The sequence below is a fragment of the Pleurodeles waltl genome, chromosome 1_1 (genome assembly GCF_031143425.1).
Source record: "Pleurodeles waltl isolate 20211129_DDA chromosome 1_1, aPleWal1.hap1.20221129, whole genome shotgun sequence".
Classification (NCBI taxonomy): Eukaryota; Metazoa; Chordata; class Amphibia; order Caudata; family Salamandridae; genus Pleurodeles; species Pleurodeles waltl.
Window position 1 is genome coordinate 992,076,049 of NC_090436.1, and position 72,089 is coordinate 992,148,137.

The window sequence follows — 72,089 nt, forward strand, 5'->3', positions numbered from 1 at the left end:
TCATGACTATCTGCTGGAAGTACATCAATATCAAGAAAGATCATCTGTATGTAGCCTTGATGTATATGAGGGCTGCATTTGATCTGGTGCCGAGACATATCCTCTGGGAAGTACCGGATGAGACCTTCTTCATTTACTGGTCAGACTACATACAGATATGTATGCCCAGGTGCAGTGGAATGACCTAGGTAGCCTACCCCTCCAGATCCTTACAGATTGGGCAGTGCAGCAGGAATGCGTTTTGGCTCCCACACTTCCTTATTTTGTTGAATAGAGTGGTGAACGTGTTGAATAACTGCCAGCATGACGCCCTTAAGATAGTTGGTGCATGTGTCCCTGTATGGCTCTTTTGCTAATGAAGCCTTGTTACTCTCTCCCACCCCAACAGGTTTTCAGCACTTGCTTAACCACTTTGTAAACTTTAGTTAATGTAGAGATTTGGAGGTCAGTGCAGGGAAATCAAAGTTCATGCTCATTCAGAAACAAATTGAGTGTGGACAGATTAACTATAGATCAAGTCAAGAGCTTTGAGTATTTAGGAATTAGGCTTGCAGAGAACCTTATCTGGGACTTACAGCTGCAAAAAAGCAACTCTCTCTTATCCCATGGGTCAGTGGTGATTGTCAGGAAACATAAAACATTGGTAATAGAGGAGTTTCCCCAGCCATGGAGGTGTATTGGGCCATATGTACGAACATATTTTTCCATAGACGCAGAATGGGAAAAACCCTTTAATACATTTGGCCAATGGATAATTGACTTTGGATGAAGCACTCTACAAGGCAGAAATCTGGGAATTGGGGGATATCTCAAGACTTAACATCACAGATAATAACTTTGAAAGATGCTACCCAGGGTGGCCCAACAAGGCCCATCAGGTCACATCTAAGCTCCCATTGTGTGTGGCTGTCTAAGGGGAATACACAAAGCCCAGCTGGCACCCCTAACCAGACGTGGTCAGGGACAGCCAGTAGCCTTCAAATGGCTAAAGTAAGGAAATGCCAACTTTCTAAAAGAGGCATTTTCAGAATTACAATTTAAAATCTGACTTCATCATAAGTTGTGGTTTTATATTGTGATTCCAGATACTCCAAATTAAAAAAACATATCTCTTCCAGGTTGTGAATTACACTTAGACGATGTAATAAGATAATACCAATTTCCAGTGTTAGCCAAAGGGAGAGAGAGGCCTTGCATTAGTGAAAAATGACTTTGAGAGCTTTTCACCTCTAGGACTTGTAAAACATTAAAGTATATGTCCAACATTTTAAATGCACTGCACCCAGCTCTTGGGGCTGTCTAGGACCTACCTTAAGGGTGTCTTATATATATCTAAAAAAAAAGATGTCGGCCTGGTGAAAGGTTGACTTTACCAGGTTCACATGGCCATCTATAGCTGCACACAAAGGCTCTGCAATGGCAGGCCTTAGACATACTTGAAGGGCTACTTGAGAGGGTGGCACAATCAGTGGTGCAGACACACTAGTAGCACTTAATATACAGGCCCTGGCCATATGTAGTACTCATTACTAGGGACGTAAAAGTAAATTAAGTATACCAATTGGGATTCGGCCAATGTTACCACATTTTAGGGAAAAAGCACTAGCACTTTAGCTCTGGGTAGCAGTGGTAAAGTGTGCAGAATCCTTAAATCAGCAAAAATGAAGTCAGCAAAAACAGGAGGCCTGAAGGCAAAAAGTTAGGGGAAACTACACCAAGGCTGTCAGGTCCAACACCCCCTTCTCCGAGGTATAGTTTTTTTATTCAGGCTCATTCACATGCAAGTGGATTGACAGAAAATGTGCATAACAAGTAAGTAGTTCCTTTGCCTAATTGTTGGGCTACTCCAAGGGGCAAAGAAAATCTTGGAACACAATGCTAGATTTCCTAAGTTCAAGGACACAACCAGAGGCATGCTACAGCTGTGACTACTCTCTAACCATGGCCACAGTAATCATGTGGCAGGAGCAGACCAAATACGCAGCAGCGTCAGCTAAATTATGCCGCAAGCAAAGTCAAATTACGTGATGTAATGCAGCGCATTTTGTGTTAGTACAAACTCATTATTTTGGCACTTTAACACTTCCTGGACAAACTTTTCACCTCATTAGTGCCACTTTTACACCTAACAATGGACATAAGCACTAGAAAGGTGACAAATCACCCTTTAGTATTTTTAGTTCCATTTGAGCTAGAAATATAGGGCCTCATTACAACCTTGGTGTGTGGCTTAAGCCATCCGCCAAGGTTGGACCGCCGAGCGGCCGCCTATACAGCCGCAATCCTGCCAGCTGCATTACGACATCCCCGCTGGGCCGGCGGGCGGAAACAGAGTTTCTGCCCGCCGGCCCAGCGGGGATGTCACCCGTAACATTGGAGCGGGCTCCTAATGGAGCCGGCGGTGTTGCGGCTGAGCGACGGGTGCAGCTGCACCCATCGCTCTTTTCTCTGTCTGCTGGGCAGACAGTGAAAAGCAGGGTGGGGCTGTGCCTGGGGGCCCCTGCACTGCCCATGCCAAGTGCATGGGCAGTGCAGGGACCCCCCAGGGCCCCGCGACTCCCCTTCCCGCCAGCCTTTCCATGGCGGTCTCTACCACCATGGACAGGCTTTTGGGAAGGGGAGTCGAAATCCCCTGGGCAGCACTGCAAGCAGCACTGCTGTGGCGGATTAAAACCGCCGGGACAAACATGGCGGGAAACCGCCGGGACAAACATGGCGGGAAACCGCCGGTCCCGGCGGTGGGACCGCGGCGCTACCGCCACGGTCGTAATAAGGCAGATTGACCGCCAGGGTTGTAATGAGGTCCCTAGTTATTTCTGAAATCTGCAGATTATGCAGTATATGATGAAATATATGACGAATGTATCAAATCCATAGTTATGCAGAAAATGCTGATGCCCAAAATCGATAGACAGAGATTACCAATTTCTACTGAAAAACGACTGATATAGTAAAAATATTTAAAAAGTATAATCTCTGTATAAAAGCTTGCTTCTGATTGCCTTATTAGAGGCTAGCTGTGATACCTCTTCCCAATTGTAGGGATGAAATGATATAGCTGCTGATCTACAATAAGCTATTATGGTTCAGTTGTGATATCTTAATGCCTCCTGGCAGAGCCAGCAACAAAGGTGAAAGGTAAGGTACAGAACATTAATGTGGCTGCAGTTTAAACAATGATGTTAAGGACTTGTTTTTCTTACTTCTTTTCTGTCTTGCTAAAGTGAACAATGACCAGCAGAAAGGTGATGTGTATGGCAACCTGTTTCATTTCGATGTTGAGTTGTTACACACACTCAGTTATTACGGGAAAGCTAGAAAGGTGCTTCATGTTTCTAAAACTAAACTAAAAGAAAGAAGCCTCAAAGCAAGTGATTTAACTAATACATTTATCAAGGGAAAGACGTCTTCAAACTGAGATGCAAAAGGGGTCTCTGTGCTAGAAAATATGATCTTTACAACAGATTGGTTGGTACACTCTTAAGTCATATTGGGGTCTTTTTAAATGCTGCGAGATCCAATCAAACAATTGAGTGGTCCTAAACTGCCCTTTTTTAACACACTTAGAGGTCATCAATAGTTCCAAATGTTGCCCTTTTCCTTCCAACCTTGAGCCTCTCCTACACCTTGTAGGCTGTATTTATAGTCTTAAATCTTCTCATATGTCTTTGCTTCAGCTTGCAGAGCTAAAACAATGAATTAGAGGAGCGCGAGACTGAAGGGATTTGTATCCTGCAGCTGAAAAACTATTCTCTTACTGGGAGCAGTCATTGCAAAACACGCGCAGGTACATATTAAGAGGGAATGTCGACACCACGGTTTAATAATAATGCTGATGCTCGAGGTTCCACTTAAGACCACAGTAATTATATAAGGTGCCGTTATCTTAATAATTATTTAACACTTAGTGAGTCACAGGTCTCTGAGCGATGATTGGATCCCGGCTGTTGGGGTCAGGGTTTAAATGGAAGGAAAGCGCCTACACAGTCAGAAGGAACCAACGCTTGACAACGTGTTTTTCGACGTCTTCTGTTGCTGTGAAGACTTACCCAAGGTATGGCTTTAAATACTGATTTACATGCAGATTTGCCTAGCCCACCTTTTTCTGGTTCATTTAAAATGTTATTTCATACTTGGATATCAAGTCATTGGGGTCTCACGAGGCTCCTAGGTCACTGTTGGTTCACGCAACCACTAAGAAAGTTACATGGTCGTCTTTAGTGTCCCACATTTTACCCAGCTCAGCCTTCTGTCATTAAAAGGTTAGGAAATTCGGAGCCAGTTAGCAGTTTGAATGGAGAAAAATACTTCAACGTAAAACGTTAGCTTTTCATGTTCATAGATGGCTTGGACTTCGCAACTTCGAGTCCTGTCAGGCAGACTCGGTCTTTCATCTTCCCAAAATTGAAAAATGTACTACCACGCAGTCTTTTATAATGGCACATTGTATGCAGAGCCATGCAAAGCTGTGGTTGCAACTTTACAAAATATTGTGTTTTTTGGCGTATGCTGTGAGACAATGTCATCCTAGGAAACAGGTTTAACTACTATAAAAGGCCATTGATAACACTTAGTATACATGTTTATTAGGATCTAAATATTGCTAGTATATGAATAAGGCTGACAGCACTGATTTTCTGGGTAATTGATAAATTATCTGATGTTAAATCATTGTTTTCGACAGGTAATATTTTCAGAAATATAGCTAACTTTTCAATCTAAGGGCCTCATATACATGGCCATTGCGCCACCATTGCGTTATGTTTTTTATGCAACGGTGGCGAAAGCAGTGCTTTACACTTCTTCACATTTACAAACTGACAAATTGGGCCCAATGCATCAGTTTGTAAAGTCTTGCGTCACATTATACCTGCGCCAGGTATAATGTATGCAGGGCCAGCTTTAGCGCTGGTGGCGCCCTGTGCGACAGTCTTTTTTGGCACCCCCCTCACCCCACGACCACATCCTCAGATTTCCTTACTACCACCTGGCAAATATGCCCCTCATATCTCCATTGCCCCTTTTCACACACATTCATTTGTTTTAAAGCGCTTGAAAAGGCTGGCTTTATTAATCCACTCAGCTATCCACATAAAATACAGATCTGTTCTTTGCAGCAGGCATCTTAACCCTCTGTGCTACTTTACAGCGAGTCAAAACTGCCACTGGACAAAACTTCCAACTCTCTCCCTAGCAGGAAGATTAATCACAAGAGGTATCTTGACATTTTAATTGCTGTCTGAATGCTGGCCGCACAAGGAACTCTGCAGCTGGTGCTTTTAAGTCACAAGTTTTGTAAGTCATTGCTAAACACAGCACTCCCCTGAGGTCAACGCCCCCCCCCAATCCAGGCCAGCACGCGGTGCAGCCGCACCACTCGCAACGCTCTAAAGCCAGCCCAGAATGTATGCAAGGTAGATGTTCCCATGGGAAAAGCCACGCAGAACTGATGCAGTGAAATTTACTACTTTTCACTGCACCATGCTGCGACTTCACTGCATCACAATTTTACTACCTGCTCAGAGCAGGCGTAAAACTGATGCAGGGCTTTTCTCAATGGAGGGTCTCCTGGCAGTGCTGCATTTTTTTGACGCTAGTCCGGCAATGTGTGAATTTAGCACCACAGATGCATCAGAATTTCTGACTCATCTGTGAAAACGTGCATCATGGAGCTTTGTACTTTAAATACTGCACATCCATAGTGTCATTAGGGTATTGTAGGGCAGTGCAAGAAATATGACGCATTAGAACAGATGCATTAGATTCTTGTAAATGAGGCCCTAAGTCTGAGAAGCCGCGCCTCTTAACCCATGGCAGCTGATGGGCTGCCATATTGTTGTCAAAAGACACTCAGAAACACTATAAGGTAAAGTGTCGTACATTGCATGTTCGCTTTTTAGATACGGTACAATTGTTTTGATTAGCAGTTAAGCTGAATGCAGAAAGGCGTTATTACAAAAATTTTATGAAAAAACAGCCACACTGGTTTCACACTGTCTGAGTCTGTGATCTAGTATCCTGTCTGACCTTCAAGAGGCACGCAAGGCCTCTATGTCAATGCAGCAGGAGTAAAGGGTCTCAGGATTATGGTTTGGTTTGTAATACCAGTTTGGGCAGAAAGAGGAATTCAGTTCCCATCCAAATCAACACTACAAGCAATGCGGAATACCTCATGCAGTATTTCCTTGCGGTTTCCTGGGGGCATAGTCACTTGGTCAAACATGACAAAATAAAAATATATCCCCAGAAAACAGCCTGGTATTGGGGAATTACCTCTAGTAATGGGAGCAGAAACACACCTTTTTCCAGTAAAGATAATTTGAATTCCTTAATAATTCTATATCTGGGAATAACTGACTCCCACCTTAATGTGTGATTCCAGGTGGATAATAATTGCTGCTTCTAGAATATGGGTGTGTGTGTGTTCAATCACAAAAAAATCTGAATCTCAATATTTGCCATAAATATTAATATTGCAACTTCGACTCCTATAATGTGTTGGGGTAAAAGTTATTTATGGCAATCAAGTAACAAAGTGGAAAACTTAATTTTCTTCATTCACCATTGATGTGATATTCTTCATCAACCGTCTACATCTCCACTGTGAGTGATGGCAAGAGCTACATTTGTAGCTGTAAGTGGACCAGGATACCTCAAGAGGTTGTCTTTCAGTTAGAATTCCTGAATTCTGGAGCACGGAATCAGGATTTTTAGAACTCACTTGCAAAGCATCCTTACGACTGGTGAAAAAAATGGCATGTAAATATAAATTTCATGTTTATTTAAATGGTTATGTCTTGGATGATCCAAAGGCCCTACCCATAACAAAGATTGCAAAACCCTCAAAACTTTAAGGTAATCACAAATATTCCCATTGACCTCTCATACCATATTTGTACCCTTAGCTTTAAAACTGAGAAAAGATGCAGTCAGTGAATGTAATGCAAAGACCTGCAGACTTTCAGGGTATACTGGAAAGCTTTATTTTCTGTGGAAGGCTATGCCCAAAAAGGCAAAAAAGTGACTGTGCAAATGTACATTTCCACTACAATTCCGTAGACAGTCCATAAAAGTTAATAAGGGATCTTAGGGACAAGCTTACAAATCAAAGACATGCAGAGATGGTCAAGACTTTTTTGCAAGTCCTGAAAAATGCTGATTTCCTCACAAATTGTCTAAGGAGCTCTGTGGTGTATAGGTTTGCTGCATTGTTTGTGGGTCTGACCCTGGGAGTGTGCCTTAGCCTTGTGAATTCCAAGTGATGCAATGAAAGGACGAATCATCTGCTTTGGGAAGGAAATGAAGGCCATTTACGTCAGTGTTGTGTCTATTTAGGGAACTCATTTTAGACAGTCTCAAGAGGCAGGGTGGGACTGGGAAGGCGAGCATTTGGGCATTGGCTGATGGAAGCAGGTGGTTTTTGGTCCAAATATATGTAAACACCAAATGTAATAATAATAGGCGTGTATAACCAATTTGTGATTTGATGTCCACAGTATGAATAACAGAATCAGATTTGTTAGAATTCTCGAAGCTCAGGGTGCAGTTGAGACCTTCGGAAATCTTTAGTGGAGATGGTAATTGGCTATGCGAAGTGTAGTAAACAGCCACAAATTTACAGGTTTTTCACAACCGTTTTCTAACTTACTTTCGCACCCTGCAAATGCAGGCAAATTGTTCTAGTCAAAGCCAAGGATAGTTGGCTTTCCAGAAGGGACAGAAATGGTAACTACTCCCTATTGCCTTTGGGAGGAAGGTGCAGGGGTTTCTCAACAGGAGAAAATATTTTTCATGCGAAGGAAAAAAGGAAACATTTGAATGAGTGTGTTTTCACCCGATTTAGTGCCTCAATGCAAGTGACTCTTAATCTCGGTGCATATGGTAAAGGAAGCTACTGGGCACATTAGGATTAAAAGTAATGCGAAGACACTGCATCCACAATCTAAACTAGGGTATTTTTTTCTCTAAAATAGCCAACGTCTCTGAGTGCCAAACAGGGCGAACCCATATAAATCGGTGCAGAAACACGCAGTCAGCCATTCCCCTTTCCTCAGCGTCCACCTTGGAATGGATTTGTAATTCTCCAGCGTAGTATTAAAGATGGTTCCGTTATTGCTAACTGGCTGTGCTGAAATACAGCATTAAAAATCCACTACATTCATTGTCGTGCAAAACACAATGCGGATTTTGTACCTAGTGGAAAATCTGCATGGATACCAGTAGTATTCCCTTAATCCATTCGTTTTGGATATTTACAAGGTCAGTACTGGGGAGATCTGTGAACCCTCAAAAAAATTAGAATAAAATCTGCAAACGTCGGAGGCAACCTACATAAGGAATGTAACGTTTTGGGCACGTCTGCCCATGAACGTCAATTCACCAGAATGCCAAGGGTAGCTGAAGTGACATCACACGCCATTTATTCTTTACTTTCACTCACGCACGCATGCTTACACTTACTCACACTTGCTCTCTTATAAACACACTCACCCGCAAGAGCGCACACAACAAACATGTAAAATCATTTTATACTTACCACAGCTGCCAGGGAGGGTTTTGTTTCAGCAAATTGTAATTCATTCTCTAGCACACTAATTGTGAATAATAAAAGATTATTCACGACTTGTGTAATAAAGAATTGACTTAAAACAAGGAAAGTGGAGCTGCCTACGTGTGTCTGACGCCCGAGTTTGCCACCTGTGAGGCCAGGGGTCGCAAAGGCAGTGCTAGGGGTCGCAAGGGGAAAGCCAGAGGTCCCATCTTCGACCCCTGACAAACCCTATTTGAGGTCCACGGATCTACCTGAATCGTTCACAAGACTTAAAATTTCAAGCGTGCATAGATAGATACCAGTGTTTTGCAAATGAGTTGCACACATTTGCAGACATACTAAAAAGATTTAACTGGGTTTTCGAGATTGCACATCAGCAAAAATGTAGCGACCGCTAAGCGAGAGTAATAATCGCCAGCAACGCCCGCCCCCACGGCCTCAACATCATTTCATACGCCGACGACACCCAGCTCATCCTCTCCCTCACGAGGAACCCATCTACTGCCAAGAACAACCTACACACCGGACTCCTCGCCATCGCTAGCTGGATGACAGCAAGCAACCTCAAATTGAACTCAGGAAAAACTGAGATCATCATCTTCGGATCCAACAAGACAGCATGGAATGACTCTTGGTGGCCTGCCACCCTAGGACCATCCCCAACGCCCACCACCCACGCAAGCAATTTCTGCATCATACTTGACTCGTCTCTCTCCATGATTCAGCAAATCAACGCCATATCATCCTCTTGCTTCAACACCCTCCGCATGCTACGCAAGACCTTCAAGTGGATTCCAATAGAAACCAGAAGAACGGTCACCCATGCCCTCATCAGCAGCAGACTGGACTATGGCAACGGCCTCTATGCAGGGACCACAGCCAAGCTTTAGAGAAAACTCCAGCGCATCCAGAACGCCACTGCACGTCTCATCCTCAACCTCCCTCACCACAAGCACATCTCCGCCCACCTCAGATCCCTACACAGGCTGCCCATCAACAAAAGGATCGTCTTCAAAATCCTAATCCACGCTCACAAAGCCCTCCACGACACTGGACCGGCCTACCTCAACGGACGAATCAACTTCCACGTCCCGACCCGCCAGCTCCACTCCACCGACCTTGCCCTCGCAACAGCCCCCCGCATCCAACGCACCACCTATGGCGGCAGATCCTTCTCCCACCTCGCCGCCAAAACCTGGAACTCCCTCCCCACCAACCTACGCAAGACCCAGGACCTCCTAACTTTCAGGAAGCGCCTCAAAACATGGCTCTTCGAGCAGTATCACTCCCCCCCCACCCTCAGCACCTTGAAACCCTACCAGGTGAGTAGCGCGCTTCAGAAATTTATTTTATTGATTGATTGCTTGATAATCAAAGTAATGCAGCACAACTCTTTGGGATTTCCTTGCACATATTGAACATATAGGCTCTATGTTTTACCTCTGTGTGTCTGATAAAGGAATCGTGCTACTGAGATAGTTCGGTTGGCTAATGCACCAACCCTTCGATCAGCAACACGTCTTCAGTAAAGGCTTTATTTATTTGTGATAAGTAGGATAAACACCAATTGCTAAAGGACCTGTGTGTCATTCAAATGTGCCAGGTTAGCAAATTATTATTTAGCTACTGGCAACCCAAATTGTAAAAATATCATTTTAAAGTAAAGTTATTCCAAAACATTACTCTTTTTGAATTTTTCAGGAAATTTCTGTATTAAAAAATGAAGATTGTAGCGCTGCTTCTCTGCCTCATCGGCACCTCGTGGTCCAGTCCGGTAAGTGAATTATAGTTAATTGAGGTTTTTTAGACTTCATTTACAAATATATTTTAAAAGGTATTGCAGCACCTCCAGGTAACGTTCATTTAATTTTATTTCCAGATGATACCTCGTCGCATTTTCTCTGCAAGTGCCAGCAATGAGGTTTGTAGACAGAGTTTCAAAACACATTTTTGATTGTCAGATTCACACAGATCTTTTAATGTTTCTCAAAATGTCTGACTTTTAGGGGATTCACTAAATTGCTTAGAAGTTTGTTGGAAAAGTATGAAAAGATTAACTGCCTCCCTCACCCAGTATCTATTTCTGCCATCTGTCCACAGAACAGACACACAGTTTAAAGAAATGCATTAGTACATGCAACTTTATTTTAATCTTTTCCTCCACCTAAAATATTTTTCGATTTGGCGAACCTTGTTCTCTCACACACCAGTTAAATACTGTGGCGTTTTGCCGTTATATCCCCCCTTAAAAATACTTAAATGAACGTTCCTAGAAATAAAGTTACTCATAGTTCCAAAGGGGGTATGACCATAAAAATGTTTACATTTGTAGCGTGTGCCACGCATTTTGAAGGATTAACTCTACAGTTTCCCAGAAAATGATCCCAGAATTCAGTGGCTTGATAAACGCAGTCCAAGGTCAGTAAAGTGGCATTTTGGTCATTACTGTAAAGTGCCAAACAGCAAGGTTAGTTGGTTTTCATAACACTGCAAAGCAGACAATTCATCTTTGTTACTGCCTTTCATGCCTAAACCAAGTGGTCTGTTTCTGCTGTGCCAAGAACCGCTAGAAAACGTGCAGCCACGTGATCTGACACTCGAGCCACACGTACTCGAATCTGGTCTGGGCTGGTCATGAACCCAAAGGTAGGCCTTTAAAGTGTTCTAATGCTAGACCCACAAAGTAAGCACAGAATGCAACTCTGACCTCTGTCGTAAGCATGGAAATATCTAAGATCAGCTTGCGAGTTGTGGCTCTTGCTCTAAACACATTTTTAAACAAAAATAAGGTCACAGTTCCTAGGATAAATACTCCCTAGTTGCAGTAAAGCCGGGCCAAATTGTAGCAGTTCACCAGGAAATCTCCCAGTAAAGCCTTGGCAGTGGTTAGCTGACATGTCCATCTTGTTTTTATCTCACCCTCTCTTCAATATACACTTTCCGAGAACATGGGCATTTGCAACCTTTCATCCTTCGCCAGGTTTTAACCATGTTGTTTCCAATAGTACAACAATTCGATTTAGGTTGTCTACTAATTAATATAATTTCTCTCACCTCCCCAATCCCTCTTTCCGCCCTCCACTTCCAGTGTTTGGTAACCATCATTTTGTGATTTAAATGGTCTAAATTATGCAGAAGAATTCCTTGGCAAAGCATCATGAAAGAACCCCGGAAACTCTCAAAATGCTTTTTGAAACAATCACAAAAAACAAACTGGAGTTGACCAAAAACATTTAAGCTCTTGTAAGTTCTCTTACCCCCAGGTAGGCATGAGTATCCCTAAGAGAAGATTGGTAGAAATACACAATACTTTTCAGTGGCAGGACTAACTGGGTATTGATGGTAAAAAGTCAAGTTTAGTAGTTTAACTTCGGTGTAAATCCAAACCACCACGATTTTCAAAATCAAGTTAATTGACCATAATACATATCTGTGCTCAGCCTTTCATTGTTTTTTCTTTGTAATTATTTGTTTTATTGTCTCATAGGTACTCTTGGCCCTGAGTCTCAACAATGGTCTTCTTCCACCACAGCTGCAGGTACAGTAAACCAGAGCCAAAGGACGATACTGCACTGTCTGGACATAATCACTCTGTTTGTGTAGCCATCATCAGCGCTAGGGGGTAGGCAATGAATTCTGCTCCGCCGGTGGAGCTTGTGGAGTTTTTCCCACTCAACGCTCCACGCGGAGTTTCCAAAAACTCTGCAGAGTGGCGCAGACAGAGATTTTCCTCTTGCTCGTGCTTGCCAACTGTCGGTTGCCGAGTGCGAGCGAGAACAATCAAAGAATAGACCACCTCCTGGCAAGATTTCTCAATGTGAGCAGTCGCGGCAGGTCGCTACTGCTCACATTGAGAAACCTGCCGTTCGCGTTGAGTAAGCTGCTGTTCGAGTGGAACATCTACTCGAGCAACAAAAAGAATCAGCGGCCTCTTGCGCTGTGCAATGCTGATTTCACAGCACCAGACAAACTCCTGTCATTAAAAATTGACAAGAGCAGCGCGACTTACTGCACTCTGCCACTCGTGGAACTCCAAGTAGCGTGGCAGTTTTTTCTGCACTTCGCGGTGTTCCAAGTAGCAGAACTCCACGAACTCCACCCAAGCCAAATCAGCACTTGCATGGAATTTTATCTCAGTTTTCTATTTTTGCAAAACTGTGGATGTAATACCCATGATTGACATAAAAAAGTCTACGCGCCAGATCTACACATACTATAGAGGAAATTAAAGTATCAAAAATACTAGGATGGATGGGTTTGAGGAGAAGAATGTGCAGGAGTGAATGATATGTCAAATTATAAGACCAGGAAAGGTACATCTTAAGAGGATTCATTTAATGTGAAATAGGAATATCTGTGACATAGTTTGTCGAAGTCACAAATTAAACAAAAAAGTGGCAAAACATAAAGCATTCCAGCCTTTGAAAAGTTGCAGTTTTTTACTCCAACTTGTAAATGTTGGTAAAAATGGTTGTTTTTCTCCACCGAATTTTTAAAAATCAGGTACAACTAGCTAAGTTAAATAGATCTGGTAGTGTTTTCACCTCACAGTGTGGCAATAGAAAGCGTGCCACCATGTTGTGAGTGTTAAGTAAAGGAAATGGGATTCAGTAATAGAAAGTATGTTATAATAAGCAGCAGAGGGATAGGCATGTGTAGACAATTCCACTTGCATATCCTCACTGAAAAGCTTCTCTAGTTTTCAGATAGATGCCTAGTAACGTGAAATAATATACTTGTGTACCACAGCAGTGAGGATAAATGTGGCTCAGTAACACGTTATTTAGAATAACTGTACTAATAATCGCACATTCTCATATTTATTACTACAGTGCAAAATAAATTCATGATTATTATAAGTGCACTGTAAAACCTTTTACTGCCTCACAGACTGTATGCACTAATTACTGAACAGTAAAACAATTCTCCCAGTAGTGACAAAGTCTCCTCAATCGCATTTTACTCTGATGCAGCTATTGAACCTCTTATACCTGGTTTTGGTGAAATATTTTTGTTAAAACAAGTACATATTAAAAAAATACTGTGGCATAAACCATTTATGCAGATGTGCAGGGGGAAAACATGCAATTTGTTACCATTGATAATGGTGTGGCGGGGCCATGGCTTACAAGAGGTGAAGCCTTTAATGAGCAATGATGCTCTAGAAAATGCAGTAGTATAAAAACTCATATTTTACATAGAGTCATGAAATGTTGAAAATATTTTAATTGTCCCTGTGAAATATGGAATTCATCATCATGATGAACAGCCCCCAAACCACTCAGTACCATTGTTTGACCTACTAGGATTATGCAACATGGTAGACACAATTAGGCAGCAAGTGTATTTATACTAAGCAACAAACACCGAAATGATGTGCCACATGCCATGGCTATTTTATTTTCGTAAATTTAAGATAGAAATCTATATGTGAACTCTGAAGAAAAAAAATATGCCGTCTATGTGGCACGTTATGTGGCAGGTTTCTAAATCCATGATTATTTGTCAAAAGCGGAAGGCACAGAATCAAAAAAGTCCACTGACCCTCTCTATTGCCCATTATCTTGTCAGCAATTTATATAAGAAGGTTAAACCTAAACATTTAAAATCTAATCAGTGCCAGTTGCTAGCTGCATTTTGAAGAAAACAGCTTTCTCAAGCTAACTACCCCAAAATAACCATGTCATAACAAGATGCATAGCTGATAACAAGTGTAATGTGGTCTGATATTACAATCTCAGGGTTCAGTTTGACACCACTTTGCCTTCTGCCTCGTGATGTATGAGGTCCCAAGATACCCTCAGTGGCAATATGGTGATATTTGACCATGTGAAAATTGCCCGTTATGCGCATACTCTTTCTCCCTGTAAATATATATTCATATATACATGATGCATGTATGTATATATATGTGTATATATCTATATCTATATATGTATATATATATATATATATATATATATATATATATATATATATATATATATACATATATACATATATAGATATAGATATATACAGAGAGAGAGCGAGAGAGAGAGAGAGAGAGAGCGCTTGTAGTTATACTTATTCATATAATTATTTTGCTCATGTAGGGAGCGACACTGAGCCGCTTGCTTCCTGGAATTCTTCAGCAACAGATACCTGGCCTTGGGCAGGTGAGATATGGAGCAGGGGGACCGTTTGTAGGACAGCTACCAAATCAGATTGCCTTCCCAGGGCAAGGCCTGCCACCACAGGCTCCTGGTCAAGGTGCCCAGCAAACTCAGCAAGCCCAGCAACAGGACCCTGCCAACCCACAAATGCCACAGCAGAATGGACAGCCTAACCAAGTGAGTGCACTTTCTTTTCTCCTCTGCCTTGTAGTCCAAGCCCTACGGACACTCAGCTCAGTGCTCTTTCTGTGAGAAATTGATGTGCAGAACCACATTTATCCTTTTCTTTTTTGTATTCAGTAATGCAGCTTTGTGTTTCCTTGTGACAGTGCAAGAGGGGGATCTGTTTTTAATCAAGTACAGGAAGGAGGCAATGCAGTGCTATGAATGTGTGTGAACTGTCGAATTTCGTTCTCACTACATGTTTGAGTTACAGCCTATAGTACTCAGACAGGACTGCATATTCTCTATCAGCATATAGACAACGAGGCTAAAGAAGAGTAAAATACAGAGGTAGAAAAGGGGATAAGGAGATGTGTAGTGAATGAAAATAAAGCGTGAAAAGACACTGGAGTGTAGAACATCTCATTCTCCTGCTGTGGCACTTATGTGACTCGCTCTTGTGGAAAAACATGGTCCAACAATCCAATCTCTAACCTTCCAAACCAAGAAATGGGTGACAACCCTTACTTTTCTTTTCTATTATTTCCCAATTTTGTCCATTGTTATTTGATCAGTTTACCTTATTTTTCAATTGTCGTTTGGAGTTTTATTTTTATTTGAGTGCACCTCACACCCCTGGCATGTGAAGCGATGGCCCACAGGACATGGTCCTGCGAACGTGTCATGTGGTAACAGGAAAAATCTTTTACTTAAGCTTTGATCACCTTTCTGTCAATAGCTGGGATTTAGGTAAGGGCATTATTTATAATGGTGCCATAATAAGACACATGCCAAAAATAAGCTTGTTCCCGGACCACAACACTCCTAGATCCTGGTTTTATTTAGAGGTGGGGGAACTGCTTGGTTTTGAACGTTGGAGCCTAGGAGCCTAGGTGGTCGCTGCAGGAGAACCACCCTCACCATGGCATCAGAAATCCTGCTATATTTAGGTTATATAATACAAGGGCGGTATTCCCTGCATGAAAAAAAAAACATGCCTCAGACACACAGGGAGAAGACTCCCATCTCATCAGGGATATGGCTTTTTTCGGAAGTCAACTTTCTGGCAAGTAAAGCAAAATCCAACTGGGCGACCATGAAATGACGGCCAATTGGCAATGCAATTTCACAGAAAGATTTCCTGCGATGCTATTGAGAGCACTTTCAAAAAAAAGATGCAAATCTACCAGGCTGGTGGACATGGAATGGCAGAGGTGGAGCTTCCACCACCCCAGCCGTTTGACAGCTCCTGAGCCAAATAATGAATTACCATTTCAGTCAATTGTTTGTGTTTAGGAACAAAGACAATTACTTTCTGTTAGGTAATTCATCATTCTTTCTCATTGTTTCTATTTATTTTGTTCATAGCGCTGCTTAGATATTTTTTTATCTCTTATACGAGGGTATATACTTCAGTGTTATGTATGCTTACGTTGTTATGCTCTTTTATTGAGTTGCACCTCATTTACCGTCTTCAGGCTTAGCAAAAACCTAATGATGAACAAATGCAGAGACCTTGGAGTCTTTTTGTGTGTCTGATGCCATGTTTCAAACAATAGTCCGCCATCATTTCAGCAATGCTAACCCTATCGTTCTTGCCCTCAATCTTTCCCTGAGCCGGGCTAATAATAAAGCATGTTTCAAACAGTATTGCCTTTCCTGTTGTGCAAACAGTTCTTATGTCCGTAATACGGATTATCGAGACTAGCAATAGCACGATACACTAAAATTGTGGGCAGAATTTTAAGAGACAAAATATCGAAATCTAACTGTATATAGAGAAAGTATGAATTTACTATTCTTAACTCCACATCTAGATACCTTGAATATATTATCAAGGCACATAATATGTGGAGTTAGGTGTAGAAAATCCATGCTTACTTATCTTTGGCTTATTTGTCCCTTAATATTGTGCCCATGATATTTTGTGGCACTGAGATTTCCACCGCAATATTCCAGGTACACGCTCGTTCTTATGACTGTCAGTCGCATATTTTACAAATATCAAATAGCCATACCTAAAATAATTTGCTTCATAACCAATATTTATAATGTATCCTCATCTTCAGTGATATAGGAAGATCTGGTGCGAATGGAGTCAGATCTCCTCTCCAATTAAAAGAAATGACAAACATTTGTTTTCATTAATACTCAATCATAATTATTCACTTCTATAATTCCAACTCAGTGTCATCTGTATTTTTGTAATCACTAGGTAGTGCTTTAATGAAGTTAAAATTCTTTTCAGGTACCCTACTGATGAAAAGCCATATTCTCAATGTTTTTGTCTTTGTTTTATGTCACTCTGTTTTATCCACTAGGTGATGCCATATCTGTTCTACCCACAAGGACAGGGCCAGGGCCAGGGCCAGGTAAACTATAGGTTGTTTAAAATGTTGCAGTTATATTTTTAGGAACGCATTTTTGGTTGCTTTAATTATTAGCATGTGCACACAAACCAGCTCTCTCTATATGTCCCAAACTTTGTCACATTTCACCTACCCTCACCTTTCTGCCATACGCCACTGTTCCTTCTTTCATCAATTTGCCTCTTTGCCCATGGTTTCTTTTTTCCTAAGGTCCTCTTGATTCCCTATTAACCCTTCATCTTTAATCTAAGTTCTCTTTACTTTTCAATTCAACTTTCTATAATCTCCTTAGATGTATCGTTAAACTGCAATGTATTTGTAAAGTTTATCGATTTTCACATTTTTAGCAAAAATTGCTTGTCAATGCAATTTTGGCCGTACCCATGGTCAGTCTGTGTCTGCTTTGATCGTGGAATCGATCCTGTATTAAAGGAGGTTAAATCTGATTTGCAAACAAAAATGTGTTTTGGAAACCATGTCACATTTTTGGCAGACCACCAATACTACTTGTCATACAACTGCCTGTCAAGTGGTCTCTATTCCCAAATGCGTAACAAAGAACAGTTCACCATCAAGAATCAGCATGAATGTTGCTAACATCTGAGAGCCAAAAACAGTAATATTGACAACACTAACCAGATGGAAAAGCAACCAAAGCTCTTTAGCAATAAATTAAATCCTCTAGCACTGGATCCTAAGGGAACCTTTCATTACACTGACAATCTCCTGAGATTCAAGGAATGAGGATACCTGATCCCTAGTAGATCAGGAAATGCAAACCTTTTGGGCTCTTCAAAGTACTTCCATCTTGCGTGTAAATTCACATGTGGTCCACAATATTGAACTTGGAGGGCAGACATAATAACCTCGATTTTGAAAAAAAATGAAAAATTAATCATGCCCCTCTCACAATTTTTCTTCACTGGATAGAACCACCCAAATATGAACTCGGTAGACTCATTAAACCCAAAATGCAAATCAACGTTTTGGGGAATTTTTATTTTGGGGCCATATTGTTTGGAGACAGAATAAGTTCCCTTTATGGTGAGTTGAGCTATTTGCTTATTATTAGCAAGTTCAGTTTGTTTGTGAATATATTGAAGGTGCTAGCTGTCTTTTTGGGACAAAGGTCCCCCATGCACACAATGTCTGCCCTCTAAGTGTGAAAATGTGGATGAAAACACAAAGATGTTGTACTTAGTAGAGCCTTCTAGGTTCCACCATCCTTTTCCAGGATGATGGCTATGCGATTCTCCCTAAAAATCCCTCCTCAGTTATATTTGAACTGGCACTCCTTCACTATTTTCCCCCCAAACAGATGATGCAATATTACCCATTCTTCATGTACCCACAACAACAGCAACCTCCACAACAGGCTCCGCAACAACCAGGACAGCAGCAGCCCAATGACCAGGTACTAAATATTCATATTCAGGAGTGTATATCTTGAGGCCTATTAACTACATTCATAGGAGATTTTGAGGAAATGAGTCTGAGAAAAATGTTCTTGGTAACAGTGGTTGTTCAAAGGTGCCAATGCATCATTTAGCAATGCATTGAAAGTGTGACTTTATCCACCACATCTGTGAACTTGAGTTCAATTTGTACATGGTTGACTGATTACAACTTAGCTTTAAGAAATGAGAAAGAGAAATGATTATGATAATTCACTTTTCCACCCTAAAATAGCTAAAACAAATACACAACTATCTGTAAGGCCCTGAATCCCAAAAATATTTGTGCACCTAAATTTCATTTAGATATGCCAGTACAATTATTTATAAGTGTACATTCATATTTCTAATAGACAATGCCTTGAATTTTTTTTGGGGAGAGATCTTTAAAATTACACCAGTATGGAATTATTTTAGGATGCTGATCACTAAATTGGTTGAATGGTAGACCAACCATTTGACTGTGTTGATTACAGAAAACCGTCTTTATGTTGAACTTATACTATAGTAGTAAGCTGTGATGCCGGAGAAATGCTAAAATCTTTGAAGGATTTGCATATTTTCATTAAGTAAGTGCACACGAGATTCTTTTTGTGTTTAAGGATCTGTAAAACATGCAATATAGCAAGGGTGCCTACAAATGTTTGACTGATTCTGCTGTCCTATTTCCATTTTCACTCCAAGTGCATTCCTATTTAAATACTCACCTTCTTCCAAAATATGCCCATTTGAACAAAATCAGTAGAAAGTATTTTTTATTCATATAACCCAGGTACTTTATCGCCTAACCTTTTGGTGTAGTGTTGTGTTCTAGAGATATATAAAAACCGGAAAACACCAAATCATAAATTTTTTTAACTGCTGCACAAGAAGCAAACTCTTTGGACTTCTGTAGTTTAATCGAAGAGTCTTGAAAACAGGGACTCATTTCTGAGGTGTTGGTGCAGAGCGACACTGCAAGGAATCATGCTGAGCTGCCCTGCATCAAAAGGAAAGGGCAGGAATGCTCTGTATCTATGAGATATCTTTCCTGTACTTTATCCCTGCTCTGGTGCACAATGGGCAGCCTAGCACCAACGCAGGTGCCCTTGCACTATGGTGCAAGGGTGTTTGTGTTGTAGGAATGCTTGTTTTTGTGCAGGAAGGGACACCCTCCTCCACAAGGGACACCCTCCTCCACAAAAAACAATCAATGGAGGTGATCTCCTCTTTCTATGTGTGCTGCAAGATGCAGCACACATAGAAAGAGGAGAAAACGATGGGAAATAAGTTATTTCTCTTCATTATGCCTCCTCTTGGATGGTGTAGGCTTTTGACCCATTCCCAAGATTAAAAAATCTTGTAAATCTGGATATGTGTCAAATGTCATGGGTGTTACGTGGAAACACTCACCGTAACGTGCATGGCACTCTTCCCTATCGCAATGTGAGGCAAAGCAACAACTTGCGCTGCATTGTCTCATTCCATATATACAAGGACATTAAAAACTACACTGGTTGGCTTCATGTGACCTTGTAGATATGAATCTGCAGTGTGTACTGTATGTCAAGTACAAATACAGGTCCAAATCCCAACCGCTGATCACCAAACAAGTAGTATGTGGACACGTAGGGGGTTATTCTAACTTTGGAGGAGGTGTTAATCCGTCCCAAAAGTGACGGAAAAGTGACGGATTTACCACCAGCCGTATTACGAGTCCATTTAACGGATTAACACTCCTCCAAAGTTAGAATAACCCCCGTAGTGTTCTGAGATCAAAACAGTAGTGTACACTTAATCACTGTATGTCAAGTACAAATACAAGTCCAAATCCCAACCGCTGATCACCAATGTTAGAAATGGGATCTTTTATTGAAAGTCAGGTTACCCCCTGTTCAAGCAAGGACTCTCACTCTAGTCAGGGTAAAAGAGAATCACCCTCAGCTAACCACTGCTTCCCCCCTTGGTAGCTTGGCAGAGCAGTAGGCTTAACTTTAGAGTGCTAGGTGTAAAGTATTTATACCAACACACACAGTAACTTAATGAAAACACTACAAAATGACACAACACCAGTTTAGAAAGATAGGACATATTTATCTAAACAAAACAAGACCAAAACAACAAACATCCGACATACACAAGTCAAGTTATGAATTTTTAAAGATTAAACTAAAAAATAGCGCTTAGAAACACAAAATGCTTAGATGAGGTGTTAACACGGCGTCGTGACGGAGTTGTTCCCAACAAGCCAACACCAGCGGCGCCGGGCATGGAGTCGCATCGAACCCCCAAGTACAGTACCTTTGGTGAAGAGTGAAAACAAGTTGATGCACAAAGTCAGGGATCACGCTGTCTGTGCGAAACGTTGAATCCGCGCACTTGGAGTGGCGTCGGTCACGACGTGGTGTTTCAACTTCCACGGAGTCGCAGACTTCAGCAGGGCTGCAGTGGCATCGGGCCTGCGAAGGTCATCGTGTTCCAGCGAAGATCAGGAGGTCGGTTGCAGACGGCGTCACCGGATTCAGCAGCAGCTTGGATTTCCACCAGCTTTCCTTTCAAGGGCCCAGGGACTGGATAGGGCACCACTTGTCAGAGCAGGAGTCTCTCCAGAGACTCCAGGTGCTGGCAGAGAAAAGTCTTTGCTGTCCCTAAGACTTCAAACTACAGAAGGCAAGCTCTAAATCAAGTCCTTGGAGATTTCCTCACAAGATGGAAGGCACGCAAAGTCCAGTCTTTGCCTTCTTACTCTGGCTCTACAAAAGCACATTCACAGGCAGGGCAGCACTTCTCCTCAGCTCTTCAGCTCTTCTCCAGGCAGAGGTTCCTCTTGTTTCCAGAAGTGTTCTAAAGTCTGTGGTTTTGGGTGCCCTTCTTATACCCAATTTTTCCTTTGAAGTAGGCCTACTTCAAAGTAAAGTCTCTTGTGAGTGTGAAATCCCCTTGCCCAGGCCAGGCCCCAGATACTCACCAGGGGGTCGGAGACGGCATTGTGTGAGGACAGGCACAGCCCTTTCAGGTGTAAGTGACCACTCCTCCCCCCTAGCACAGATGGCTCATCAGGAAATGCAGACTACACCCCAGCTCCTTTTGTGTCACTGTCTAGGGTGAGGTTCAACCAGCCCAACTGTCAAACTGACCCAGACAGGGAATCCACAAACAGGCAGAGTCACAGAAATGGTATAAGCAAGAAAATGCTCACTTTCTAAAAGTGGCATTTTCAAACACACAATCTTAAAATAAATTTTACTAAAAGATATATTTTTAAATTGTGAGCTCAGAGACCCCAAACTCCACATGTCCATCCGCTCCCAAATGGAATCTACACTTTAATCAGATTTAAAGGTAGCACCCATGTTAACCTATGAGAGGGACAGGCCATGCAACAGTGAAAAACGAATTTAGCAATATTTCACTGTCAGGACATATAAAACACTTTATTATATGTCCTACCGTAACCATACACCGCACCCTGCCCTTGGGGCTACCTAGGGCCTACCTTAGGGGTGTCTTACATGTAAGAAAAGGGAAGGTTTGGGACTGGCAAGTGGGTACACTTGCCAAGTCGAATTTACAGTTAAAACTGCACACACAGACACTGCAGTGGCAGGTCTGAGACATGATTACAGAGCTACTTATGTGGGTGGCACAACCAGTGCTGCAGGAACACTAGTAGCATTTGATTTACTGGTCCTGGCATCTCTAGTGCACTTTACTAGGGACTTACTAGTAAATCAAATATGCCAATCATGGATAAACCAATCAACCATACAATTTACACAGAGAGCATATGCAATTTAGCACTGGTTAGCAGTGGTAAAGTGCTCAGAGTTCAAAAGCCAACAGCAACAGATCAGACAAAATAGGAGGCAGGAGGCAAACAAATTGGGGATGACCCTGCATAAGCAAAAAAGTCCAACACAATGCAATAGGTAAAAAAAGTTTAAATGTTTTGTTACAAACTGCTTATTGTTTCTATCATTTTCCATTTTCAATATGTAGGATTATTTTTCTCAAACAGAAGATGCCACAGTCATCAATTTACATTAGAAAATCACTTATTTTAAGTTAGGTGTCAAGTAATTGAAGATTGAAATTCTATGAAGATATCTAACTTTTCAATAATTGGAATATAGGCAATTGAAAAATTTTTTTACAACTCTTGTTTCTGATGCCCATAAGTGTCATTAATATCAATCAGCTCTCATCACTGGAAATATAGGAAATGGCAAGCATTTGAGGAAAGCCCTGAAACACATTAATGATGGCATTAAACTGAGTGCGGTATACTTGTGAGAACACATGGGTGACTATCATTACTTTAAGGTCATGTTATGTTTTTCAAGAGGGCTGCACATATTGTCAGTTATTACACTCTACAAAAGTGAGAACTAACACATAATTGACATTTTTTTGACAGAACACCCCCTTTATCAATCAGCGTGGATTTGTTCCCCAGCAAGCAGCACCAGTAAGTGGATATTTTAACAGAAGTTTTGTAACCACATTTGACCACGGTGCAAAAGAAACATTAACTAAAGGTATTCTGGCTACCAGCTGGGATCTTACATCAACAAATCCTTGTTCAACAACTGCCTACTAGTAACAAGGAAATGTGTGCCTTCATCCTGTCAGCGGTGTAACTTGATGCAGATCTAAATATATTATGAGAATCTCCTGTACTTTTTGTTTTCTCCTTTTTTAGTAGGATCACTGTGGAGAAATGGGTAAGTAATAACACAGGTGAAGTCTATGCAATAAAACCTGATATGGCCTATGTGACACAATGCAAACTGTTTAGAAAGTTTCAATACAAGAGATGGAGCTGAGGTCCATATGTCAATTTTGGGATACAGAATCCCAAATCAAAGTACATGTAATATTTTTTCAAAATGTAAATGAAAGAAGAATTGTGCTTTGCAGGTGAAGTACTAATTATTCCTCTGCAAATTAATATTTTTTCTCAAATTATGGGCTTCATTGTAATACTGATGAGGGTGGAATTGCAAGTTGTCCATTTAAAAGACAGTGCTGTTGTTCATTAATGTCAATCAGCTCTCATCACTGAAATTATAGGAAATGGCAAACATTTGAGGAAAGCCCTGAAACACATTAATGATGGCTTTAAACTGATTGTGGTGTACTTGTGAGAACACATGGGTTTTCTTTCCCTACACATATTTTAGAAAAAAAGCATACCGAAATGTGCTAGGAGAAAAAGGCAAGGACTTGGTATGTAACATCAGGGTATCAATGCAAAAACGGCAATTACCCACTTTATTTCCAAATGCAACCATCAAAACTCAGACTTACTCTTTGATTTCACCTTTGGGACACACCCATCCCTTTGATAGCACTGGCCTAAAAATGGGATTGGTAAAATTTATTTCACCCAATTTGTCTATTTAACTTTTTTGTAAGGTCTTAGTAGATGGTGCCGGAAATGTAATTATGACATGGAAGTTGAATGTCATATATGGGCTAAAGTGTGTACACCACCCACATATGTGACAAAAATATATGTCCCTGGCTGGACTTTAGTTTAATGACAATGCACTAACACACACCAGGGAAAAGTGCCACAACTGTGAAGAAAACATATTTTATATTGATATTTCACCCTTACAGCGCAATGTGTCAGTCCACAAGACATGCATTTCATGTATAAAAAAGTGGCACACTCCTAATGTAAAAAGTATGTTCCCACAGTATCTTAAAAGCTATTTAAGTGTGTAGGTTTCTAGATTTTAGAGGATAGTACTTTGTTTGGAGATAATCTATCTTCATACTTTGAATCCGTTGGTTTCAATATAATGGTTTGAAAAAGTGAGTGTAAATTACAAAGGTAACTGGAATTGATCACTTTATTCAAAATGATATTTGAACATGGTGCAATATTTCTTTTGTAAACCAGTGTAGATCATTTTAATGGGGAAACACTCCCAGTAGCCAACTTTTCAAGTTTTCTCACTCTCTCCCCTTTCACCCTTCATTTCTCCTCCATGTAAACCAGTTCTGATCCTTGGGATTTGCAGCTTCCATGTTCAAGTGGGCTCTGCCCACACTTTCCCTACTCCATGGATCCTTGTCCATACTTTGTTTCTTTCCTTTTTGACTCAGACCTATCCCTCTTCTACAATGATGGTATTATTATTACCAATAATGTTGCATATTTATTGTTGATCATATTGTTTTGTGACCTTTCTTTTTAATTATTTGGTTTGTTTTCCATTTTATATGAATTCCTCTCAGTGAATTTGTGTTTCAATCCAATTAATACAAAAACATTCTCTATCAACTCAAATGATGTGAATATATTTGTTGTGCTATAATTTTTGCAAACTAAGATTAGATTGTAAAATAAGCATTGTTATCCTGCGATTTTACAAAATGGAAAATTATTCTTATAAACGCTATGTGGTCACTTCATAGTCTTTACTCTGTTCAAAATCCCATAGGTAGTTCCAGGTGCACAGCAGCAACAGCAGCAGCAGATGCCCAATGACCCATCAGCAGGAGGTGCACTTACAACCCAGACTATGGTAAAAACATTCTCTCTAAAGAATGACCATTTGACTCACAGAGACAGTATCAACCACTGGACTACCCATATCCCTAGACCGATAGAAAAGACACACCCACAGCTAAAAAACTGGCGACAGTCATGTGGGGGATACACTTTCAGAAGGCCACTCGGCCTAGTTGGTCAAATGGGACTTCAGTGTTATGGCAATTTAGTGCCACAAAAAAATCACATAGGAAGAAATAAACAATTTCAGTGCTAATATTGATATAAGCAAACACACTTCACAGGGTTCCAAAGTTTAAAATATATGTGCTTTCCTTTCTGAAATTCCTTGTTGATTTATTTTATATTTGCGTGGTCATTTGGTTACATATGTTTTTTCTTGAGCAGCACATTTGTGCTCTTTTACACTGGTGTCGAGGCACCAGAAGAAAAAGGCAATGATTGTTGTTTTATGCACACATTTCTTGCACAAATATTCAAATTATTTTGAAAAAAATGCAGTATGGTTATTTACAAAGTAGTTAACGACTTCAGACAGATATTCTTTTCTAATGTTGAAATTATTGTATGTGAGTCAATAATAAAAAAACATAATATCGCTATTGAGCACTTGCTCGTTAGTTAAACTAATAATGTATATTAGATGTAAATTAGGATGAGTTACAGTGAAAGAATGACAAAATTCCATAGGGCAAAGAGGATAGATAATAAGACAAAAAACATAGGCCCATATTTCTACTTTTTGACGCACAACTGCGCCAACGCAGTTGTGCGTAAAATTTTTTACCGCCGGCTAACGCCATTCCAACGCGCCATGCGGGCGCCTTATTAATGGAATGACGTTAGCCGGCGCTGCGGACTGGTGTGCGTAAAAAAAAATGACTCACACCAGGCAGCGCCGGCGTATGGGAAAATGGGGGTTGTGCATCAAAAAACGGTGCAAGTCAGGTCTGAGGCAAAATGCAGGCCTCAACCCGGATTTGCGACATTTTCTTTGACGCCCAGCCTCCATTGACATGAAAGTCATGCCCCCTTGCCCAATGGTCATGCCCAGGGGACTTATGTCCCCTGGGCATGTTCATTGGGCATAGTGGCATATAGGGGGCCCAAATCAGGCCCCCCTATGCCACTTAAAAAATCGGGAAAAAATACTTACCAGAACTTACCTTTACTTCCCTGGGATGGGTCCCTCCATCCTTGGGTGTCCTCCTGAGGTGGGCAAGGGTGGCAGGGGGTGTCCCTGGGGGCAGGGGAGGGCACCTCTGGGCTCCTTCCGAGCCCACAGGTCCCTTAATGCCTGCCCTGACCCAGGCGTTAAAAAACGGCGCCCATCAGGCTGTGCGCCGTTTTTTAAGGCCCACCCCCTCCTGTGCGCCAGGGTATAAATAAGGGGCACAGGCCTTAAAGTCATTTTTTGGAAGGGAACGCCTACCTTGCATATAATTAACGCAAGGCTGGTTCCCCCTTCCAAAAAATGACGCACATGGTGGAATTTTGACGCCCGGTGGGGTCGGACGTCAAAGTATAAATATGGGGCAGGGTTTGCGCCGATTGTGCGTCAATAATTTTGACGCACATTCGGCGCAAACAGAGTATAAATATGCCCCATAGTGTGGTTAAGTTTAAAAAACATGAATTTGACATGAAAACTAGAAATGTGGAACATAAAAGATGGGTTTTCTAACTGCTGTACAATTAAAAGCATTAATAATATGTGAACAGGTGCATGAAGATGGGTTTAAACATTAAAAAGTATTATAAGTACATTACAAAGTTTAAACCAATAATTCAAATAAAAGTCCTACAATTTGAAACGTTCTAACATTTTAGCAATCAGATTGTGGACAGTAATATATTCACCTTACTCTATTGACACTCAATATCAGAGAAGCTTGCACACCCCATAGATTGTCGCAGGATTTATCATACAAAATATATGTTTAAATATCTGGAGAGAAAAGTAGATACTGGAGAATAGAATTTTGATATACTGCAGACCATGTTTTTCTTGGCAATAGTGAAGCATATCTGCAAATGATCAATACAATAACGTGATATGAAAACAATATCTCATGATAAATCATACCTTTTTGAATAGTCACAGAAAACACACTTTGATCATATTTGCTACTTACTTGAGGCACAATCTAACATATATTATATTATAGATAGGGGAATGTATAAATCACCTCCAATTGTCCCTTATAAAAAGCAAGTACTTTTTGTTAACATTGTGCAAACCAATGCATATCCGATTTCAGTTTAAAGCCATTGCCAGGGAGCATGGGCTCATAAAGCCTGCTGGTAGCATAAATACAGTATATTTAATGTACACATTATATAGTACATATTATATACACACACCGCAAGGCGGGTGCGTATCTAATACTTACACTTTCTTTAACCATCTTGTCCGTCTCATTGTGACTGCAGCCCTTTGGAGGTGTGATGCCACAGTTCCATGGAGACAGGATGAACTTCGCCAATGGAGGCCTGATGCTGCCCACCACTCCAGTTACCCCTGCTGCTAATGCTTTGGCTTCCACTCCAGATCCAACTGGTGATGCCAACAACATGAAAGACAAGGTACTTGAGTATTAACTGCTAGGCTCTGTAATGAGATGTGTTTTGGAAAATTATTTTTGTTATAGGCACAGGTAAATCTGACCTAGTGAGCTAGGGTAGATTATAAGCTAACCTTTAGATCAGGTGAGTGCAAACGTATGGTGGATTCTTAGCAAGAGAGTTAGATGTTTTAGTGGCATGGTAGGTTTTACTGTTTAATTGCTTTTTATTAATCATTTTTTCTCCTAATTCCTTTAGGGCCTAATTCACAAAGGGAAACATACACTGTTGTGTAAGTTTATGATTGTTTGCTATTCTCCACACATGAAAGACCTATCTTTTTATTTGCAGAAAATCCGTATTTTTAAAGACACTACTCGTAAATCCCTCTGTGAATAGCAGCACTTTTAAAGACACTACTCGTAAATCCCTCTGTGAATAGCAAACAATCATTTACCTTTGAGAATCAGGCCCTTAGTGTGCAGCACACACAGCTAAATATGCCATGCATCTGAGATTATCTGCTTTCATGGAACAGTATACGTCAGACTTAAATTTTATATTCATCTTCAGATCCAGGTGAATAACCATCTCTATTTTGTTCTTTGTCTTTCTTGCTTGCTGTCCAGCTCGACTTGGTTTGCTTTACCTTGATCTCTTCCAACAACTTGTCTCTTTCGATATCTCATTTTTATCGCCTTCTTCCTCCTACAGCTCTCTTAGGAGCATATTTATACTCTGTTTGCACCGAATTAGCGTCATTTTTTTACTCTAATTTGGTGCAAGACTAACTCTATATTTATACTTTGGTGCTAGACCCATCTAGTGCCAAATTTATGGAGTTTAAGTCATATTTTGGATGTGGAAACCTACCTTGCCTTAATGAAATGCAAGGTAGGCGTTTCCATGCCAAAAATGACTCTATGGCCTTAACGCCATATTTATACTCCTGTGCAAAAATGGTGCACGGCAGGGAGGAGGGGTCAAACAATGGTGCAAAGCTTGCTTTGCCCCATTTTTTAACGCCTGGGTCAGGGCAGGCGTTAGGGGACCTGTGGGCCTATTTCCATGGTGGAACACCATGGAATAAGCCCAGAGGTGCCCTCCCCAGGCCCCAGGGATACCCCCACCCACACCAGAGGGACAGCGGAGGATGGGGGACTCCATCCCAGGTAAGTATTTTATTTTATTTTTTAAAGTGCCATAGGGGGCACTGAAATGGGCACCCATACTTGGCACAGGGTGCAATGGCCATGACCAGGGGAGCCTGGTCCCCTGTGCTGGCCATTGGGGTGGTGGGCATGACTCCTGTCTTTTCTAAGACAGGAGTCATGTGGTATGGATGGGTTTGTGTCCGAAAATGACTCTAGGCAGGTTAGAGTCATTTTTACTCTAACCTGCCTAACGTAATTTTTTGGTGCAAAACCCTCTTCTTCCATACCGCCAGCCCCACCCGACTAACATAATTTTTCTTTTACACTAGCCTCCCCTTTGCACCGGCTTGCACCATTCCATAAATATGGTGCCCAGCTGGTGCACAAAAATGGTGCAAGCTGGTGCTAAACTTTTTTGTGCAAAATCGTTAGTGCAGTTTTGCCTCAAAAAGTATAAATCAGAGCCTTATTGTCTAGATCTCTATATGTCTAGCTGTCTCTGTCACTTACATTCCCACCCACTCTCACTATGCACACACCTTCATACAAACATACGCATATACATTTACATACATGTATATTTACATCTGATCCACTGTATTGCACAAAAAACTGTGATTTAAAATACAATTCACAGACAAGTGTTATTTTGTTGGTATGATATAATTCGTGTGAGATACGAATTTCATACAATGAAAATCGTAGGCTCAGCCTTATTATGTTCTGATTACAGCAATATACTGATTTCATCTAACTAGACTCTAAACATGATCTTTTGATAATGAGAACCCAAAGGCACTTTCCTAATATTTACCGTTTCCTGTTATCTCATAAAAGGTAAACAAAATCTAAATATTCCGGTTGATATCATGTCACTTTGTTAGCTGTTTGAAGTCACCAGCTCCCGAAACCTGCCTGTTCTGGAGAACAAATGAGTCGAATAACAAAGCAAAGTACATTTTACTAAAACCACGTCTTCCATAATGAAACGTTTGTCAACTTCTTTTTACCACAGATAAACAGTCCAGTATTTTACTTCTAGTTTTCAATATATAATTCTCAGTGAAAAAAACATCATATTCATCCTAACTTCCCTAACATAAACAAGTAACATAAAAACTGCAGAACATGGAACAATGTATAATATGGTCCTATACTGGCATCTCAGAGTGTTTAAGTGACATTTACAAAGTCCTTGAGCTCCATTCTTGCGATTTGCTATATCACCACAACCCCTTAATGTCAATATAGGAAAAATATCAAGGTTACCTTTCATACATACATATTTTTTTTCTATAATCAATCATCTCTATGAATGTATCTTCATCTATCTAAGGTAGCCCTTATTTGTCTCTAGCTCTTAGTCGCCAGCACTCTTAATATGGCACCCCCTCTGTCTCCTATTGCCACTCTCTAATTATTGTGCTCCACTTTTCAAACTCTCTCTAGATCAGTTTCTCTTTAGTTATTTGTTTCACCACCTTTTTCTCTTGTGCTGCATTTAACACTTTCACTTTTTTGTCTATATTCCTCGCACTCTAAGCACTCCCTGTCTCTCTCTGTTCCTGCCTCACTGACTCTCTCTTTAAACCTTGTTCACTCCCTTTCGCTATTGCTTTCTTTCTTATCACTCTCGGTGTGTGTGGGGGGGGGGGTTGTTGGGGGATATATTAATATCTCCCTTCTCCTCTATCTTTCTCTCACTCCCCTCTCTCTTCTTGCTCACACTTTATCTCCGTCACTCTCCTCTTCCAGTTTTCCCTTAAGACTCTCTATTGGAGATCTAATGCAGCCCATTACATGACTGAAGCCACAAAACAAGGTTTAGCAGACCCACTCTACAAGTTCCAGAATTTACTTAACATGCATTCTACTAATGTGAATTTCCAAACACGTAATTTGATTTCGGGCAATATACAAAGACATACAATAAAAAAAAAATCTCACAGTCTATTAATCGGGCAATTCTGCTTGCTTCTCTACCTGTCAATTGATCTTCAGCAGCAATTGCTAGTCCACAGTAGATTTAACAGTAATTTCATGGGAGAAACACACATTTCTATGTTCAATTAACTTTGAAAATCAATTTATGAATATGAAGACTGAGAGGTATATTTACTAAGATGTTGTGCTGTGTTTGAATCGCAAAAGTGATGCAAATCAATGCCAAATCTTGTTTTACCTATTTACATGAAAGTAATGCAAAGCAACTCGCAGCGGTGCTTTGTATTACTAAGCACCAGGTGTGCGTTCCATGGATGGAGCATCAGCGTTCCCAGGCAATGACCCAAGGTTTTTGACGCAAAGTACTATTTACTAAAAACAGTGGACACGCTTTTGCGTAAAAAAATAGCACCCAGTCCAACTAGCTGCTATCAAGGAGAAATGCTTTTATTTATCCTTTCTATTCCACTTTTCATGTGTGCTGGGCTGTACAGCACACATGCAAAGTGGAAAAAGTTTTAGGGTTAGTCTAAGCATAGTATTTTGTCCTGGAAGGCTATCCTTCCAATACAAAACCCATGCTATACTCACGCAGACTCCTTTACACTACAGTGCAAAGATGTGGGCATGGCGCACAGCAGCAAATTTCAGCACCAGCGCTAGGGAGAGGGGAGGAGTGTGCTATATATCTGTAAATATGGCACTTTTCTGCTCTCTCCTTCTCATGCAGCACAGTGCAGCATTTTTGGCTGCTGCACTGCGCTCCATGAGAATTTAGTAAAACTGGGCTGAAGTGGCACTGACTTACACATATTGTATGCACTTTCAGGAATAGATTAAAAAGAAACAGAATCTGAAGCATATACATAACTCATCAAAACAAAACAATATCACAGTTTTATCATGGTTGATCTTTATTTGTTACTTCTGCAAAACCTATACATAGCATTAAATTGTCTGAGCATACAGTTTAATGAGGTTTATTGGAGTATCTATGTAATATTGCAATTAAGAAGATACATAATTTTGAAGTAAAGGGACTGAAAAAGAAAGATAAGAAAAAAGAGGTAACAGCAAGGAGAGAAAGCAAAATGAAATAAATTAATATGTGCAGTGGTGTTGGAACAACTTTCAGAGTGGGCTGCTTCCATCATTGTTACATCACTGAAGTCACGGGAAAAGTGACAAATCCAAAAATCACTTAAAGAACAAGTGCAGCAAATGAGCCACGAACATTTGGCAGGAGATTGGTAAGGGTATTGTATGCAGTTGGTGGTGCATTTAAGAGCACACATTTTCCAATGAATTAGACACTAACGGCCTCATTTACAAGGCCAGTTTTAGCAGGGAGGCACAGCAAGTGGTTTGCTACGCCACCCTCGGCCACCGGGAAAGAGCAGAAATGCATTGTATCTACAGGTTATGGCGCATTTCTGTCCTCTCCCCCTGCGCTGGTGCGCAATTTTACTGCCATGTGCCAATGCAGGGACCCTTGCACCATGGTACAAGGGTGCCTGCGTTGTGTGGGGGATTGTTTTTGTGTAGGAAGAGACACTTTTCTGCTCAAAAACAATCACAAGAGGTGCTTTCGTATTTCCATGTGTGCTGCAGAATGCAGCACATATAGAAAGAGGACAAAATGGTGAGAAATAAAGATATTTCTTCCCATTGTGTCACCCTTATGCCACCTCTGAGGCGGCGTAGGAATCCGATGCATTTCCAGACTTGTAAATCTGAGACTGCATCAGATTCCTTTGGGATCCATGTGTGTTGCATGGAAACACCCCAAGCAACACAAATGGAACACCCCTTTCATGCAGTGTTATGCATGAAAGGGGCCCATATTTACAAGGCCATGAAAAGGGAAACACCAGGAACAACGACTCTGAAACCACAAAGTCATGGAAAACGAAAGCAAAACAACGGTTTTGTTTTCCGCGACTTCCTGGTTTTCGTACCTTAACCACGCATGTCTGAACCATGTACATGCGTGGTTAAGGCACAGAACAAGGGAGTCGGAGTCGACGCAGTGAAGAAGGAGGTAAGTTGGGCTGGGACTGGGGCTGTTTTTTTTGGGGGGGTGTAGTGGAGTGGGGGGCTTGGGGTGATTAGGGTTTAGGGGCTTAGGGGGTTAGGAGGGTCAGGGTTTAGGTTTTAGGGGTGGATTGGGGGTTGGGGTGCTTAGGTTTTAGGGGCAGGGGTGGGGACTCAGGGTATTTTTTGTTTTTGGGGGTGGGGTGGGGGGCTTGGGGTGATTAGGGTTTGGGGGAGGGGGTCAGGGTTTAGGTTTAAGGGATGGGTTGGGGTGGTTTAGGTTTTAGGGGAGGGGGTTGGGGTTGCGGTCATTTTGGGTGGGTGGGGTTGGGGTGGTTGTGGGGGTGGGGGGTCACGGTAATTTTTGGGGGTGGGGGCTGGGGGAAGCATGATGGAACCGTGCATGCTGGTCAATAATGCCTTTACCAGGAATGCTTTTACAATGAAAAATTGTTGTAAAGGCATTCATGGTAAAGGAATTAGTGATACAAACAAGTTTTTTGTTCAAACTCGTTGTTGAGCCATGGGTGCTTGAAGCCCTCGTGGTTTTGAAATATATCCCATTGAAAAGCCACACAAGGTGGCTTTTAGTGGCCTTGTAAATATGGACCACTGGGTCGTAAGTAAAATGATGCTAGGGCTTCATAAGTGAGGCCGTAAAGTTTCACAGACGTGGATGTACTGATGAACTATATGGAGCATAACTGACACTGTGTGGAAATCTGATTTCAGCAATCATTTATCCTTTGACCATCACAAAGTAAAGTACCTTGATTTGTTTTGATCCTACTAAAATATTTGTTTCCATCACCTTTCAGAACTACAATAGAAGTACTTTTGTAACTGTTGATATGTTTTTATATGTACAGTACAGTAACAGGTATTTAGGTGCTGTTGTTTAAAGAAAAAAACATTCTACACCCTTTCCCTACACAGTCCCTGTACTCTGGCAAGTTTGCCACATAGTTCACTTTACAAAATCCTCTCACTTTGTAGTCAGAAAATTTGGTTAAAAGTTAACACCAATCACCCTAGTTAAACTATTAATCAAAAACATTTCAGGGGGGATACCCTGACTTTTAGCCTCTGGCTTTGAACAGACAGAAAATGTAACAAGAGAAAGGCAAACTTTCAAGGATTTTTTATCGCTCAATCACCATCTGACTCCAGCGTTGTTATTTCTAAGGTGCCACAGAATGCCCGCGTAGTTGGATGTGGAAATGAGAAATGGCAGCTGATTTTGATTTTGCTATTAGTATCTAAAGTAGGATCAATTTCAAACCTATGTTTGTCGCAGACATGATTCCACCAAGACTGGAAAGATAATTTGATAACATCTTTCTAGCAAGACTTTATTTGCCTAAAAGCAATAGCAACGACAAGAGCAAGTAATTTAGCAATGAGATTAATGCTTCCATTTAAAGGTGTTAATGAACCCAGAAAAATATTCTCAAGAGTGAGAGGAACATTCTCATTTTTACATGACTAGCATAAGTTAGAAACAGAAATATCAAACATACATCTAAGAATTGGAGTGAAAAGTAGCCTATTGTAAATGAAAAACATCAGTCGAGTAATACTTGTTGATTTGTACGTTTTAAATACCTTCAACCAATGTATTTTCCAACTTTGACCATAAACGTTTGCTGAAATTACATGTTTCCACAAGAGTTGCATTGACAATTTAGTTCTGATAACTGCTAGTTGAAGAATTGTTCTAAAAATAGTTGGGGCCCTTTATTTAGTAACATTCCAAATCAAATTGTGCAAAATAGTTGGTGAACTATTGTTATCATTAAACTGAAGTAAATGTGAGGAGCTGGATAAAAAAAAGTAGAAAACAAGTTCTGAAATAACACATGGTTGTTAAGAAGTATACGGGGTAGTGAATACATGGGTTGTTTTATTTCAAAAGGTATTATAGAGGATTCATCCCAAAGTTGATTTATCCTGTATATATACCTCTTTCTATCCAATGCTTCCAACAGAAGAATTTTTTACATATTTTAACTCATTATTATTTCTAATTGTAGAGGAAAAAATCATTTCAGAAGCTATTATTCATGAAATAGCTGTTTACGAACAACAAAATGTGTGTAATTTAATATTTGATATTTGAACTTAATGAAATGTTTACTGAATTTTAAAAGCAACTGCTTAGAAAAGTACGAAACAGCTGGTAACGACTTCAGTACACTTGTTTTCCAGGCCAACTTTAATCCATTCATGGAGCCATAAGTGACTGACACAGATGACCAGCGTCAGTAATGCATATGTAAGTATTCTTTCTCAGCACAATTCCCTATGATCTTTTTTGCACTTGCAGCAAAAATATAAGGGTTCTGCATGTCTTGCCATGCAAACAATCATAGTAAATGCAGATTGGGTGAGAGCTATGAGGCCAAATGTGTTTCAACAGTGTCATAGAAGTGGAATATGGTAACGGACTATCATATTTGCTTTTCTTCTAAACAGAAATCGATTAGTTGCAATTGCAATTTCTTAGACTAGTAGGATACCTTGGTGAAATGAATGCTGAAGGCAGGTAACAAAGCTCTGCAAGATGGGTACACAGGGCTTATATGATACCTCAGTGGAATGAGCACCCAAGGCAGTAGGATAGTATAGCAAGATAGATATGCAAAACAGTACGTTTGCTGACACATATGAGAACATAAGGCTGACAGGATGGCTCTTCTCAGTGAGCACACAATGCTGCAGAGCAGCTCAGAGATACAAGCACCCAAAGCTGGTAGAATAGAACCAAAACAAGAGATGCACGACAGTAGGATGGCTCAGAAAGGTGGGAACAAAATCCTGGCAGGATAGCTCAGTGAGGTGAACACTCCACACATGAGGCTGGTAGTATATCTCAGTGGGATGTGTGTTGGGGGTGGTGGAATAGGTCAGAAGATGAGCACATAAGACAGGCTGCAGACAGGTAGCATAGTACTTGAAGATGAACATCCAAGGCCAGGAGGAAACCAAGCAATGCACATATGAAGCATGAGGGATTGATCAGTGAGATCACCACTCAGGACTGGTAGGATATCTCAGCAAGATAAGCATCCATTAATGTGATATCTGTGCAAACAGTAGTTCCAGATTTGAATACAGGCAGCTTCAACTTTTCATTCTTCTGAAATGGATGAACCAGACACTGTTAGGCTGGATAACTATAACATCAGCTACAGCCAAGAAGACATAGTACAGTATTTGAGGAATCTATAAACCATGTTATCTAAGGGCAACCACACAACAGTCCACATTCGCAATGGGATCTTTAGGTGGAAAACTCCCTTTACTTGAAAATCACAAAATAGGGACTCACAGAGGGGTCGCAGAATGAGCACCTAATTAATATTCATTAAACGGTTTACATTTTGAGATACCCTAAGATTGGCGACCATCTAATGGAGCCTGCAAGTGACAGCAAAACACCATCCCAGTGCTTGCATTCCAAAACTGACATTTTTTAAAGCGCCCCCCAGTTCTTTAAAGGAAAGTTTATTTTTTGTAAATCGTCTGTGATAGCTGGCAGTGGCCCATACTCCCCCTTTGAAGCTGCCGCACACATTCACAAAGGGGAAGGGCTCCAATAGAAACCCATTCTGCTTTTTAAATCACTTACAACCCCAAACTGGGAGTCAGTATTGATCAATGGCTTGTGACTGTAATTGCAGCCACAAACCATTGATAAATGCCATACCAATTTGAAATTTGATAGTAATGCACTCTAGATCACCCTTCCAAATTGGCATTCAGCATGGGTTGGAAATCCCCCTTCAGGATTGAGAAAATCTTTTCCGAATCATAAAATGGAATTAGTTCATCAAAAAAAATTTTTTTGCATTTGCAAATTCTGAGATTCAGCAAATCCCAGGGTTTGTGACTGCAAACAACTTTAGTCAATCTGGCCCTTAGGGAGATGTTAGTTGGACAGTGGCTCAGACTAGAAGCTTGATGGTAAGAAGGTGATGGTATTATTAGTGACAAATCCCTCCGGAAGCTGAGAGGGGAAGGTTGGTGATCATCCCACATGCAGGTGATCTAGAGGTGATATTATTCAAAGTCTGCTCAGTGATTACCGGTGACTGTCCACAGACGTGGAGATGGACACAGTTGGCTGAATTATTTTTATGTATTTCTAAATTGAAAGGAGGTTAGGATTGGATTTATACTCTTAGTTGCCAATGTCTTATTTTACTAATTTTATAAGCACATAGTTTGGACAGCTTTGTCTCATTTGTGGTCCTGAAGAACTTTCCACTTCTGATGGCTCAAGTTGCATGTTGATGAAGATACTGAGAGTGGTGGAGTTCATTGATGAAGTTTTTAGCAGGGGTCATTTAATGTCCATAAATGATATAAGTACAGAATGAAATACATTATTATCAGTCACAGCACTTAAGCTCTTTCAGTGTCAGTGGCTTAACGCAAAATGATGCCCCCTGCAAAATGTGAAGAAGGGCCCCTTAGCCTCTCACATCTCACAGATATTTGTTGGTGTTGGACTAAATGGGCTCCCGATGAAGGTTTGAAGGGCCCCTGAAGGGTTGTTCCCCGACCTCTACGCAGGGGCCTGCGTTACACCCCTGATCAATATACATGTTCGAGCTCTTCATCTGTCTGAACTGTCTTCATACACTGCTCGACCCCATAATCTGGTCACACATATCATTCCCATTAATATCACAAACACAATCTTTCATAATTTGCTTTAGTGATAGGGCTACAATTATAAACAATAATATATCTAATAGTTTGTTATAAAGTGTACAGAGAGGTTTTATGCCCTAGGTTTGATAATTCTTAACTCCACCTTGGCGCATTGTGTTTGGGATGTTCTGTAATACGTGAAGATTTAAAGTTGCTCAGTTTAACAGTTTAAACACCACCTTGTAACAGCCAGGAATTCAGTGTTCACCAAATATGTAATTATTAGTGCGATGTGTAATTTTGGTGATTGCGACCACTAATGCTTTCTCGCCTAGCTGCTACTGGCAATGCAAATGCTTGTTATTTTATTGGTGGCCAGAAAAGATATCTACCTTCTGAGGTAATGTCTAGGTATGGTGTATGCCTTCATTAATGTAAAGGGCCTCATCAAAGACATTGTTGTAATAAACCATACCTACTAAGTAGCATGCATGACTAAATGCATTGATTTAGAAACTGTACTATCCGAATTTTGCTGGTAATAATGCGTCAGTTAAGACAGTGATAGTCAAAGTACTGATCGGTGGCAGCATGAGGTGCCCTTGACCCTTACATAAGCCCCCTGATCATCAGCAGAAATAGACAGATGTTCACTCCACTCAGCACTAACATTAAAAAGGTGTTAAATATGCAGGCAAGCCTTCATTTAAAGGTTAATTACAGTTCAGGAAGTAACTAGGTTGCCCTGCACCCCTTAACTTTAGGAACATCTTCAAAGCTATCTTGCAGCAAAATTGTAAAAACACAAGGTCTTTACAAAATTCAAAAAGTGTATCTCATTAACATGCAGAACCATTTCAACTTAGTGTATCAGATCATTTCATTGCATTGAGAAGTACTTTTTAAGTGATAGTTTTCCAATATGAATTTCGAAACATCCATTCCGCACCACACTAACAGCAATGCCAATAGTGGACTAAGCGGCAAGGCAGTTGTTATGTGCGCTCTTATGGTGGCCAGGGTTCCTATTATACATTAACGACATTATAGTTTATTAAATCAAACACAGGAGAAGGATTTGTACAGCGCAATCCTAAAGGTATGTGATGTGATGGTAAAGGGAAAAAGGAGGGAAAGTAAAATAAAGTAAAATAAAACTTAGGATCATACAATTTGGTAAAGTGAGGAGGCTGGTATAAATCCCAGGTTTTCTGATTTTACACATTACAATTCAGCCACTAGATGTGTAAGCTTTACTGCAGTTCTCCACCTGATCATCTGATCAGTACCCTGCTGGCTTCGATACAGCCCTTGGTCACATCACAGACCAAACTTTGTGGCCCTTCGAAAAATGTTTGCAAGTACCCATGGTTTATGAGAACACCCATGGTTTAAGAATAAAACAATATCTACCCTAACTCACAATAAAGCAATTGGCGTCCTCTTGTGGTTAGTGGATTCTATTCCGAATCAGAGTTTATTGTATGTATTGCATGATGAGCTGTACCTTCAGGTAGAATCTGTGTGTTTGAAATAGCAACAGTTAATGGCGTCAGTGTCTGTTTGGGTTGTTTAAGAAGCTTTAGCAATTTTTTGCGACATCACAGATACATGGAGGTATTATAACAAAGATAAGTAAAGCCATGGAAATGGTGAATATGGGTAATCAGTTTGACATGTCTAGAAACAATAAAACCTGTCTTTGAAATTCCTAAAGCTAAAATGTACATGCCACACTGTCATGTATGTGTACATACATTATGCAAGGTATGTGTAAAAGTACGTGTACATTCTACATGGATTTGTAGAAATTAATGTTTCGATTGCGGTTCACAAGAGTGACCAGTGATATTCATCACCAAATAAATTTAACCCAACAAGTAATAATTTTGAGAGTATTCAAAATTATCTTAAATGCATTCACTACCCTTATTTTAGGATTCAAATTACACCCACAAGACCTCCTGTAATTCTGCTATAATTGTAATACAATGCACTCATCTCTGTGGTTTTACATGTCTAAGAAAGTGTGATATGCAATGACAACTGATGTAATTTTTGAAAAAATGCGAAGAGAAAATATTTGTTAATGTGGTGTTTTTCTTAGCCCTAAAGTTATATACACCACCAACAACTTTGGTTAGAAAAACATACGCAGACCATTCACTTTTGTCAGTCATATGCAGCTGCATATTTAGACTGTGACATGCAATACATATTCATGTATTTAAAGAACATAGCTATAAACAATCCCACTTAAACTACTCATATGAGAACTCTAAACTATGTACATTATGGTTTACACTTTTTTGTGAATAGTTACCGACTTTGCTTACTTAGCTTACGTTTGTACAATTACTGTTGGTTATTGCTTAGATTTTAGTGAAAATGATGATGATGTGTATATGCCATTTACTATATATAGCATTTTTTATTATTGTGTTTTATTTATCTTTCCTACAGGGAGACGTATGCTGAAAATAATCAAAGAAACCTATTTTATTTCAATCACCTATTTATTCTTTTACAAGTTACCATAAAACTTTAGCAGGCATGGAATGTTCTACCCAAATTTACACTGAACATTTAATTTCCTCAGTTTATTTTATAAAGTTTCTGCAGCAGCCTTTGTGCTAATTGGACTAATATAAGATAAATTGTATGTAAAAAATGTCACCAATTTGTGTCATTCTGGAACTAACATACATAAATATATATGTTTGTCACGTTGTATAGTGAATCGTGTTACATTTAACATTACTGCATCAAGTTACCCCTTTAAATGAGTTTTGTGAAAGAACTAGTTGTACATTTTGCTTCCTGTCCATGCCATATTAAATACATTTTCCTGACAAAAAGAATCATTGTGGTCATGTGATTTTTCTCCATGATGTGATAGTAGGGTAAATGGTGTGTTTGTGCAAAAGGGGTGTGGAGAGAGAGTCAGATAAGAAGCCTTCATATCTGCAATAATGCCCTTTTTCAACACATTGCACTATTTTTTATTAGGTCAAGTAACTATCAGTTGACAATCCAATGAGTGTGAGAAAGGGCAATGGCGGGGTTTGGAAAGAATTATAAATAATCCTAATCACCTCCACACTCAGTTCAGGGTCAATTTTCCAATGTCTGAGGGTGCTGGGTGCAAAAACAGTCATACTCTCCACGTTACTACTATTTTTGTTCTGCCCTTAGAAAAACTTGAAATGATGTAAAGCCAGTGCTTAGATTATGCTGGCTTTGGCTTTGGCTGGGGCTCAGCACTAGCACATATTTCTAAACACGAGCACTTATCAGTCAGAATACACCTCATGGTGGTACTCTTTGCTTATTTTGGAGCACAGCACATTCAAGAGAGTTTAACAATTCAGTATACTGAAAGTCTTTTCACCTATACAGCCTGGGGTGACCTGGAATAGTCTAAAATGTCACACTTGTTTACTTTCAAATTTTAGTAAGCTGCAGTGGTATACCTTGGGCCCAGGCAATGATATTTTGTACATTTAACATTATTTTGGAATAAGTGCTGTGGAAAGAACACCTTTTAAGGATATCAAATCTATTTTTTCCAAAAAATTTCTCACAAAATGTTTTTGAATCGTTGAAATGCTTATTTTTCATATTGCAACAGTATTATTTGAGAATCTCAACATGTTTTGGGTTTACCCTTTTTCAGGTAAAGTGTTGCAGTAATCTGACACAAGAGTGAAGAGGAAATTACAGTTCAAAATTAAAAATGAATTACTGCTCTATCATGTATGCACGTTAAAGTATCACTATTCATGACATAAAAGATCATCTGGAAAAAAAAAACATACTCATAGTAGGAAAAGTGATTCTGTGAGAACAATACAAAATAACTTTGGAAAAGTCACTAGATTTAGGTTTGTGTTAGAGGAAGGGTTTGGAAAAAGTTGGGAAATTTTTTGTGTGTTGACCCATTTGTCATAGAATGCAAATCCCACAATGAAGCAAAATCTTGGGCCACAGCAGTGTGGAAACTGAAGGTAATTCCCCTTTACAGAACAAACTGCCTTAAAATAGCATAGTTGAGCTGTACCCTTACAGAATAGAGTTATCAAAAGCAGCCAGGGGATGAAGAGTGTGTTGTAAGTGGCAAACATAAAAGGTAGGCACAGCAAATAATTGCATGGTAGATATTTTGGAACAATGATCAAGTATTTATGTTTTGGCACCTATTTAACTTGTGAACAAAAAAGATGCAAGTTCAAAAACAGGCAGAAGCTAAAACAAAGAAGCATGTAAGTGCAGTTAGTAAAGAGCATTGTGCCTTAATGACAAACTAAGCTTCCAACACCAAGCCTACCATAACAAGGAGGCCTTAAATCAGCAAATACAAGGTTTGCTATTAGTAAATTTAATCTAATTTAATAAATGTTACAAGACCAAAAAGATAAAAAATCCAATTAGTAGAACTTAAGATACACATTTTTAAAGAATAAACTGTAAAATAGCACTTAGAAGCAAGAAGCACCAACCAGGAGCATCTGGTCACGTTGGAGCGGGATTGAGTTAACTGTGTAGGCCGATTGCGATGGAGCCCGGGCCAGCTACATAGGCCCAATCAGGTCTGCTGAATCAAAGTACCTTAAGATCTTGGTAAGGAGCATTGTGTTGGTTCAGAAGGATGCCATTCAGGAGATGCATTGATTGTCCCCACACAGTCAAGGAGTTGCTCTGAACTTCCCCACTCAGCGATGGTGATGAGTCAGTTCTGAGATATGATGAAGTTCGAGTGCAGATGCTGCCTGGGATGATGTTGTGGGGATGCACTGATTCCGATGAGCGCAGTTGCTACTATGTGGAGTTTTGCATTATCATCAAAGCTGTTTTTGATGATGATGCAGAAACCTTGCACAGAATAAAACACTTCAGTGCTGTTTCTGAATGCATTGCACTGGTTCTGTCACTGCAACAGTGGCAATGCTTTGATTTTTCCCACACAACAGGTGATACGTAGGTTCAGCTGGAGAAAAACACATTAGGTGTACTTCCAAGGTACCAGGAATGGGGTTGCACCACCTTGCAGGGCAGGCTCACCGATGGCAGAGTCCAGGTGTAGAAGTAGGTTTTTAGAATCTTTTATGTCCCTGAGATTTCAGATCAGGAGACCAGTCAGCTGATCCTTGAAATCACTTTGGGTTTAAGTGATGCAGGTCTAGTCCTTCTCACCAAGGCGGAGGGACAGAAGGCTGCAGGCAGCACTCAAGGCAGGAGTCCAGCAAATCAGCAGTTCAGCAGATTGGCAATCATTCAACAGCACAGCAGTACTTCTTCCTGTCTGAGTAGTCACAGGTCCAGAAATATACTGAGTTGGTGGTGTCAGATTTCCTTTACTTATATCCAGTGTGGCCTTTGAAGCAGAGAGACTTCAAAGACGTGCTTTTGAAGTGCACAGAGGTCCTGCCCTTCCTGTCCTGGCTCCAGACTCACTATAGGGTGTTAGACTGCCATTTGTGAGGGGACAGGACACAACCTCTTCAGGTGTGGCCAGCTCCTCCCTCCCATCCTGCCAGTATGGCTCATCAAGGCCCATAAAGTCACACCTAAGCTCCTATTTCTAGGGAAAATACACAATGCCCAGCTGTCACCCACCCCAGACAAGTGTTTAGAGACAGGCAGCAGGCACCAAATGGCTAAAGTAAGAAAATGCCAACTTTTCTCAAAGTAGTGTTTTCCGAATTACAATTAAAAATCCGACTTCACCATAAATTGTGCTTTTAAATTGTGATTCCAGAGACACAAAACTTGAAAAACTGAATCTCTTACAGATTATAAATTACACGTATAAAATGTAATAAGGTAATCTCAACATTATCCCATGGGAGAGATAGGCCTAGCAGTAGTGAAAAATGACTGGGGGTTTTTCACTACTAGTACATGTAAAAGATAAAAGTACAAGCCCTGCCTTTTATTTTATTGAACCATGCTTTCTGGGTTGTCTAGGGACTACCTTAGGGGTGTTATATGTATAAAAAGGGAAGGTTTAGGCCTGGCAAAAGCGTTATTTTGGCAGGTTGATATGGAAGTATAAACTGCACTTAAAGGCTCTGCAGTGGCAGGCCTGGGCCATGGTTAAAGGGCTTCTTAAGCGGCTGGCACAATCAGTGCTGCAAACTCACAAGTAGCATTGAACTTACATGCCCCGGACACATATAATACCACTTTGCTCTGGACTTATAATTAAATTAAATAAGTCAATATTACCATGTTTTATGGAGAGAGGACAATAGCATTGGTTAGTCCTGAAGCCAATAACAACAAAGTAAACAAAAACAGGAAGAGGAAGGCAAAGTTTATGGGGTCAAGCCTGCAGAAAAGACCAGGTCCAAAACGTTTCTTATCTAATTTCAAATTTAAAACCTGTATTGTTGAGTTTAATTAATACTACAACCCATGCATGGACTACTGCAGTAAAACATTACACCACAGTTACAACATGCCAGTGGCAGTATATAGCCATAGCACAACAGAAAATAACAAGCATTGGCAATGCCAAGAGGGTCAGAGGAGGAAGGTGGTGCAGCTGGGGCAGCATCACATTACAGATCTGCTGGGCACTCATAGGCGGAAGGAGCAGCTGGGCTGAGGAAGGCATGGGGAGCAGCAAGGCTGCATGATGGCTCTTCCAGACTAATAAATGGGAGGAAAAGCCCTATGGATGAAGAAATGGGAAACAGTACCAGCAGAATGGGTACCCAGGCTGTGTCAGATGGGAAGAATGGCCCATGAGAGGAAGCGGGAGAATCAGGAGCAGCCTGATGGATCAGACAGCTGATCGTACATGAAAAGAGTTTCCAAATGGAGGAAGAGGGAACACTTGAGAGCATCATTTTGGGATGGAATAGAAAACTACAGAAAAATAATACATTAGACGCCAAAAAAATTAAAAGGAACAATTTTTGCTCAATGCCTGAAAAGGGTTTTCGAATACCATACCATAACATCAATTCCACTATCCTACACTCAATGGCTACATCTATCTTCCATCCCCAACCCACACTAATGACTTGAGAAACCATTTCTGTCGTATATTCTGGAGAAGCAGAGATTGCAACAAATATGAATTCCTGATTAAGATCTACTATTGGCAGACAGGATGTATTTTTGTCTCTTTAAGATTCATGTATGCATTAAAGGCCCAATGTATGACCATTCCAGATTGCAACTGGCAATTCACATTTTTTTGCAAGTCGCAAATTGGGAGTCACAATCCAGAATGTACAACAGTGTTAACCACACTGTTTGCGATGCCCAGTGGGGTCGCAAATGCCCTACCTTATCAATATTCATGAGGTAGATCGCAATTTGCAACCCCTTTAGGAATGGCTGCACTCACAGGGATTGTGACCTGCTGGGCACAGCAGACCACCATGTCTTTTACTGCTTTTTTAAATAAGACAGTTTTTTTTTTAATGCAGCCCATTTTCCTTAAAGAAAAACAGAATGCATTTCAAACAAAAAAAAGAAAAGTTTTCTTTTCTTTTTTTTCAAAGTAGGCAGTAGTCCGTGGTACCACTACCTGCTCTGTAAACATATTTTTGCTTCTATTCACAAAGGAGACCCCTTCCCATTTCAAATGGATTTTTACCAATTTAAATTGGTGGTAACTGAAATTGTTTTGAGACCATAATTGCGGTCATAAAACCATCATACATTCCACTGCGACTCGCAATTAGGAAGAGATGCCCTTGGAACACCCCTTCCTAGTTGCGAGCAGCAATCCCTATTTTACAAGCCAGTATTTGCATGCCGGCTCACAAAATAGGGAAGGTGCATTGGAAAAGGCCATTGTGCGGTCACAAAAAGCAAAATTTGTCATTTGCGGCCGCAAAATTGTGTAGTTTATCAGGCCCTTAATTTTGACATGCACAATACAAGGAGGACTGGGAATACCTGATTCCTAATTAGTATTTCTAAATGATACACTGTCAGAAAGTGGCTCTCTAGTTGGCAGAGGTGTGCACCCTGTCTAAGTAGAGATCACAATTATTTTCAGGGTAAGTGAGATACACACTTTAAATAAACTTGTGCTCACCCTCTGGAAGCCTGGCACAGAGCAGACAGCTTTAACTTAAGAGGCAATGTGTAAAGTATTTGTGCAATACCTGCATATAGCACCACAATTAAAACATCACAAAAAGACTCCAAATATGTTTAGAAAAATAGAGAATATTTATCTGAGTAAAACAAAACTATAATGACAGAAATCATATCAGTAGAAGTCGAGATATTAATTTGTAAAGTTCAAACTAAAAATAGTGCTTAGAAGTCTCCAGCAGTCAAAAGGATATTTGAGATTGCTAGGGACCAGCTCAAACCCAAAGTTCAGGACAACATGATGGAGGGTAGGCAGCTACAAAACTCATGCAGGGTCTGCTGAAAAACTACCATGTATGGACCAAGAGTTGCCATTGAAGAGCAAATGCAAAGGTGATGCAGAGATATTTTACACTCAGTCGAGTTCCACGTCGGTGTTGAGCTCAGTAGAGATTAAAGCAAAGCGTCATCGTTGAGATGCGCAGAGCATTGTTGTCTGGCTGAGCAGTCTGGGATTCTGCTGTCATCAAACAGCCTATGTGTTGGCATCGAATGGGCGATGCATCACTTCCAACAAGCACAGTGGTGACAATGTGTCAGTTTTTAGAAGAAAGCAACAGCAAAACCCACTTCTGAGGCCCAGGACAGGAAGGAGCACCTCAGGCAAGGCTAGGACTCACAGATGGCAGAGTCCAGCACCACCAGGAAAATTGAAGGCAGTCTTTGATGTCCCTGAGCCTGCATAAGAACAAGGGGGGATACCAGCAACCCCTTGGAGTCACTCTAGGTTCAAGTGAGATGGGTGCAGTCCTTGTCCCCAATAGGACAAATATCAGCAGGCAGCAGGGCAGCACAGCAAAGCAGAGAAGCAGTTCCTTAGAGCACTCAGTCCAGGTAGAGTGGCAGTCCTTACAGCACACCAGTCTTCACTCCAGCAAAGTTCTTCCCGGGTCCAGTAGTGTACTGATTTGATAGGGCCAGAGCCTTAGTACTTATACACAAATGTGCCTTTGAAGTGGGGTTGACTTCAAAGAAGAGACTTTGAAGTGCACAGACATCCTTTCTTCTGTGGCTCCAGACAACCAATGGGTGGCAATTAGCCCTTTCCATATTGAAGTGTAAGTCTGAGCTCAGCTCCACCCTTCCTGCCTAGGAAGGACCATCAGAATGCAGATGAATGCAGATGAGTCTTTTGTCACACCCACCCTCCCTGTGTTTGTGCCTGTCTAGAGGGAATGCACAAACTGTAACCTTCACCTACCCCAGATGTGTATTAGAGACACACTGCAAGGCACACAAAGAAGTAAAAGCAGGGAAATGCCCACTTTCTAGAAGTGTCAATTCTAAAATAATGTTAAATTTGACCTGTGAAGGGGAGTTATCATTATTATTTGAATGATATGAAACTAATGTATCCGCTCTTTTCTGGTCATGAATTACAACTTAAATGTATATTAGGGAATTCCCAGTGCTGCCCTATGACAGGAGAAGGCCTCACAATAGTGAAAAACGCCTTTGTGAGCTTATCACTAACAGGACATGTGAAACGTAAAAGTACATGTCCTCCCTTTTACATACATTGCACCCTGCCCTAAGGGTTACCTAAGGCCTATCTTAGAGGTGACCTATTAGTAATAAAAGGGGAGTTTGGGGCCTGGCAGGTAGCTTTAGATGCCAAGTCGAAGTGGTAGTAAAACTGCACACACTGTCCCTGCCATGGCAGGCCTGGGACATATTTAAAGGGCTACTGAAGTGGGTGGAACAATCGGTGCTGCAGGCCCAGTAGTAGCATTTAATTTGCAGGCCCTGGTTGTAGGTGATACCACTTTACAAGGGACTTACAAGTAAATTAAATGTGCTAATTGTATATACACCAATGTTACAATGTTTGAAGGAGAAGCACATGCACTTTAGCACTGGTCAGCAGTGGTAAAGTGCTCAGAGTCCTATAGCCATCAAAAAGCTAAAGTAAAAAGTCAAGGGAAAAAGGCTAAAGGTTTCGGGGTGACCTTGCAGAAAGGGCCATTTCCAACATACACCCACTTTGTACCATATAATTATGGGTTTTTAGGCCTTAAATTAAGGCTAAAATGCAGGTCTTGGAATTATTAAAGTGCACTTCTATACACAAATGTAGCATGCTTTTAGCATGTGGAGTTTTTGAGTAGGAATGCAAGTGGAATTATCAGGTTCGTGTTCACACATGATCAACTTATAATCAATCATCCATGGAGTTATTCGACATGACTCATCACCATGTCCTAAATATGCCAAAAGTTGTACACAATGGCTTCATGCTTCAACCCTTAAGAAGGGACTGTTGAAATTCCACATGCAATTTAGAATTATCCTAGAAGATGTTATACCTTCCGGTCCTTGTGCTAAGCACTAGGACTTTGAGTGATGAAGGGACTATTTAAGAATCTTCAGTCATATGCAATGTTTTTTTAAACTGATGCAAATCTGAATGCTAATAATTACAGGGACTAATTATGCTACAAGTTTTCTGAAATGTGCTTGCATTAATCCAGAATATCAGTTTCCGATGTCACTACCCACGTTTTGGAGGCTCATAAAAGTCTAAGCAATAAATGAAGATTCCATGAAATTCTGTATTTATCTTATCATGGAGGACAAATGTCAAGCGATGTCTTCTAACACATTGATATTTTTTAACATAAGGATTGGTGTTTACAAACAACTCTCACTTAGCAGTCAGAGAAGGTAAAGTGAAGTGAATTATGTGAAAATCTTTCTCAGGTACTGGGAGTGTGAAAGGAAATTCACTTTTGTAACGCACAACAAAATGTAATTGCCTGTACATTAACTGTGCTCATTCAGGATTGGGAAATCAAAACGAAGCTTATTTGTTTGTAATTCTAAAGTGTGTTGGAAACAAAGATTTTAAGAGGTTGAAGAGAAATCATGACACTTTGCTTGGTGATGCACACATCATAACTATTCACTGAAACCAGATTTCCAGACATTATCATTTGGGTGCATTCAGATGTTATCAGTAAAACCTTATGCCTGCAAATCTCATGGTCATTTCTATGGAAAATGTGTTGTCTGTAAATGACAGTGTGCTGACCACAAAATGCTTTATTTACATAAAAAAAAATTGTTCACCTCACATCTATTTTAGCTAGATGGGTCACACAAGCTTGTTGCTCCAAAAAAGTGAGTTGTGGTTTTACAATTTTTGGGAAGCAGTGGTCTAGAACTGTTAGAACCTTCCCAAAGATTGTTGAAAGTGATCACTGTACTGTTATTAAACCTGAGGGTGAGATAATTGTTAAATTAAAATGTCCGCACATCAGGGATAAAATAACTCTCGCTCTGAAACAGATCATTTATAGTGATGAATTAAGAAATGACTTGATTGTCAAGCACAAGTATGTTTAGTTTTTTGAGTTCTTAACAGACTATGTTAATTATGTTTTGAATTATTAAATAGCAGAGTAGCAGTATTTGGCATTTAGAGCAGTGGCATCTAGAATGTTCAGAAACAATATTTTCTGCTTGTCTCTTCCAAAGGCATTTTTTGTTTGTGAATAAGTCAATTTTTCAGACAATTTGCTATGGGTTTTCCTCAGAAGATGATTTCTCTGGACCTAATATACTAAAAAAGTAAACATGATCATTTTCCAGATTGGAAATGGGGTACAGACGTATCTGCAGTTAAATGTTCATGTTACAAGAAAGTGATATCTTTAATTTAGTCCTAGAAGTAATTTTAATTTCACCTAAGTATTTGGAACACTTTTCGTAATTCCGCGTTGTGTGATGCGGAATTACCAAAATGTATGCGATTACACTTGCTTGCATATTTAAGAGTAATTAGGGTGAAAAATGCCACCACATGAGAACAGGAACAACAAATTTAACAAGCACGAATGGCTGCTGGAGGCTGCTGTTTGTGTTCTGTGGCTAAATGCACAGTGTGCTCCTCGCGTAATTTTGCATAACCTCTTGTAATTTTGCTTTGATTCCGCAAAATTACTCTACACCAAATTGCGCAAGTTAAGTCCATCCTTACTGTTAGAAATGGGGACTTTGGTTGACAGTCAGGTTACCCCCTGTTCAAGCAAGGACCCTCACTCTAGTCAGGGTAAAAGAGAATCACCCTCAGCTAACCCCTGCTTACCCCCTTGGTAGCTTGGCAGAGCAGTAGGCTTAACTTCAGAGTGCTAGGTGTAAAGTATTTGTACCAACACACACAGTAACTTAATGAAAACACTACAAAATGACACAACACAGGTTTAGAAAAATAGGAAATATTTATCTAAACAAAACAAGACCAAAACGACAAAAATCCAACATACACAAGTCAAGTTATGAATTTTTAAAAATTATACTCAAAAATAGCACTTAAAAACAAAAATGCTTCGATGAGGTGTTAACACGGAGTCGTGACGGAGTCGTTCCCAGCAAGCCGACACCAGCGGTGCCGGACACGGAGACGCGTAGGCCCCCAAGTACAGTACCTTTGGTGAAGAGTGAAAACAAGCCGATGCGCAAAGTCGGGGATCGCGGTGTCTGTGCGAAACGTTGAATCCGCGCACTTCGAGCGGCGTTGGTCACGACGTGGTGCGGCGACTTCCACGGAGTCGCGGACTTCAGCGAGGCTGCAGCATCGTCGGGCCTGCGAAGAGCGTCGCGTTCCAGCGAAGGTCACGGCGTCGGGTGCAGGCGGTGTCACCGGATTCAGCAGCGGCGTCGGTCCGAAGTCGTCCAAAGTCGATTACCTTGGATTTCCACCAGCTTTCCTTTCAAGGGCCCAGGTACTGGATAGGGCACCACTTGTCAGAGCAGGAGTCTCTCCAGAGACTTTAGGTGCTGGCAGACAGAAGTCTTTGCTGTCCCTGAGACTTCAAACAACAGGAGGCAAGCTCTAAATCAAGCCCTTGGAGATTTCTTCACTAGATGGAAGGCACACAAAGTCCAACGTTTGCCCTCTTACTCTGGCAGAAGCAGCACTGCAGGAAAGCTCCACAAAGCACAGTCACAGGCAGGGCAGCACTTCTTCCTCAGCGATTCAGCTCTTCTCCAGGCAGAGGTTCCTCTTGGTTCCAGAAGTGTTTCTCAAGTCTGTGGTTTTGGGTGCCCTTCTTATAACCAATTTCTCCTTTGAAGTAGGCCTACTTCAAAGTAAAGTCTCTTTGGAATGTGAAATCCTGCCTTGCCCAGGCCAGGACCCAGACACTCACCAGGGGGTCGGAGACTGCATTGTGTGAGGGCAGGCACAACCCTTTCAGGTGCGAGTGACCACTCCTCCCCTCCCTTTTAGCACAGATGGCTCATCAGGAGATGCGCGCTACACCCCAGCTCCCTTTGTGTCACTGTCTAGTGTGAGGTGCAACCAGCCCAACTGTCAAACTGACCCAGACAGGGAATCCACAAACAGGCAGGGTCACAGAAATGGTATAAGCAAGAAAATGCTCACTTTCTAAAAGTGGCATTTTCAAACGCACAATCTCAAAATCAACTTTACTAAAAGATGGATTTTTAAATTGTGAGCTCAGAGACCCCAAACTCCACATGTCCATCCGCTCCCAAAGGGAATCTACACTTTAATCAGATTTAAAGGTAGCCCCCATGTTAACCTATGAAAGGGACAGGCCTTGCAACTGTGAAAAACGAATTTAGCAATATTTCACTGTCAGGACATATAAAACACATTACTATATGTTCTACCTTAACCATACACTGCACCCTGGCCTTGGGGCTACCTAGGGCCTACCTTAGGGGTGTCTTACATGTAAGAAAAAGGAAGGTTTAGGTCTGGCAAGTGGGTACACTTGCCAAGTCGAATTTACAGATAAAACTGCACACACAGACACTGCAGTGGCAAGTCTGAGACATGATTACAGAGCTACTTATGTGGGTGGCAAAACCAATGCTGCAGGCCCACTAGTAGCATTTGATTTACAGGCCCGGGGCACCTTTAGTGCACCTTATTAGGGACTTACTAATAAATCAAATATGACAATCCTGGATAAACCAATCACATATACATTTTGTAAAGGAGGACTTGCACTTTAGCACTGGTTAGAGTAACAAAAACAGCAAAATCAGAGTCCAGCACACATCAACAACCTGGGGAACAGAGGCAAAAAGTTAAGGGAGACCACGCCAAGGATGAAAAGTCTAACACTTACTTTAAATGTACATCATATGCTTCTAGGTGTGTTCATAGATGGAACTTGGACTTTTAATCAGTGTCATGATGACCTAGCCAAAGTCCTTGCTGAACCAATAGGGAAAATGAAAGATTCTAGATTTAACGAAAATGATGTTACCACATTCAGTATAGAGAATTATGCCAACAGTGATTGCAAAATCACCCTATAAATTATATAATTCTCACATTGATTCAATAAATGAGCACGTGAATGCTAAGTCGCGTTTTCATGTACTAAAGTAATCTGATCAGTGTAACATGAAACTATTACCTAATTGCAGTGCTTAATTTGTGCTCGTTGTTTCCGGTGCTGAGCACCGGCACTTATTTTTTAGGGCTGGCGCTTACTTTTCTGCTTCAAGCATTTGCTGCGAGCAAAAAACACACATGGGAAAGACGGAGGAAGCGAAAAACCAAAACTCGTCACAATGGGAGAAAGCAGAAAGCTTCATGGGTGAGCTGAAGGTGTAGGGAGTGTCTTTAAATAGATTGAAAAGGACCGAGATGGCTTCAGGATGACGCTGCCTCAGTATTCTGTGCTCGCACATTCAACTGCAGAAGCCGCGTGTTTAAGAGACGGGCTTTGGGCTCCGGCACCTTTTTATTTACAAATTGAGCACTGCCTAATTGCTTTGATTTTGACATTGAGATCGGCAGATTTGCAAAGACAGACTATAAACAGATTCCTAGAGGTTCACTCAGAGAATACGTAGAAGGCATTTTCTGTGGTTAATGATGTCTTAATATTTTGGAATGGATGTATTCATTCATTACCTGAAATGTATTACACTTTAAAAATAATTAAGTAAAGCTTAGAGTATCACTTTAAGGGGCAGACTCAATTTATAGCATTTTTGCAGTGGGAAACTGCACTTGAAATGCTCCACTTTAATCATGATGTACCTTGTCGCATAATAATGAGCCAAAGTTGTTTGAAGTGTGTGGCCTTACACCCGAACAGCTTGCTATATTTAAGAAAGAAAGCGTGTCTAGTTTGAGATCCATTCAAGAAAACAAGCGACATCACAAAGCGATATTCTGAGGTCTCGTATGTGAGTCATTTTTAAAATAAAGTAGCAACAATTACTACAACATACAAAAAGGGTATGTGATTGAAAAATCCAGATTGAAAAAAATGCCCAGTTTAAATGGAGCTTTAAATATAATATGCACTGTTTCTCTGACGATAAACTGTTTATTACTGAAAGACAATGTACAAAGGCAATGGTGCGGCCAAGCAAGATGGCCGAGTGCACGCGTTTGTTCCTTGCTCCCGGCACTCTACAATAAATGCCTCAGAATTCGGATGAACAAAGACCAAGAAGCGTCTAAAAAAAAAAAAAAAAAAATGATAGTGAGGAATCCCTGCATGAATGATCCTGTTGCACACACTTATCATGGAAAGGATTTGTGAGATGAAGTTATGCATGCGGGAAGACTGCAGATGAAAAGATGGCGGGCGAGGTTTGCGGCTGAGTCTGCATAGAAGTTGAGCTTCCCCCTTCTAATTGCTTTGCTCTGAAATGAAACGGTGGTCCCTCTTTAATTGTTAAACATTGAGAGGAACCCTCTGGCACCTCTCGTGCCTGAGTTCTGCTACCATTCCCAGGCCCTGGGTGCTGGGTTGGTATAGTATCCCTTCCCAGCATGGACACTGTGGTGCGCTCTGGTGCCTCGTCTCACCCTGGGGTGGCTAGTAATGGGAAAAAAATAAGCCATAGCATTGCCACCCCCAGCCACTAGGAGCACCGTGGCCACAATCCCGGGCTGGCAGTAAGGCTGGTCAAGATCACCACACATGGGTAAAAGAGAGCGGGAAGCAGCAGGATACTTGCAGTAACAACAGAATTATGGGAGAGAAACATCACACTGTGCTGCATGATGAGACAACTCAGACAAAGAAAATTTAAGGTCAGTAACCCTTGCAATAATAGAAGCTGGTTTAAAACCACTTTTGAAAGAATGTGACGGCCCCCTACATGCACAAAAAAAAAACAATTAAAAAGATTGGTGGCCTTTTAGCTCACTTTCTTGGCTTCAACCTGGCAGCCCTGAAGGGTACGTTTATTTCTGGTGGATGAGACCTGGGATACTCTGAGTGGAGCACGAGTGGTAGAGCTGTAATTGTTGGTCAGACACGTCTCCACTGAGAGGAAGATTCAAGATGAACCTTCAGTAGCTTGTCCCTTATTAGGAGAACTCCTAGAAAACAAGAAAGAGCTATTTTCACGCTGGCAGAGATTGGCACCCCACTTTCTAAAATCCAAAGAAGAGACTACTTGTGGCTCGAAAGGTCTGAACCTACGATCAAAAAGATTGTAAAAAACTTTAATGAAGCCTGGCTGCATGTGGTTCCCGACCACAACAGGGCGGTGGACCAAGTGAACCGGGGATGCAAAGAAAATCGAACTGCAAAACTAGGAGGCCAGGGTTTCAGAAAGCACTGAACCTGCAGAAAATAGCATGGGCCCAATATCTCAAAATAAATATACCCAGAGCCCTAAACAAGGAAAGATGGACTAACTGACCAAAGTGTTACCTCAGGGGGATGGAGGCATGCCTGAAGTTGCAAAAGAACAATACATGCAAAAGTATGTCACAGAAAGAATCCTGTAAACCACACAGAGCTTCTGGTTGGAGCTTGAAAAAAACAATTGTGTGGTGGGGACTGAAATAATGATTGTTAGAAATGGGGTTTTTGGTTGGCAGTCAGGTTACCCCCTGACCAAGCAAAAGCCCTCACTCTAGTCAGGGTAAGTCTCACACAATCCAAAATTATCCTGTGCCCACCCTCTGGTAGCTTGGCACAAGCAGTCAGGCTTAACTTAGAAGGCAATGTGTAAAGTATTTGTGTAATAAATCATACAATACCACCATATAGCACCACAGAAATACACCACACAGTGTTTAGAAAAATATAGAATATTTATCAGGATAATTGTAGGTCAAAAGAATAAAGTTGCAATGGGAAATTGTAGAGATATCACTGAAAAGTGATATAAAGTGTCTTAAGTCTTTAGAATATAAACAAAGTCTCTTTCAAGCACAAGTACCTGGTTTGGAGTGGAAAAATCTCCTCAGAGGGCCACAAAGGAAGAGGGGCGTGGAAAAAGGGTGTGTTTGTCGATTTCTCCCCAGCACACACGGACTTGCGTCGTTATTTTCCACGCGGGCAAGTCGTGCGTCGTTTTCCGGCGCGCGGACAGTCTCTTTCTGTGGGTCGCAGGGATTACCAGATGTCCCGGGTCTGTACGTGGATTTTCCTGCTTGTTTTCCGGCTGCGCGTCGTTCTGCGCGGCTGCGCGTCGAAATTACGATTTCACGGCAGGCGTTGCGTCAATTTCTCCTCGAGAGGTCAGGCGGTGTTGTCCTTGCGAAGCCGTGCGTCGGATTTCCGGTCGTCCCAAGAGCGTTGCGTCGATCAACGTCGGTGTACGCCGTTTTTCTCGCCATGGTACAAGCTGTGCGTCAAAATTTTCGGCGCACGGAGCGTCCAAGTGAAAAAGAGAAGTCTTTTTGGTCCTGAGACTTCAGGGAACAGGAGGCAAGCTCTATCCAAGCCCTTGGAGAGCACTTTCACAGCCAGACAAGAGTTCAGCAAGGCAGCAGGCCAACAGCAAGGCAGCAGTCCTTTGTAGAAAGCAGACAGGTGAGTCCTTTGAGCAGCCAGGCAGTTCTTCTTGGCAGGATGTAGTTTCTGGTTCAGGTTTCTTCTCCAGCAAGTGTCTGATGAGGTAGGGCAGAGGTCCTGTTTTATACCCAAATGTGCCTTTGAAGTGGGGGAGACTTCAAAGAGGGGCTAAGAAGTGCACCAGGTCCCCTTTCAGTTCAATCCTGTCTGCCATGGTCCCAGTAGGGGGTGTGGCAGTCCTTTGTGTGAGAGCAGGCCCTCCACCCTCCCAGCCCAGGAAGACCCATTCAAAATGCAGATGTATGCAAGTGAGGCTGAGTACCCTGTGTTTGGGGTGTGTCTGAGTGAATGCACAAGGAGCTGTCAACCAAGCCCAGCCAGACGTGGATTGTAAGGCACAGAAAGATTTAAGTGCAAAGAAATGCTTACTTTCTAAAAGTGGCATTTCTAGAATAGTAATATTAAATCCAACTTCACCAGTCAGCAGGATTTTATATTACCATTCTGGCCATACTAAATATGACCTTTCTACTCCTTTCAGATCAGCAGCTACCACTTCAATACTGTATGAGGGCAGCCCCAATGTTAACCTATGAAGGGAGCAGGCCTCACAGTAGTGCAAAAACGAATTTAGGAGTTTTACACTACCAGGTCATGTAAACTACACAGGTACATGTCCTGCCTTTCACCCACACAGCACCCTGCTCTAGGGGTTACCTAGGGCACACATTAGAGGTGACTTATATGTGGAGAAAGGAGATTTTTAGGCTTGGCAAGTACTTTTAAATGCCAAGTCGAGGTGACAGTGAAACTGCACACACAGGCCTTGCAATGGCAGGCCTGAGACAAGGAAAAAGGGGCTACTTAAGTGGGTGGCACAACTAGTGCTGCAGGCCCACTAGTAGCATTTAATCTACCGGCCCTATGCACATAGAGTGCACATTACTAGGGACTTATAAGTAAATTAATAGCCCAATCAGGTATGATTCAAGGTTAGCATGTTTTAAGGGAGAGAGCATATGCACTTTAGCACTGGTTAGCAGTGGTAAAGTGCGCAGAGTCTAAAAGCCAGCAAAAACAGTGTCCAAAAAGTGGAGGGAGGCAGGCAAAATGTTAGGGGTGACTACCCTAAGGCTGTCAGGTCTAACATGTGTCCCCCCCAGCTGAAAGTGGGGAGAGCTACCCGACCTCCTGGGAGCTCTCATCGCTAAGGCGGAAGTATCTGGAGAGACCATCAGCATTGGCGTGGTCAACCCCTGGGCGATGTTCCACCGTAAAGTCCATCCCCTGTAGGGAAATGGACCACCTCAAGAGTTTTGGATTCTCACCCCTCATCTGCATGAGCCATCTGAGGGGCCTGTGGTCTGTCTGAACCCGGAAGTGGGTCCCAAACAGGTAGGGTCTTAGCTTCTTCAGTGCCCAGACCACAGCAAAAGCTTCTCTCTCAATAGCACTCCACCTCTGTTCCCGTGGTAATAGCCTTCTGGTAATAAAGACTACCGGTTGGTCTAGGCCCTCCTCATTTAGCTGTGCTAGAACTGCCCCTATGCCATGCTCTGAAGCGTCTGTCTGCACGATAAATTCCTGGGAGTAGTCAGGGGCCTTGAGTACGGGGGCCGTGCACATGGCTTCCTTTATGGCGTCAAAGGCTTTCCGACAAGCCTCTGTCCAATTCACCAACCTAGGTTGTTTCTTGGAAGTGAGTTCTGTCAAGGGTGACACAATGGTACCATAGCCCTTGACAAATCTGCGGTAGTATCCTGTGAGGCCTAAAAAGGCTCTCACCTCAGTCTGCGTTCGAGGTGTTTGCCAGGCCTTGATAGTTTCAATCTTGGCCTGGAGTGGCTGCACCTTGCCACCACCCACTAGGTGTCCCAAGTAAACCACGGAACCCTGCCCAATCTGGCACTTACTAGCCTTGATGGTCAGGCCTGCCTGTTGCAGGGCCTGAAGCACCTCCTTGAGGTGAAGCAGGTGTTCCTCCCAGCTGGAACTGTAGACAGCTATGTCATCCAGGTAGGCTGCACAGAAGGCATCCTTGCCAGCTAGGACCCCATTAACCAACCGTTGGAAGGTAGCGGGGGCATTTTTCAATCCAAACGGCATCACCTGGAACTGGTAATGGCCATCAGGGGTTGAAAATGCGGATCTTTCCTTAGCCCCCTCAGTCAGGGCGATCTGCCAGTACCCTGAAGTAAGATCAAACGTACTCAGGAACTTGGCAGCGCCCAGCCTGTCAACGAGCTCATCCGCTCGGGGGATGGGGTGAGCATCAGTCCATGTGACTGAGTTGAGACCCCGGTAGTCCACACAGAACCGGAGTTCTGGCTTCGCACCTGGGGCAGTAGCCTTAGGGACCAACACCACTGGGCTGGCCCAAGGACTACTTGATTTCTCGATCACCCCTAGAGTCAACATCTTGGAGACCTCCTCCTTGATGCTGGCCTTCACCTTATCCGACAACCTGTAAATTTTGTTCTTCACAGGGAGACTGTCACCGGTGTCAATATCATGAACACAGAGGTGGGTCAGTCCAGGAGTAAGGGAGAACAGGGGAGAGAACTGCTCCAACAGCTCATAGCAGTCTCCTTTCTGGTTTAGAGTCAGGGAGTCAGAAAGAATGACCCCGCTTACTGACCCATCACCTTCTTGGGCAGAGAGGAGGTCGGGGAGAGGTTCACTCTCTTCTTCCATTCCTTAATATGTGACCAGGAGCATGTTGATCTCCGACCTCTCAAAATGAGCCTTTAGTCGGTTCACATGGAGCACCCTTAGGGGATTCCTAGGGGTTTGGAGGTCCACGAGGTAAGTGGCCTCCCCTTTCCGCTCCTTTATTTCAAATGGGCCAGACCAGCGGTCCTGGAGAGCTCGGGGCTCTACAGGCTCCATTACCCACACTTTGTCTCCAGGTTGAAACTCTACCAGGGTGGCCTTCTGGTCATACCAGTGTTTCATTACCTCTTGACTGGCCTCAAGGTTACTTTGGGCCTCTTTCCAGAAGCGTGTCATCTGGTTGCGGAGGGCCAACATGTAGCTGACCACGTCCTGAGGGGGTGCCTTTGGAGCTTTCTCCAATCCCTCCTTGACAATGCTTAAGGGTCCCCTGACAGGGTACCCATAGAGAAGCTCAAAGGGACTGAACCCTACCCCCCTCTGGGGGACCTCTCTGTAAGCAAAGAGAAGGCATGGTAAGAGGACGTCCCACTTACGCCTCATGGCCTCAGGGAGCCCACCAATCATGCCTTTCAGGGTCTTGTTGAATCTCTCCACAAGACCATTAGACTGGGGGTGATAGGGTGTGGTGAACTTGTAGGTTACACCACACGCATCCCACAGAGACTTCATGTATGCAGACATGAAGTTAGTGCCTCTGTCAGACACTATCTCCTTGGGGAATTCCACACGGGTAAATATCCCCATCAGAGTTCTGGTCACCACCGGTGCAGTTACGGTCCTCAGAGGGATTGCCTCTGGGTAACGGGTGGCATGGTCCACCAAAACCAGGATGAACCTGTTGCCTAAGGCAGTTTTGGGATCCAAGGGACCAACCATGTCGATGCCCACCCTTTCAAAGGGGGTGCCAACGACAGGAAGTGGAATCAGGGGGGTTTTAACCCTTTTTCCTGCTTTACCACTGGCCTGGCAGGTAGGACAAGATCTGCAGAACTTATCTGAGTGTGTCCTCATTTTGGGTCAATAAAAGTGGGTGACAAGCCTGTTAAAGGTCTTGCCTTGCCCCAAATGTCCTGCCAGGGGAATGTCGTGAGCCAGACCCAGTAGGAAGGTTCGGTAACATTGGGGGACCACCAGCATATGTGCTGCCCCAAAGGCCGGAACCTTAAGCTCACTGTAGAGGAGATCATTCTCCTAATATAGGTGGTGATCGCCAGAGGCGTCACCTGCTGCCTGGTTTGAGGCTTGTTTCCTCAGACCTTCCAGAGTGGGACATTCTTTCTGCGCCTTGCAGAATTCCTCCCTGGTGGGTCCACCCTCAACTTGCCAGCCAGCAAGCCCAGGTAAGTCACCTAGGGTGGCAATGTCTTCCCCCGTTGGCTCGGGAGCCTCCTCCTCAGGAGCCCCGTCAGCCACTGCGGGAACTTCTGGGGCCGGTTTCCCGCGCCCCCTGTCCCTCCTCTTGGCAGCTCTCTGGGCCATTGTTCCAGGCTGCAGACGCCCTTGACTTCCCTCTCGGTCAGCCATGGACCGTGTGGTCATGCAGACCCACTCAGGTAACCCTAACATCTCCAGGTGAGACTTGAGCTCCACTTCTTTCCAAGCAGTATGCTCAAGATCATTGCCTAACAGACAATCTACAGGCATGGCAGGACTCACAGCTACTTTCAGAGTATCAGAGACCCCCCCCCACTCAAAGGGAACCAGAGCCACCGGTAGGTGACTCTCGCGATTGTCAGCGACTATGACCTGGTGGAATGTATTAGGGACTATCTGCTCTGTTGACACCAGCTGACTCTTGATAGTAGTCATACTGGCTCCTGTGTCACGCAGAGCCTCCACCTTCTGCCCATCAATGGTGACCCACTGCCGGTACTTGGAAGTATTTTTGGGCATGTGGGCCTTGGGCACCATTTCTCCTTCTCCCAGGGACACTAGGGAAATCTCTACCTGTTCCCCAAAGCTATCTGGGTCCATCTCCCCCCCCGAGCGCTACACTAGTCAACCCAGGTGCCTGTCCGGTAGTGGACAGTGCCCTCTTGGGGCACTGGGGATCGCCTTTATAGTGACCATACTGGTAACACTCCATGCACTTGGGGTTAGATTTCCCTGACTTGTCATATGTCCCTGGCTTTTTCCCAAATCTGGAAAAGGAAGGGTTGCCACCCCCTCCCTGGGAATTCTTTTGGGGACCTTTGGAGAGTTCCTTATCTGTAAGTTTATCTCCCCCCTCTTTCCTCTGTTGGGAACCCTGACCACCTTTGTGGGAGTCCCCCCCAGGTACCTTCTTGGACACTCTGGTGCTAACCCAGAGGTCCGCCTCCTCAGCAAGCTTCCTGGGATCAGTCAGCTTACTATCCACTAAGTGCTGGTGCAACTCTGTATAAGTAGTATTAAGCATATGCTCTCTCAGAATCAAGTCATATAAACCTTTATAATCAGCTACTTTGTTGCCCCGCACCCATCCATTCAGTGCCTTACTGGAGAAGTCAAAGAAATCTACCCATGTTTGTGTGGTTTGTTTGGTGCTGTCCCTGAACCTCTGACGGTATCCCTCAGGGGTCAGCCCAAACTTGGCAAGTAAAGTGGCTTTCTGAAGTGGGTATGTGTTTTGATCCGGTTGATCCAATGTGAGGAGTGTATCCCTCCCCAATGGCGGTACATAACCCCACATAGCTACACCCCATTGCCCTTCAGGAACCTCATGAGCCCTTAGTGCAACTTCATAAGCAGCTAACCATTTATCTATGTCATCTCCCACCACAAAACTCGGCACCACATTTTTGGGTATATGAACCTTCTTTTCTCCAGCAGGTCCTGTCAGTATGCTGCCACCATTATTGCTGGATTCAGACTGTCTCGCCTTGATCTCCAGCTCCTTGAGACTCAGTTCATGAGCCAACAATAGTTTCTTTTCAGCCAAAGCTCTCTCAGCCTCCACCTGTTTGGTTGCTCTTTCAGCTTCAGCTTGTTTGGCTTCTCTTTCAGCTTCAATTTGTTTGGCTGCTCTTTCAGCCTCAGCCTGCTTGGCTTCTCTTTCTGCCCTTCTCTCCTCCTGTTGAGCCTCAATTTTCAGTTTTGCCATTTGCAATTGGAACTCCCCTTCTTCTCTCCTTTCCTCTGCGGTCAGGCTTTGCACAGAGACACTGCTCCCTGGTCTGGAAGGGGGCACAATTGCAGTGGTAACCCCATCCATAGATAGTGAAAATTCCTCTGAGGGGCCATTTTCTGGCTCCTCTTCCTCATCATCCTCTAAATGGGCTTCTGCCCAGGCCCTCAGCGCCACTTGAAAGTCCTCCTTTCTGGAGGCCCCTTGGGTGGGTACCCTCATTGCCCTGCAGAATCCTCTTAGTTGTTTGACCGTATATGTATCCAACTGGGCTAGGTCAAAGTCCCCTGTCTGAGACCCAGTCAGAGACATGTTGAGCGAGGATTTCGTTTTTTAAAATTGTCAGGAAATAAAACGGATTTGCAAAAAGAGATAAAAACGAAGTTGACCTTCAACTGTGGGTAGGTAGTGAAATACTTAGCTACTGTATGTCACTGCACAAATACAAGTCCTATCCTCACCGCTGATCACCAATGTTAGAAATAGGGTTTTTGGTTGGCAGTCAGGTTACCCCCTGTCCAAGCAAAAGCCCTCACTCTAGTCAGGGTAAGTCACACACAATCCAAGATTATCCTGTGCCCACCCTCTGGTAGCTTGGCACGAGCAGTCAGGCTTAACTTAGAAAGCAATGTGTAAAGTATTTGTGCAATAAATCATACAATACCACCATATAGCACCACAAAAATACACCACACAGTGTTTAGAAAATATAGAATATTTATCGGGATAATTGTAGGTCAAAAGAATAAAGTTGCAATGGGAAATTGTAGAGATATCACTGAAAAGTGATATAAAGTGTCTTAAGTCTTTAGAATATAAACAAAGTCTCTTTCAAGCACAAGTACCTGGTTTGGAGTGGAAAAATCTCCTCAGAGGGCCACAAAGGAAGAGGGGCATGGAAAAAGGGTGTGTGAGTCGATTTCTCCCCAGCACACACGGACTTGCGTCGTTATTTTCCACGCGGGGAAGTCGTGTGTCGTTTTCCGGCATGCGGACAGTCTCTTTCTGTGGGTCGCGGGGATTACCAGATGTCCCGGGTCTGTGCGTGGATTTTACTGCTTGTTTTCCGGCTGCTCGTGGTTCTGCGGGGCTGCGCATCGAAATTACGATTTCACGGCAGGCGTCGCGTCGATTTCTCCTCTAGAGGTCGGGCGGCGTTGTCCTTGCGAAGCCGTGCGTCAGATTTCCGGTCGTCCCAAGAGCGTTGCGTCGATCAGCGTCGGTGTGCGGCATTTTTCTGGCCGCGGTACAAGCTGTGCGTCGAAATTTTCGTGAGGCTTAGTACCCTGTTTTTGGGGTGTGTCTAAGTGAATGCACAAGGAGCTGTCAACCAAGCCCAGCCAGACGTGGATTGTAAGGCACAGAAAGATTTAAGTGCAAAGAAATGCTTACTTTCTAAAAGTGGCATTTCTAGAATAGTAATGTTAAATCCAACTTCACCAGTCAGCAGGATTTTATATTACCATTCTGGCCATACTAAATATGACCTTTCTACTCCTTTCAGATCAGCAGCTACCACTTCAATACTGTATGAGGGCAGCCCCAGTGTTAACCTATGAAGGGAGCAGGCGACACAGTAGTGCAAAAACGAATTTAGGAGTTTTACACTACCAGGTCATGTAAACTACACAGGTACATGTCCTGCCTTTCACCCACACAGCACCCTGCTCTAGGGGTTACCTGGGGCACACATTAGAGGTGACTTATATGTGGAGAAAGGAGATTTTTAGGCTTGGCAAGTACTTTTAAATGCCAAGTCGAGGAGACAGTGAAACTGCACACACAGGCCTTGCAATGGCAGGCCTGAGACAAGGAAAAAGGGGCTACTTAAGTGGGTGGCACAACTAGTGCTGCAGGCCCACTAGTAGCATTTAATCTACCGGCCCAATGCACATAGAGTGCACATTACTAGGGACTTATAAGTAAATTAATAGTCCAATCAAGTATGATTCAAGGTTACCATGTTTTAAGGGAGAGAGCATATGCACTTTAGCACTGGTTAGCAGTGGTAAAGTGCGCAGAGTCTAAAAGCCAGCAAAAACAGTGTCCAAAAAGTGGAGGGAGGCAGGCAAAATGTTAGGGGTGACTACCCTAAGGCTGTCAGGTCTAACAGTGATGCTCTGTAAAAACTTCAGAAATGTGTCAGAGAAAGTTACAGGAGCTAAAGAATGTATCACAGAGCTAAAGGCCATTGTAGAAGACCTCAAATAAACAGTGACAATGCTGAGGAAGGGCTCCACAGACTTAACAATGAGAGCGGAAGATGCAAAGAGCCACTCACGTTGCAATAATCTCTGAATCATTGGTTTTACTGAAAACATAGAGGGTAATGCCCCAGATAAATTCCTAAAGAGCTTGCTGTTTTCTATCATAGTGGTGGAGCACTTCTCAACTAGCTTTATTAGCAAACAAGCTCATAAAGCCTTGCTAATTAGACCAACACCCAGAAGTTCACTGCTAGAGATTATAGGTTGATTCATAGCCTACATCGATAGAGATACTATCCTAAGATAAGTCAGGCTCAGAGTAGAAGTGCATTATGACTCACATAAAATATAAGAATTATTGCTTTATACGCAGACGATTCAACAACAGAAAATATATGACTAAGTGAAACAAAAATTGTGAAATCTGGGGCTGTAATACACATTGCTCTTCCTGGCCAAATTAAAGATATTTTTCAGAGACCAACCCATCTGGTTGTTTGTTAGGACAAAAGATTGAGTCCAAAATATCATGTGGACAAAATGTGTCAAGAATATCGAGGACAAAAATATAGTGAATGTAAGTTTCTATGGGAAAGCAAAGTTTTTCCATATATGTAACTTGACGACACATATCTTCAAGATATATATTCAAGGTATGTAGATGTGAAGTTAAGAATAGTAAATCTACACTGACCTGCACACTCTTTTTGACCTTGACATTCTTTCAGTGATACCCAATTGCTTCAGTACTCCAGAAGAAGCTTAAACTTGGCTAGAAGTAAGACCACACTTTCAGACTTGAAAACCCCTGATAAATATTTGAAATGGACAAAACACAATCTTTGATGTGACGCAAAGAAGGGTGGAGCCACGGCCAACATCAAAAGAGAACTATAAGCCAAAAGATGAGGCAAAATAAGCATCTTGTCAGACTGATGATCCTTCACAGAAAATGAACATTATGGATTCTGAAAGCCAAAAATCGGAGAAGCAACTAAGGAAAGTGCAAGAGAGGAGCGCGCAAGATGATGATGAAGACCTAGACTGTGGCTCAAGGGTTTTACAGGGCTGCTGTATAGTGAAAGTGTTGGAAAGTGGATTATTGGTGAAGGCAGTTAAGTACCTACACTTAGCAATAGTCCACCAACCCCCACTAGGTTCAGTTAGGTCTCAATATATTAAACCCCAGGTAAACCCTTGGTAGCTTGGCAATGAGCGACAAGGCTTAACTTAGGAGACAAATGCCCTCAGTACAGCCCTGGCGGTCAGTGATAAAGCGGCGGTAATACCGCCAACAAGGCGGGGGTAATTTTTTTTTTATTATGACCACGGTAGAAACCGCCAACACAGACAGCCACTTTAACACACCAACCGCCACGGCGGTAGCAACAAGCACCCCAGCGGCAACTGCCAACAGCCAGGAGGAAGACAATGTACTGCCCACTCTATTATGACTGGCCAATCTGCCACCTTTTCAGGGACGGTACCAACGACATCGAAAGCATGGCTTAAACAGTACACAGACTCACCTCTGGAGACTCAAGAAAGAATCACGACACCATGGAGTCTGAACTGCAGATCTTCCCCATGCTAGTTTACCTCCTCCTACACTAGGAATACCAACGCCGGAGGCGACGACCACGGTGAGTACTGCCACCTAGCACACAGGGGAGGGGGGAGGAAAAAGAGAGTGACACACACACGCAACACGCAACACCCCCACCCCTAACACCATACACACAAACAGATGCAACAACATTACACTTCCACCCAGTACTCCTCAGGAATAAAGCAAGGACAAAAGGAAGTGGTTTAAGTGAGTGTAATAAGATAAAAAACTAGAAATACCTCCTCAAAATTCAAAACAGTATTTACAGTTATACAAGTGGAGGGACACTGCCCAGTCCAAAATGTCAGTGGGCCACAGGGCCACATCACATAGGCCGAGGCCCCTGCATCAACACGGAGAGAACACTGCTAGGGCATTAGGTTGAAAATTCATAGACACCTCAGGGGGAAGGGAAATGGGGGGGCACCTCAGCTGGAAGATGGTACAAAACCACTGTTCCCGGAGGGGGCTACATGCCCTGTGCGATGTCCTGGGGAGTGCAAGGACACAGTCTCTCTAGTGGGTGGTTTGTCCACGGCTTGGTCCTGGGGTGTGCAAAGCCACAGTCTCTCAAGTGGGTGGTTTGCCCACTGCTTGGTCTTGGGGAGTTCAAGGCCACAGTCTCTCAAATGGGTGGTTTCCCACTGCTTGGTCCTGGGGAGTGCAAGGCCACAGTCTCTCAAGTGGGTGGTTTTCCCACTGCTTGGTCCTGGGGAGTGCAAAGCCACAATCTCTCTAGTGGGTGGTTTGCCCACTACTTGGTCCTGGGGAGTGGAAAGCCACAGTCTCTCAAGTGGATGGCTTCTCCCCTGGTTCTGGAGGGGGCCTTGTGCCCAGTGTGCCTCATCCTGGCAAGTAGTGGTGAGTGTATGCCTTCTACCACTGGTTCTGAAGGGGGGGCTTGTGCCCATTGTGCTTTATCCTGGCAAGGAGGGGGTGAGTGGATACCTTCTTCCACTGGATCTGGAGGGGGCCTTATGCCCAGTGTGCTTCATCCTGGCAAGGAGGGGATGAGTGTATGCTTTCTTCCACTGGTTCTGGAGGGGCTCTTGTGCCTTGTGATGCAGCACTTGGGGAGTGCAAGGTCACAGTCTCTCACCTGGGTGTCATACCCACAAAATTTGCAGTGGGCAGGATGCATAACACTCCATGGAAGCAGGACCACAGTACATCCGTTGGCGGCGACTGCTGCACAGTGGTGGCAGTGCAGGTGCTAGTGTCAGTGCTGCCAGGGGTGGGGGGAGGCCCCAGCCCTTCCTCTGCCCCCTGCTGTGTCTGACAGCTGCCCACTCGGGCTGCTGCCAGTGGTGCTGATGGCAGTGCAGGGGGCGGTGCTGCCAGTGGTGGGGGAGGCTCCAGCTCTTCCCCTGCAGCCTCAGATGGCTGCCCACTCAGGCTGCTGCCAGTGGAGCAAGTGGCGGTGCTGCCAGTGGTGGGGGGAGGCTACAGCCCTTCCCCTGCAGCCTTGGACGGCTGACCACTCGGGCTGCTGCCAGTGGTGCTGGTGGGGGTGCATGTGGCGGTGCTGATGGCGGTGCAGGTGGCAGTGCTGCCAGTGGTGGGGGAGGCTCCAGCCCTTTCCCAGCAGCCTCAGACGGCTGAAGTGTCATGGTTGGTGGTGGAGGCTCAGATCCTGTCACAGCACCAGGCTTCCTGTCCCTCCTGCCTGCAGGGACAGGCCCTTTGCCCTTGCCGTTGGAAGCTGGTGGTGCCTCCTTGCACTTGCCCTTGGCGGTTGGTGGTGCCTCCTTGCCCTTGCCGTTTGGTGGTACCTCCCTGCCCTTGCCGTCTGGTGATGCCTTCTTGCCCCTGGCAGCTGGTGGTGCCTCTTTGCCCTTCCCCTTGGCAGCTGGTGCAGGCACACTGCCAGTGCTGATGGGTGTCTCTTTGGAGCGTCTCACACCTGTAGTAGCTGCCAAAACTACAGTGGCCGTGGACTGGGTGGCTGAGGTGCTGGCCTGGGTTCTGCACACCCTGTCCCGAAGTGAAGGACGGGGGGCGGGTAGGGAAGAGGTCAAGGGTGGAGAGGAAAAGCTTCTTAGGGACACTGGGGTGGGAAGAGGGTAAAGGTTTGGGAGTGGAGGAAAAGGGAGTGGTTGTAGGAGGTGTCTGCCTGCTGTGTTTGGGTGCAGGTGCATGGGTTGGATGCTGTTGTGAGGTGGATGGCTGTTGGGTGTCTGAGTGCTTAGGTATGTGTACTTTGGGAAGAGGGGGCACAGTCACAGTGGGAGAGGACACAGGGGACGTATGCATGGAAGTGGGGGTGGTGACTGCCAGTGAGGGGCGTTTACTGATAGGCGTGATGGTGATGGAGGCAGTGGGTGTGGATGTAGTGCATGCGGGTGTGAGTGTAGACGCTACTGAGAGGAGGTGGATTACGAGGAGGGGGACACAGTGGAGGCAGTGGATGTTGGTATTTCTGCATGTGGATGGTGTTTGTGCGAGTGCCTGTCGGATGATGTGTGGTGCTTGTGTTTGCCTGAGGCACTCCTGTGTGTTGTCTTGGGTGCATGCTGGTTGGAATGTGTGCTTGGGATATGTTAGGGTTCAGGGGAATGGGACTGGGTAGAGGAATTTGGAGGGGGGAGGCTAGAGAAAGGGACAATAGCTGCCATCAGGGAGGAGGCCAGAGCATGGATTGATCTCTGTTGTGCCGCCAGGCCAGAGTGGATGCCCTCCAGCAATGTTTTTGTATGTTGCAAATGCCCTGCCAGGCTCTGGATGGCATTCACTATGATTGACTGCCCAACGAGATGGATCGCAGGAGGTCAATAGCCTCCTCACTCAGGGCAGCAGGGCTAACTGGGGCAGGGCCTGAGGTGCCTGGGGCGAAGGAGATGCCCACCCACCTGGGTGAGAGGCCACGGGAAACATGCTGAGGGGCTGCAGGGAGGACAGTGCTGGTACAGGGGTGGCGGCTGTACCTGTAGTTGGGGTGGCCACAGAGTTGTCCGCCACCACCAGGGAGCTTCCATCAGAGGAAGTATCACTTTCAGAACTGTCCCCTCCAGTCTCCGCTGTGGTGCTCACCTCGCCCTCCGAGGATTCGGCCTCCTGGACCCTGTGGGATGCAGCTCCCTCTGTCACCGGTGCCTCTGCTCCTCTGCCAGATGGTGCTAATCACAGAAGGTCAGGGTGACAAAACAAAAATGGGGGGGAAGAGGCAGAGGATACACTTGGTCAATGCCAGCAACAACACCACCTTTGGTGTACACAACACACAGGAGACAGCCCTATGCACTAGGTGGTGCACTACCAGTCACAATACTAGTCACCAGGCCATGGACAGTAATACCTAACGCCAGTTGCAGCATACCTGAGACTCACAGAGCTCTGCCCAGTAGTGGATGCCCATTAGCTTGTTTGGGGGTGGAGTGCATCAGCCCCTGCCCAACATGGAACCTACCCTGCAATGTCGGGCCTGGCCTAGGGGCACCAACAGGCGCACATCCCCACCCAGAGACCACGCCTCCAGGCGCAAGTAGTATATTGTGAACTGTACTCACCACCTTGTGGCTGCCATCCAGCTCCAGATAGGCCACCGCAAGTATGCAGAACATCAGGGGGTCAGGGTTTGACGGGCACCCCTTCCTTATTGGGAGGCCATCCCCAGCTGGGCTTCCACCGTCTTCCTTGCCCAGCGTCTCAGGTCCTCCCACCGTTTGCGACAGTGGGTGCTCCACCTGCCGTAGACCCCCAGGGTCCGCACGTCCTTGGCAATGGCACGCCATATACCCTTTTTCTGATAGGTGCTGACCTGCAGAGAAATACAAATAGAAAATGCTATCAGTCATACCGTCCGGCCTGTTACAGTCATGGCCCACCATATCCCTCCCATCCCCTTACGCACATACATTGCCCACCATACATGCAGCACACTGCCCAGGACCCCTCAATCCCCTCCTCCCCCCCACATGAGGCCTTCACACACAGCACTCCATGCATTCATGCCCCGTGCATCGTGCTCACAGTGTACTCACCTGTTGGTCTGGAGGCCCATACAGCATTCGGTACTGGGGTAGGACCCCATCCACCAGTCTCTCCAACTCCACAGCGGTGAAGGCAGGGGCCCTTTCCCCAGTGACTCGAGCCATGGTTGGTTCCAGACACAGGGCACAGCAGCACTTGCAGTGTAGGTACTCTCCTGTTGAAGGTCAGGTAGCAAGTGAGTGAACAGATAGAAAATGGCGGTCACGTCCCCGGAGGTGCGTACCGTCACCACCGGCGTACATCACCATTGGCTACTGTAACCCATAGGGCCCAATGATAACTAATGAGGAGTTGCACGGCGGTACTCGACCTCCTCCCGCAACAGCGCAAAACGTCAGCGGCATTACCTCATTTCCACCTGTCCATACACACAGGACAGGCGTCTGCCTTTTCAGGGGTGGAGGGGGCAGGCCATGGCACCTAACTGCATCACAGCAGACATAAGCACATTTTGGGGTAAATACAGTTTCTGTCCCAATATGCAATACATTGTATATTGAGGAAATGTCGGAAACTGACCAGTTGCTCATCGTTTTGCCCCCTAGAATACAACCGCTGAGGATGAATAGGAGATGGAGACATCCCCCGTGTACAGGCCCCTGGTGGACTTGGCAACAATGGAGGACAGGCACATTATCCTCACCTACAGACTTGATAGGGCCACAATCCAAGAGCTGTGTGCCCATTTAGAGCCAGACATGATCTCAGCTATCCGTCAGCCCACTGGGATCCCCCCTCTTGTGCAAGTCCTATCTGTGCTCCATTTCTTGGCAACTGGCTCCTTCCAAGTGACAGTGGCCTTGGCAGCAGGAATGTCACAGCCAATGTTCTCAATAGTGCTGACCAGAGTGTTGTCTGCCCTGAGGAAACACGTGTGCAGCTACATCGTATTCCCCCAGGTGGAGGATTTGGCCACAGTGAAAGCTGACCTCTATGCAATGGGACACATCCCCAACATGGGGCTATTGATGGAGCACATATTGTCTTTGTCCCCCTCACCCAGAGAAATGCACAGGTGTTCAGAAATCGAAAGAGCTTTCACTCGGTGAATGTGCAGATAGTGTGCCTGGTGGACCAGTACATCTCCCATGTGAATGCAAAGTATCCTGGGTCTGTGCATGATGCCTTTGTCTTGAGGAATAGCAGCATCCCATATGGGATGGCTCAACTCCAGAGGCACCTGGTGTGGCTAATAGGTGAGCCCATGGTCCCCACCCAGTGTATGTTGGTATATGGGTGTGGGTTTGGCCCTAAGGGTTAGTGTCTGGCTTCAGATATCCCTCGGTCTTTGCAGGTGACTCTGGTTACCCCAGCCTCTCATGGCTACTCACCCCAGTGAGGAATCCCAGGACAAGGGCAGAGGAACATTACAGTGAGGCACCTGTGCAAACAAGAAGAATTATAGAGCAAACCTTTGGCCTCCTGAAGGCCAGGTTTCGGTGCCTCCATCTACCAGGTGCTTCCCTGTGCTACTCAACCAAGAAGGTGTGCCAGATCTTCATGGCATGTTGCATGTTGCCCAACCTTGCCTTACGTCGCCAGGTGCCTTTTCTGCAGGAGGATAAGGCTGGAGATGGGCGTGTGGCAGCGGTGGAGCCTGTGGACAGTGACGAAGAGGAAGCAGAGGATGAGGATGTGGACAACAGAACATCTATCATTCAAGAGTACTTCCAGTGACACACAGGTAAGACACTGTAACTTAACCTTCCATTGCAGTTCTATGTTGTAAATGTCCACTGGCAGGCTGCTGTTCCCACTACTATGGCCACTTACTGTTCCCTTTGACATGTCTATTCACAGATATCTATGCCCTACTCTGGCTCCTGGTGTATTGACTGCAGCACAATACAAGTCATACCTATGTATACATTACTGTACAGTCTAATTGTAATGTCTACAGATTGTTAAAGGAATACATACTTAAATCATTTGACATACTACATACTTGTATTTTTTCAAAGGGTGTTTGTTTAATTGCTGAGAAGTAAATGGGGATGTGCTATGGGCTTGGGTGGTGGTGGAGGAGAGACCAGGATAATAGAGTCCAGTCTATTTGTATCAGAGGTGCATTGTCCAGGGGGCATAGGAAGGGGAGCAATGGCAGTTCAAGGTGGACAGGATGACAGAGTGGGACACAAGGGTGACAATCAGGAGAGTCTTATTTCCTGGCGGGGGTCTTGGCCATGTTCTCTGGCTTCTGTCTGGATCGCAGGGACCGTTTGGATGGTGGTTCTCGTTCTGCAGGGGGAGGGGTGCTGGTGGCCTGTTGTTCCTGTGGTGGGGCATCCTGTTCACTAGCGTCAGCTGAGGTGCAGGGCTGTTCATCAGTGTGGCTGGTGTCAGGGGCCCGTTGGTGTGCCACTGCCTCCTTCATGGTGTTAGCCATGTCTGCCCGCACCCCTGTAATGGTGACCAGGGTGGTGTGGATGTCCCTAAGGTCCTCCCTGATCCCCAGGTACTGTCCCTCCTGCAGCCGCTGGGTCTCCTGCAACTTGGCCAGTATCTGGCCCATCATCTCCTAGGAATGGTGGTATGCTCCCAGGATGTTGGTGAGGGCCTCGTGGAGAGTCGGATCCCTGGGCCTGCCCTCCCCCTGTCACACAGCAGTCCTCCCAGTCTCACTGTTGTCCTGTGCCTCTGTCCCCTGAACTGTGTGCCCACTGCCACTGACCCCAGGTCCCTGATCGTCCTGTGTTTGTTGGGTGTCCTTGGGTCCCTGTAGTGGTGGACACACTGCTGATTGGGTGTCCTGGGGACAGGAGGATGGGCCCGCTGGGTGGGTGCTGTGGTGGTGTTTCCTGAGGGGGGAGGCGCTGTGGTGGTATGGGACTGTGCCTGGGTAACCAACTGTCCAGAGGTCCCTGATGGGCCAGGTTGGTCACCCAGATCCAGGCGAGCAGAGCTGCTGTCATCACTGTGGACCTCTTCTGGGGGGGGGGGACTGATTGTTGCTGGCACCTCCTCTCTGGTGACGTTGGGTGTGAGACCTGTGGGGATGTAAATGCAGTGTTATTGTTTCTGCGTGTGACAACTTGTGAATGGGTGTGCTTGCCTCTATGGTTGTGACTGCCCT

The 72,089-nt window shown here is 43.4% G+C and overlaps 1 protein-coding gene across 1 annotated transcript; it reads left to right on the forward strand.

Moving 5' to 3' along the window:
* Positions 1-3,992: 3,992 nt before the first annotated feature.
* Positions 3,993-40,413, forward strand: ODAM (odontogenic, ameloblast associated). The gene is made up of 12 exons (XM_069230280.1): positions 3,993-4,054; positions 10,253-10,325; positions 10,431-10,472; positions 12,039-12,089; positions 14,647-14,883; positions 17,190-17,240; positions 18,556-18,651; positions 23,088-23,138; positions 25,126-25,209; positions 27,630-27,782; positions 35,102-35,168; positions 40,016-40,413. The coding sequence occupies exons 2-11, from the start codon at positions 10,272-10,274 to the stop codon at positions 35,129-35,131; spliced, it is 849 nt and encodes a 282-aa protein (XP_069086381.1). The 5' UTR covers positions 3,993-4,054; positions 10,253-10,271; the 3' UTR covers positions 35,132-35,168; positions 40,016-40,413.
* Positions 40,414-72,089: the final 31,676 nt, after the last annotated feature.

What these genes read in the sequence shown, in the direction of transcription:
- ODAM (XM_069230280.1), top strand. Translation starts at nt 10,272, where the DNA reads ATGAAGATTGTAGCGCTGCTTCTCTGCCTCATCGGCACCTCGTGGTCC. An exon ending in TTCTTCCACCACAGCTGCAG is followed by an intron (nt 12,090 to 14,646) that starts GTACAGTAAACC and finishes TTGCTCATGTAG; the next exon opens with GGAGCGACACTGAGCCGCTT. An exon ending in CCAACAACATGAAAGACAAG is followed by an intron (nt 27,783 to 35,101) that starts GTACTTGAGTAT and finishes CTTGTTTTCCAG; the next exon opens with GCCAACTTTAATCCATTCAT.